Below are 71,018 nucleotides of genomic sequence, written 5' to 3' on the forward strand. Positions count from 1 at the left end.
ACTAAAAATTTATCTAACTACTAATGAGGCTTAGTGTTTTTCAAGTTTATTAATAGTTTATGTGTAATTTACATATTACACATATGTAACTTACATAATATACAAAAATATGAATATATATGTATAATTTTTTCCCTGTAAAATAGTTGCATTTAATCTGAAAAGTATCTGTTAATTGGCAAAGAGCCCAGAGAAGGGGTGTCTGGCTGGCTCAGGCTGAAGAGCCTGCCATTCTTGATCTCAGGGTTCTAAATTCTAGCCTCATGTTGGGGAGTAGAGATTACTTAAAAATAAAAAAATCTTAAGGAAAAAACCCAAAAGCTCAGAGAAGAAATAGTCATCTGTCATGGCCAACCCATCAGGTCACTAGCTCTGAAGAGAGAACTTAAATGACCTAAATGGAAATTGTTCCTAATAGAAAACTAGACAGAGAAATAGAATTCATCTAACTATGAAAATTTTTTTAGGGGTGCCTGGGTGGCTCAGTTGGTTAAGTGACTGCCTTCAGCTCCAGTCATGATCCTGGAGTCCCAGGATCAAATCCCACATCAGGCTCCCTGCTCAGCAGGGAGTTGGCTTCTCCCTCTGACCCTCCCCCCATCATGCTTTCTCTGTGTGTCTCTCTCTCAAATAAATAAATAAATAAAAAAGAAACTGTTTTTAGTCATAAAGAGTTTTCAGTACTAGAAACATGGTTCACATTACCCAAAACAGTGATATCTAATTGGGCTTCCCAGGGGGCAAAATTACTGTTAAAAAAAAAGCATATGAACATCTGGTGTTTTCAATTTGACGTCTCTGAATTATAGAGAACCATCTATTCAGCTTAATTTGCGGCTCATAACTTTACTCTTCTAAACTGCTGTGTTATTAGAAATACTGGAAATATCCTTTATTTGTCCCATCCAATAAAGTAGCCACAAGGCACATGCAGCTCTTAAATTTTAATTAAAATTAAATAAGATAAAACCCCCTCAGTTCCTGTGTTACACAAGTCATGATGCAAGTGCCCAATGGCTCTATGGTAGCTAGTGGCTACCTTATTGGACAGTGCAGAGAGAGTGTGTTTCAGCATTGTTGCAAAAGTTCTATTGGACAGAGTGGTTTTAGAAGCAGGAACAATGAGCACAAATGGATTTTAGCAGATGGCTGACTCACTGCACTGAATTGAACTGCACTACACCTGCAACCCCTGGGAAGGGACACCTTCAGAGAACAAACATGATTTGCTTCTCAGATTTATCTAAACAGGTTTGTGTTAATCTCTGTTTTAACAAATTAAGAAAGAGTTGTTTGAAATGTTTTTATTCTTTGCTTTTGAATTCTGTGGGATTGAGTCTTTGTAGACTAGTATTCATGTCATTTAGGAAAGCTTCAGAATTTAAGATTTGTAGCTAATTTACTGCTCCTTTCAGGAAATACTATGCTTTTGTATCTCAAGGAAAAACAATTTTTTTTTTGTGATTATAGAAGTGCTCATGGTAAAGACAAATTAAAATACATGTAATTATAAAAAAATAAGTCAATTGTAATCACACCACCCAGAGATTATCATACTTAATATCTTTAGTTTTTTTTTATCATAGTTAATATCTTGATGAATTTCCTTCTAGGCTTTTTCGTATGCATTTCTACATATAAACAAATATAAGATTATGGGGTCAAACTGTTCTATTTTATAAACTGAAACAATATATCAAATGTCTTCTTATATTAGTATATATTTATCATTTTTACTGGTTGCATAGTACCATACTATAGATGCACTATTATTTATTATGTACAATACTGCCTTTCTTGTACTGATAATTGCTTTGGACATATTCAATTTGCAATTATTAATAACAACATGAATGATACCATTGCTTACACTTTAAAGTGTTTTGGATTGTTGGATCAAAGAATATGTTATTATTAACATAATAAAGTTAAATAGAAATTTCTCTATCTCAGAAGTACAACTAAATTTAGAAGGTCGATGCTTTTATAAATCTTTTCAACTGTATGAAGCTTTAGAAAAGGAACTAAAGACTTTAAAATCAGTTATTTAAAAAGTCCAAACTATCACTATTTGACATACCTAATTTAAGTAAACTTTTTTTTTAAAAATATTTTATTTATTTGACAGACAGAGATCACAAGTAGGCAGAGAGGCAGGCAGAGAGGGGGAAGCAGGCTCCCTGCTGAGCAGAGAGCCCGATGCGGGACTTGATCCCAGGACCCTGGGACCATGACCTGAGCCGAAAGCAGAGGCTTTAACCCACTGAGCCACCCAGGCGCCCCTTAAGTAAAACTTTTAAGAGAAAACAGATGACTTCTTAATGTTTCTTTCATGCAAATCTTAAGTGCACCCAAAGAGGAAAAATAGAACAGGACCTGACTTTAGTAGAACAGGACCTGACTTTAGAGCCACACAGTTCCAGCTGTGTGACCTTGGGTAATTTAAAGATTTTATTCATTTGGTTGGGGGAGGGGAAAGGGAGAGGGAGAAAGAGTCCCAGGCAGATGCTGTGCTCAGTGCAGAGCTGGATGTGAGTCTTGAACCCACAACCCTGAGATCGTGACCTGAGCCAATATTGAGAGTTGGATGTTTAGCCAACTGAGCCACTCAGCTGCCCCAACCTTGGATAATTTAGGTGTGCCTCAGTCTCCTCATCTGTAAACTGGGGAAACAATATTCCTACCTCATAAGGTTTTTGTGATGAACATATCGTTGAGCTATAGTATCCCAGTATTGTATTTAACTGTGTAACATTTCCCTTTATATAAGGGATATAGAACATACATTGATATTTTAAATGAAAGTTATGAAAACACCTTTTTATCTTTCCTGTAGAATATATTTCCTCTTAGATACACTAGAATCTCTACCTTAATATGGAATGTACTGCTTGATAATCCAAGCATCTAAAGTATAACTTGCTCTGTTATTACACTGTTCCTTCCATAAAAGCAAGCTATGTGTCCTAAGTAGGTCAAATATTGTTACAATGAAAATATCTGTAATACCACCACCACCACAGACATCTGTTTATTTCAAGAACTATCTAAAAACATTCTGCTAGGACAAAAATAGTTGAGAATTTCTGGAGTTCTTTTTTTATTTGTATTTATCTTGAAGTTCTGTTTTAATTTAAGTTTTACTCGGTTAACTGGAGTTCATTTTAAGATGATAAAAATGTATACAATTTTTCATAGCTAATTAAGAATTTTATGAATATTCATAAATTTTACTGAAATTTCTGATTTCTGAAAGTGCTCAACAACTGTCAGAAAGCCAAGAGAATTTAGATATTTAAACATGGATTAAAAAACAAATCTAAATTCTGATAGCAAGAGCCAGATCTGTTTCCTCTGATTTTCATTAAGTTCTACATCCTACTGAATTATCAAATGAAACACATTCATTTTTCTTTGTGTATAAATGAGATTTTAAAATCACTGACTTTGGTTATAATTTTTATATAATCTTAATAGAGAGGTTTGTAAGATCATGTCAGTAGTTTTAGGAACCTCCCCAAAAGTTCTCAGTTAAACAAAGTAAAACAGTAATAAACTTCAACTAACAATAACAAGACTCTTTTCTTATAGGGAATCCTAGAGTTTTTTTTTTTTTTAATTTTTATTTACTTATTTTAAGTCATCTCTACACCCAACATGGGGCTCGAACTCACAACCCCTAGTTCAAGAGTCACATGCTCTTCTGACTGAGCCAGCCAAGCACCCCATCTACAGTTCTATTCTTCATAGAGAATATATACAACCCCTCCTCCAGCTATCTTTTTTTTTCTTCATAGCATTATGATGTCTAAACATAAGTGATTTTAAATTCCTGATAGCTTAAAAAATTCTTGGTAAGATTATCACAGTTTTCTAGGGAAAGAGGAAAGTAACCCACACACGAAGAGAGTGATGCTTTGTTCATGTTTTCGCCATAGGTTTGCTTTAGGAAATAGCATGTCCTTCAGAATGGAAGAATTTATCTGTCTCCTATTTGATGGGGTTCAGAGTGAAGATGGCTGACTAAATAAACATGGGGAACTGGAATTTCCTTGGAGGCATCCTGGAGGAAGTTCACATCCACTCCACCATAATTGGAAAGATCTGGCTCACTATCCTGTTCATATTTCGAATGCTTGTTCTGGGTGTAGCAGCTGAGGATGTCTGGAATGATGAGCAGTCTGGCTTTATCTGTAATACAGAACAACCCGGCTGCAGAAATGTGTGCTATGACCAGGCCTTTCCTATCTCCCTTGTTAGATACTGGGTTTTGCAAGTGATATTTGTGTCTTCACCATCCCTGGTCTACATGGGCCATGCTTTATACCGACTGAGGGTTCTGGAGAAAGAGAGGCAGAGCAAGAAAGCTCAACTGAGAGGAGCACTGGAGGGGGTGGAGTTTGAAATGCCTGGGGACCGAAGGAGACTGGAGCAAGAACTTTGTCAGCTGGAACAAAGGAAACTAAATAAAGCTCCACTCAGAGGAACACTGCTTTGCACTTACGTGGTACACATTTTCACTCGCTCCGTGGTTGAGGTTGGGTTCATGATTGGACAGTATCTTTTATATGGATTTCATTTAGAGCCTTTATTTAAATGCCATGGCCACCCGTGTCCAAATATAATTGATTGTTTTGTCTCAAGACCAACAGAAAAGACAATATTCCTACTATTTATGCAATCCATAGCCACTGTTTCGCTTCTCTTAAATGTTCTAGAAATTTTCCACCTAGGTTTTAAAAAGATTAAAAGAGGGCTTTGGGGACAATATAAATGGAAGTATGAGCATAATGAATTCTTTGCGAACAAGTCAAAACAAAATCTTGCCAAGTATCAGAGCACATCTGCAAATTCACTGAAGAGACTCTCTTCTGCACCTGATTATTACCTGTTAATGGAAAAGCAAAAACACACAGCAGTGTGCCCTAGTTTAAATTCACCTGCATTTCAGGTGGATCCTGACAATCACAGCGGAAATGATGAGAAATGTGTTTTGGATAAACAAGAAACTGTACTTTCTGATGAGATGCACACACTTAGCGCTACCCGTAGTCATCTTCAACACATCAGCTCATGTAATAATGAAGACACTCATAAAATATTTAGAAAAGAATTGGGTAACCCATTAAGGGAAAAGAGAGAAATTGATGGCAAAGACAGCAAAAGGAACCACTGCTCTAGAGGTCACTGTTCTATTCCAGGTGTTGCTATAGATCTGGACAACCACATGGGGCAGTCATCCCAAACAGCTTTCCCTCTACCTGCTAACCGTGCCTGGGAACAGTTGTGGCTTAGTGCTACATGGGGTCCCTCTAAGGAAGATGAAAATCAGGTGTCACCTCCTAAAGGAAACCTGAAGGGCCAGTTCAGAGAGGGCACAATTAGCACCCTTCCTCCTTCCCAGGGAGACTGCCAGTCACTTGACATTCCAGATACTCCTGCTTCTTTGGGACAGTTGTCCTTTGAATCTGATTTGGTCAGAAGCTGCAATAATCCTACTGCTTCTCCTCCAAATCATTTGGGGTTGCTGACAAACAACCTCATTGGTAGGCGGGCTCCCACAGACCTTCAGATCTGAACAGCTGTTGGCTTCTAGACATTCTGCATATTAAGCTATCACAGAAGTACCCTAGTGGTGGTGGAGCACAGGCAAGACAAGGGCAGCCCTAAAGACCCAGTGTTAAGGCACACAACTGCAAACCCATTTCAAAAAGAAAAAAGATTAATTCTGAATGGTGAAGGCACAGTTTTAAACTCAAAGACATAGTTACCAAATCAGGATTACTTTTTCAGAGGCTTCCTTTAAAATCCATGAAAACTGATTCTGGGAAAGTCACATGTTCAGAATCGAGGCTTAATGGTTTGGAAACAGGTTTTTCCTTGAAGGGAGTACAGCTTTAGGAGACTGTCCTTGTCCTACATAATTCTCCTTTCTACTTGCTAATCTTTTATTTCTGGACAATGGTTCAATTGTTTGTCCCTGGGACTTAATTTAGTTTCTTTATTGACTGCAACCTGATGTCTCCTGAGTATAGTGATAATGTCGCTATCTAGTAAATAAAATTTTAAAAAGATTGATGGCTTTATAGCATCTTGATTTAGTACCCAGACTGGAGTCGTAGCTCTACACTCCTTGGTCCTCTAACTTCGCCACTTTACTAACACTGCCCACCTTACAAGGATAGCATGAGAATTAAAATAAGAAACGTGTTTAGTACAGTGCCTGCCACACATTAAGCGCTCAAAAGCTTAGTACGTTACCGCTCATCCTCCAGAGGCCCTTATCAAGCCCGCCACAAAACAAACTCCAAAAGTAAGAGCGGGACCTGAAACACACGAGTCCAAGCACTCCTTTCCAGACATTGCACACCCAAGGGTTGCCCGGCGTCGGTCGTGCGCACCTTTTCAGGATGAGAGCCAAGAAACCAGCATGTATAGGTTGCCACACCTAATGAGGTTCCAGTTGAGACAGCTCTGCTCCAGACGGGTGTCCGAAGATCCCACAGACGGGTGTCCGAAGATCCCACCCGGCTCCAGTCCCAGCGCTACCGGCCTCCGCAAGCCCCGCCCCCGACCGCCACGCCCATCTTTGGCCCCACCTGGACACCAGTCCGGAGTTACCAAAACCTCGCCTCTCGCTAAGCAACCGAATCGCGGCAAGGACCGGAAGAGGAAGGAGAGGTGCTGCTCCGGGAGCAGAGAGGCGGGCGTACGCAGCCTCCCTCGGCTTAGCCCACTATGGGGCACTCACAGCGTCCTGGTCGTCATGAAAACAGGCCACACCCCTGCGATCTCGGACCGTGGTTAGCAAGTACGCAGGCGCGCGCGCCCTTCCGCGCATGAGCAGTGCGGCTTAGAGCCCGCCAGCCACGGTCTCGGGCGCCAGCTACGCCGCTGCCGCTGTCACTATGGCCCATTACAAAGTGAGGGGGGCGCGGCGTGGCTGGGGGCGTGCGGGCGGTAGCCAGCCGCTGGTCGGCTGAGGGTGGGAGTGGGGGCGCGGGCGCAGGTTTTGGGGGCCTGAGGTAGCGAGGCGGAGGCGGGGTTGCCGGACTCCCAGCGCCTTCTTCCTGCTCCGGCCCCTGGGCTTTGGCCACTGACCCGCCGTGTCTCCTCAGGCCGCCGACTCGAAGCGCGAGCAGTTCCGGAGGTACTTGGAGAAGTCGGGGGTGCTGGACACGCTGACCAAGGGTGAGCATGGGCTAGGAGAGGGTTATTCGTGTCCACGCTGTGCTCCTTGGCTCTGAGCCCCCGACGGGCCAAGGCGTAGGGAAGGAAGGGGAACAGGTGGGATCTGTCTGAGGTCCAGCTAGGTGGGCCTTGGGGTTCAGCAGGCACTGGCGCACGTCTGGCTGTCGGACGGCGCCGGAGTTGGGGTAGTCTCGCTCACACTACCGCTCTCCGGGCGGGGAGTGAAACTCTTGCAGCTGTTGCAAAGTCCCTCCAACTTCCGTTGCTTTGCCTCGAGCGGTCGCAGCGAGCACGTTTGCTAAAGACCTTGAGATCCCAATTCCTCTCTCCTTACAGTTTTTGCGGAGTCAAAATTATGTAAAGAAGCATTTTCCCCTCGAACAAAGGGCCAGTGGGAAAATTACCTGATTTCAAAGTTGCTTATAAAATAACTAAGTGAACTCAATCCTCAAAGTAGGCGATTCATAGTCAGTTTGGCTGCGGTTTTTCAACCCCCATTTCGTAGGCTACACCAATTCCTGCTCTGTGCAGATTTCGTAAGTAGAATTACAGTTTAAAGAACTTGAGGGCACATGAAAATGGTTATATTGTTTACACTTTTTAAGATGGAAGCTGCTACACTGTATCTCTTTCTCCAAGGGGATTCAAGACCTAAGATGAATAAGGAACTTCAAACTGGAGAGTTCCAAGAGAGAGCTGGGGTACTGCTTACTTCATTAGCTCAGCAATAATGTGAATGCCTGCTATGTATCATTCAGCTCATTGGCTAGGACTTTCAAGGGTATAGAACAGAAGAGCTGTCAGGGATGATGACTGGCTCCACATGAGAAGTGTCTGGGAATTAATTTGGTAACTGCTCTTTGGCTGGAAGCAAAGATTAGGAGAAAATTCTGGGAGATTAACTCTGGGTCTTAGCAGAAAGCAGGACTTTTAATTCCCATGTATGGGCTGAGAATTCTGAATTGCTACCAACCTTAGGTTCAGGTACCAGTTTCCTTATCTCTTGCAATTAAATTTCAGCAAACATGATAGGAGTATTCTATGAAAGTGCTGTGCTCTGTCCTCTCCTGAAGTGTCACAGAAGCTTGGAATTTCATTGACCCCTCCCCTTTAAAAAAAACTCCATAAGTTAATTAACTTTCATCATTTTATTCAGGTCTCTGTTCCAGGCACTGGGGATACAGCAGTGGGGTGGGGGGGGGGGAAGCCCCTGCTCTAAATGACTTTATATTCTATTTGGAGGAGACAGATAATACATAGTGCCAGCCAGTGGGAAATTATATGAATAAAAACACAGCAAAGGAGATAAAGAGCAACGGGTGTGCCATTTATAAGGTGTGATGGGGGAAGGTCTCAAGAAGTAACATTTGAGCAGAGATCTGGATGAAATGTGATGTCAAGCATTCCAGGAAAGCAAGGAGGCCAGAGTGGCTGGACAGAGTAAAAGACAGAATGTTAAAAGACAGATAAATGACCTTGGTGGGAAGTAACAGCCTTGTGGCCATACGTGGATCTTCCCTTGCGAGATTGGAAACCGCTGAAGGCTTCTTTTCCCTTGCTTACATCTACTGGCATCTAACTTCTCAATCTCTGTAGATTTCCAGTCTCCTAAATAATATCAGAGAACTTAACCTAATGTCTCTATTGATGTGACCTATTTAAAATTTGATTTTCAGTTTCAAACACGGGTACTTTACACATATTTAATTTAATTTTAATACAGCATATTTCCAAGAGGATCTGAAACTGCTTCGAACATTAACACACTAAAGGATGGCTAAAGATAAAGATAAGTCATATGGAAAAAGAAGCATTTGAGTTATTTTGAGTACATCAACCTCTAAAAATCCCTCCTGCTAAGACAAAAAGGGAAACACCAGCTATTGAGTTCTTATCTGATTAAAAGGAAGTATATTTCATCTATAGAAAAGCACAGGAAACTTGACATTTACATTATGTTCTGTAATTATCAACCCCATAGTACCACAGACAGAAATTTAGAAGCTGAAAGAAATGGGGTGGGGAAGAAGAGGTAGGAAAGGGTAAGAGTATTCATGTCTTATAACGTTAGTTGGCAGAGATCAGTGGAAATTAATGGAAGAAGAAACAGGTTTGAGTGTGTTATTTAAAGAAAAACATCTTGAAGAGAGAGGGTGGTGGTGATGTAAACCTACCAATTTCTCAAAAAATAGGGCTGTATGTATACTTAGAAGAGTAACTATCAGAACTCAGTGCAGGGTGTTAAAAAGTCATCGCCATTTGATTTTTTTCATACTGTCTATATTTTGATGATTTATTAAGACTAAAAAAAGGAAGCGTGTAATAAGTTGTTTTACAACAGTTCTTAACTTGGAGTCTAGAGCTGGACATAATTTGTGTGTAGTTACATTTTTGGGCTTTTGTCACTTTTCAAAGGGTTCCATGCACAAAAAATTTAACCACTGGTCTAGAGATTTTTATCTGAGTAGTCAATCCCAGGAGGAATTTGTTCAGTAGAAGATGAGCAAGGTAGTGCTGACATAAGCTTTTGGATACAAACTCAAACATCTATTTTAATGTTGATTTGAGCATGCGGATAACTGGTAAAGTCTTTGGTTGGTGGTTATTTAGCATGTTGTATATGAAACTATTCTTGAAGCACATTCTGAATTCAAAGCTTCTTTCAGTAATTACCATAGCTGTTGATTCTCTCCAAAATTTTTCTCAAATTTATCTACTATATTTTCACTCCCCCTCACTCTAGTGCAGGCTGCTATCTTTTTCAGCTGGATTGCCACACCTGCCTCTTAACTGCTCTTCCTGCCTTCATCCTTGTCCCATTCAGGATCTTCCACACAGTAGTGAAGAGCGATCCTGTCACTCTCCTGCTTAAAACTGTTTAATTATATGCCTGTTCTAAGGATCAAAGTCCAACTGAACTTGCAGGATCCTCCCTGGTCTGCGTCCTGACCACCTTGCCAGCTTCCTTTCCTGCCACATTGTTCACGGCTCCATCTAGCCATACTTGAATTTTCGGTTCCTCAATGTGTTGTTCTCTTGCCCTCCCCACCCCCTCACCTTCCCATTTTATCTGAAACCCTCATAGCCAAGTCTCAGGTCTTATTTCCCTTTGTTAGGGAGCCTTCCCTGGTGCGTTAGGCTGAGTTAGGTGTTCTTCCAAAGTGCTCCCATAATCCATCATCCTGTATTGCCACTTGAAGCATTTTTTTTTTTTTTTTTGGTCTAGTTCTTTGCTTTTGCACTAGACTGTAAAGTTGTTGAGAGCAGGGACCTTAGTTGCCTTGTTTACCATGGTATGGCAGTCCTAGCAATGTGCTTGGCATATAACAGGCATTTAACATTCACTGGGCTATATAATTTCAGGCATTCAAATTTAAGACTTTAATTGTTGCTTTTTTCTGCTTTTTGATTTGCAGTATTGGTAGCCTTATATGAAGAACCAGAGAAACCTAATAGTGCTTTGGAGTATCCTTTTCATCTTTCAAGTCAGAAAAAGGACTTATTTTTGGAACTCTTATTTTTTCACATAGATAAATATTTAAAATATTTTTCATGATTGAAAAAGTTACTTTCCTTTATGTTTTGCGATGATGATCTCTGGGTAAATGTTGGTGGTAAGGTGGGGTGACCATGATCAGAGATATTGATACTGCTCTGAGCTATTTCATTAGTTTCATTCAGCTCAAGTAAATTCTTAACTTTGGTATTAGTTTTTTAAAGCATCACTTAGGAGCTGCTACTCCAGAAAATCCAGAAATAGAGCTGCTTCGCCTAGAACTGGCAGAAATGAAAGAGAAATATGAAGCTATTGTAGAAGAAAATAAAAAACTGAAAACAAAGGTAAATGTTTTAAAAGAATTCATTTAAAAATAATTTCACCCTTAATGATTAAAAGATCAAAACCTCACTAAAATGGATAGTAGGGGAGGGAGGAGGATAAATAATCTTGATTAACTGCAAGGCTGAACTGATGCTCTATCTAGAAAACCACAAATTGTAAATAGGACAAGCAATGTGTGGTCAAGAAGAGCTTCTTGGGAACCTGCATCAAGAAAAAGATGGGAGGGGGCGCCTGGGTGGCTCAGTTGGTTAAGCCGCCAACTCCTGAGCCCAGCCTAGGTCTTGGGATGTTAGGGTCTCAAGTTCAAGCTCTGCATTGGGCTCCACGCAGAGCATGGCGCCTACTTTAAAAAAAAAAAAAAGGATGAGAACATTGGTTAATGCTGCTTATGAGTAAATGGAGAGTTCTGAGAGTCCTAAGCACTTACTTAAGTAGGTCATTGTAAGGTCAATGCTTTGCGAATGGCACCTCTCAGAGTTGTACAGGGTGTAATCTGCACAGTTGTATGTGCTGGCGCTGTAATGTGTTTATCTCTATAAATTTGTTTGCACTTAATTTTGTCTGTGCTCAAGTTTTTTCTCTGTTGAAACTCCTGTGAGACTTTTCATAAACTTCAAATTAGTCAACTCTAAGTCTGAGGTTTTTCCACATTCTGAATCACATAACGCATTTTACATTACTCTAGGCATTTCTTATAATGTGACTTATCTGCTCAACGACCTTGCGAGATAAGCGAAACAGGTACACAGACCGATTTATAGGTAGGAAACTAAAGCACAGCGAAGTCTAATTATCTTCTCAAATCTCTCAACTAATTGGAATAACCTAAATCTTAGCCTAGTGTTTTTGCCAGGAACCACAGCTTAGCATAACAGAAAATACAGCCCCTTAAATAATCCAAGATTCCACAATACAAATATCAGTTAACTCTTTGGCACCTTTTAAGTCAAAGACATGAGCTCCTCTTCACTGACTGGCTAGATTAATATATGTTATATTATTCTTTTTTCTTGCTTTTTAAGAGAAAGTTCAATAAACTTTTGTTAAAGAGAAAGAGTTAAGTTCTTTACCAGAAGCCATAGCATCTTTGGGAAGAAAGAGACAGATTATTGCATTATTATGTATTTGAGCAGTGCAGTCATGAATTGAAATTCAGCACTGGTTTCACAGTCATTTTAAAGGCTTATATGAAAAGAGTTTTCATTACATTTGATTGTATTAAATCTTAAATTGTATCAATCTTAAATGGTTTAAAAATGGATAGGATATTCATATAAAGTTCCTGATTGAGTAACTGAATAGTTAACTACTCATTTTGTTACTATTAATTTTTTTTTACCCAATTTAGAATAAAATTCACCTAAACTCCTCTGTCTTTGCCCTATAGCTTGCTCAGTATGAACCACCTCAGGAGGAGAAGCGTGCTGAATAGGATCCTTCTCAGTTGAAAAGACACTGAAAAAATGGTTTTGTATGACTTGAATAGTTTGTATAGTATATAACCTTTTCTGAACAGATGCTCTAGAACTCTTTTAATATGTTGAATTCACCTATCACACTTTAACTGTTATAAACACATATACTTAGAATCACCAATAAAAACTCAATATAACTTTCTTTGGGTCTTAAAAGCAGGAGAATCCAAAGTGAATCCTGAAAAAAAAATCTAAACACAGCCATCTAATTCATTACCTTAAAAGACATTCTGTTTATAGTCTGATTAGGAATGATGGTACTGGTTGTATTTTAGCCAAGGAAGTTCAGCATGGAGCTGTTCCTTGGTTCAGTGCAGGATATGAGCACAGCTACAGTCATTCGTTAAAATGAAGATGACACTGTTGTTTATATCCTCTGAAGGCAGCTGGAGAGATCAGTGTGACAGAAGATGCTTTTGCATGGGTTCCCATGAATCTTCTGCTCGTGTTTATATAATGTGGAACAAATAACTCTTCTTTGCCACCACTTTGCCTTAGATGACTGTGTGTGTGCCAGTTGGAACTCTGACACCACGTTTCCTTCTATGCAATCATGCCCTATCTGATGATGTTGCCTTGCTTTGCTCTGTGCTTCAGTGGGTCCTAGCTGCACATTGGCCTGTGTTGTTTTTCAATTTGCTATACTAGCAGTTACCCTGATTGTAATTTATATAACTTCAAACAGGATCACACTGTTTCCCTGCCTTACTTAGTTGCTCAGCTGAGCACAGAACTGAGGCAATATAAAATTCTGGGTTCATGCACAAGCTGGGATGAGAAGGGGAATGAGCCATATATTGTGGAAAATTATAGTTTGCGGGTATAATTATATAGTGCTTTTTCCCTCAAAGTATTTTTCTAGCCTTGAATTCATTTTATCTTCATTATCCCTGTGAAGTAGGTACAGCAAGTATAAGGCGAGGTTGGGTGCTGAATTTTTAGGCCAAAGACTGATATTAATACAAATTATCTACTAACTGTAGAACCTTGGGCACTTCAGTTAACTGCTCTGAGATTCACTTTCCTCATCTGTTAAACGAGAAGAATAATATCAGTGCTGCCTACCTCACAGGGTTGTTGTGAGGGTCAAATGGAATGTATGTGAAAGATCTGTAAATGGTAAAGCACTATATTCTTGTTTGTTAGTCCTTTTCCTTTTCTTTTGGAAGACCTAAAGTCAGATGTTTCATTTTATTGGTCACTTATATTCCTTACTGACTGACTTGACATTATTAAGAGTCATCCTGTTTCATGTATTCTAACCCTATTGTTAGAGAACCTGTTTTTACTCTTTGGTCAAAACACACGTAGAAAACAGAACGCATCAATGAAAGCTGATTTAACTAGCAAAAGCCTCAGCACTTGCTGGAAATTGTGACCGAGCTAACTGTAAGGGCATTTTAATCAGTCATGTTGGCAAGAATGTGGCAATGGTCTGTGTCTCTTCTAGTCACAAGTTTGTTTTTGGCGGGGGGCCAGATACTGTTGGAAGAACATTCACTTGAATCGGTTTATCTTTTACCAATTTGAGTGCCTCCTACATGCTCAGCAGTATGCTGAGTGCTGGGTGTTATAGAGATGAATGACTTGAAGTTAGTTATAAGACATGTACATCAGCAATTACAATGTGGGATAGGAAGTGCTAAGAACCATAAGAACAATAAAACATGGCCCCATGGGGATTGTCAAAGAGAGGGAGACTTGGCTTCTTTAAGCAGTTGGTATGACAGTCCTTTTGGGGAATACAGACAGAATTTTTCTTCTGGCAGCCGACCCTCATTTGCTTCTCTACTATGGCACTAGTATTAGTGTTTACATAAGTCAGGTTACTGTCTCCTGTACCATCCTTTTGGACAGAATGGCAACCAGTGGGTTGGATAACCACATTTTTAAGAGGAAACTGACCTGTTTAAACTGTTGTATCAGTCAGTGCTATTTAAGGATTCAGAGTCAGCCTGGCCTCTGGAAGTCCTCTTCATCATTTCTATCAAGGATAAGGATGAAGAGAATGTACAAGAAGATGCTCAATGGAGTAGAAAAAGGACGTCATCCATTCAGATCCTGCTACGCTTCATTCAGCTGTGTTATCTATAAAATGTAGATTTCATATCTTACCTACCTCACAGGGTTGTTGTAAGGATCAAATTAAATATAACAGATGAAAAGTACCTTGTAAATTGTAAAGGACTACGTATGGGTCACATGGTGTAATGCCAAATCTGTAAATGACACAAAGTTGGCTGGTTGGTAAATTATATTGAAACAAGTTTGAAAATGATAAACTTGGAGTACCCCAACTTCTGGGCCTAAGCCAAAAAGCTGAAATGTCAAGTCTTATGTTTAGGTTAAAAAATGCAGTGGTACAAGTTTAGGCACTAGAATTGCTGACAAAATACTAGTTCCAGTGATTATCTCTGTGAACCACATATACTCTGGATATTAAAAAAAAAAAATTCCATCTGCAAAGCATTAATAGAAATATTGTCCAGGTGCAAACAGTCATCCCTAAGGCTGTATTGGTTAGTATTGAATTGTAGGCGCCAGACATTTGGTGGATGTTGACAAGCTCAAATGCATGTAAAAAAGTAAATGATCAACAGGAAGAATGCATTTAAAAATACAAGGTTGTGGCTGTCCAATATGGTAGCCACTAGCCACATCTGAACTACAATTTAAAAAATTCAGTTCCTCAGTCACAGTAGCAACATTTCAAATGCTCAATCCACAGTGGCTACTATACTGAACAGTATGATTGTAGAACATTTCCATCATCACAGAAAGGTCCACTGTACATCAGCATAGAAGGGATGGTCAAAGGAACGGAGTATGTTTAATGTGAACAGAGAAGGCTTAGTGGGTAATGAAGACTGCAACCTAATATTTGAAGGGCTGTCATGAAAAAAATGAAGACTACTCCTGTATTGTTCCATTTTAAGCTCCAGTGAGTGTGGTTTTTAGTCTAAATAGAAGACTTACAAACAAAGTTACCTCAGTGGATGTGCCTGCCTTTTGAAATAGTGAGCTCTCTTCCCTTGGAACACTGAAGTGTACGCTGCATTATCTATCCGCTGGGGTGCTATAGAGTGGACTCTGTTTAGGAGAGAAATTGGACTAGATGACCTCTGAGGATGTGTCCTACCTTCAACGTATATATTCAGATGTAACTAAGTCCCAGACCTGGCAAGAACATGCTTTCCTTTCATAATCCAGAAGTTAAAGTCTTTGGAAAATCAGCGCCACCGCCATCACCTCCATTTTAAGAGGAGGCTCTTGTTTCGTCAAATTTCCAATTCTAAAGCCTGATTGTCAAGAGTGAAAATTCCTCTGGCTTTCTCAGACCAATCTAGTGAAAGCATTTTAGTTTGCTTTCATTATTCATTCCTTTGGTCTGTAAGCTGAAGGTCACAGAAGATGTAATGTTCTATGGGGCCGGGGAAGGATAAGTTACATGCAAAGTAGACTGGGTGGGGAAAAAGGGGAAACTGAGTCCTTTTGATTTTGAAGTGGTAGTAGTAACCACCGTCTGATTTGCTGAAGAGGGAGGATAAGCTGTTCTAGCTTGGCTGCATTTGCTTTCCTGCTACATGCTAGATCAAACTGTATCATACCCTGACTCTGCCTTTGGTTGAGGCTTTACCTTCACTCAGGCTGGCTCCTCCTCCCTATCCTTGCATATCCCAACCACATCCATCCATCTAGACCTGCTCAGACGCCACTTCCTTACAGACTTTCTCACCCTCCCAACTCCCGAGCATTTTTACCTGTACCTTTGACCTTTACACTTCATATCTCGTACCGAAGCTACTTACGCAGAGATCCGAGCTCTATTAACCTCCGAGCAACATGAGGACAGGCAGGGTCCGAGTCCGTTTCAGTTTTTGTGTCCCTTGTCCCCCCCAGGACATCGCGGGCATCAGTAAATACTGGTTGGGCGAGTACCATTGTAGGAGCACAATCAGTTCTTCCCCCAAATGCCCAGAGAGCATCTCCCGTTGCGATGGCCTCCAGAGCTCCCAAGAAGGCAGAAGGGCGGCGAGGAGCAAGGCGCGTGGCTGGGCAGGACCGAGGTGCTCGGTAGGGCGGAGGGCAGAGGGCTCGGCCGGCCGGGCCATCCTCCTCGTGACTCCTCCTCCCCCCTCCACGGCTCCAAGTCAGGTGATTCCGGGCACGTGACGGACACCACCTACCCTGCTGCTCCCGAGTGGCAGCTCGGGCGGCCAATGAGAGGCTGGGTCTCGGCGCGGAGCCTATGAGAGTCGGGCTCTAGGGGGCGGGCCGCGCGGCGGTGGCGGCTGCCGGGGGCGGCGGCGGCGGCGGACTGGGGAGGCGGCGGCCTGGCTTGGCCTGGCCTGGCCTGTCAGGGCGCGGGCGGCGGCGGCTCCAGCACCATGTCCCTGCAGTACGGGGCGGAGGAGACGCCCCTGGCCGGCAGTTACGGCGCGGCAGATTCCTTTCCGAAGGACTTCGGCTACGGCGTGGAGGAGGAGGAAGAGGAGGCGGCAGCAGCGGGCGGCGGGGTTGGGGCGGGGGCCGGCGGAGGCTGTGGCCCTGGGGGCGCTGACAGCTCCAAGCCGAGGATTCTGCTCATGGGGCTCCGGCGCAGCGGCAAGTCCTCCATCCAGAAGGTGAGTGCGACCGCGCCGGATTCCCCCGGCGCCCCCCTCCCCCTCCTAGGGGCTTGGGTGGCCGCCGGGCGCGTAGAGGCGGGGGGCCAGAGGAGGGCGGCGGCCGGGGCCGGCCGGCCGAGCTGTCCCACCGCGCTTTTTCTGTTCTCTGGGGAGCGAGGCCAGAGGCGCGGCCCGGGGGAGGACCCCGACTCGGAGTCCACGCCCAAGTCAGCCGAGGCCAAGTGGGTCCCCGAAGGCGAGACTGGCTGGAGGGAGGCAGGTGCCGGTGGCATCGCCCGGGACCTCCGCCCCCTGGGACCCAGCCCCAGAGTCCTTTCCGAAACTGAGACGTACTCTGCAGTTCCAACTTGGAGAACTTGTCCGACTCCCTCCCCTGCCCCGATTTTGTGTATTCCTCTCACTTCAGGTGACCTGAGTTTGCGGGGCTTCCCAGGTGAGCCCCATGGAGCAGCGTCAGGAAGAGCTGTGACTAAGTCACTGGCCGTTTTAATGCTTCCTACTACGAAGGAGAATTTAACATCGCTGGGGATTGGGGAGCTGTTATTCCACCAGTTTTAGTATTTGGGGCCGGGCGAGTGTAATTGCTGGTTATAGTTCCTCCTGTTATGTGTGCAGATACAAAAATCTTCTGAGACCTTGAGAATATTTTCAGATCTTTGTCAGGCCATTTACTTTCACTTCGGGTCTGTCAGGAACGAACGGAGGGCTAGACCCTTTTTAGTAAGGGGGAAACCGAGGCAATGTTGGCGTCCTCCATTAGCCACCCACCTCACACACAAGTGAGCTGGTAATAAGACGCCAGATATCTGGTCTGTTGCCCTCTCCATTCCGTTGCAGAGGTCTTTCTAAAATAAATCTGTGTGATATTTTGTAAACATGGTTTTGAAAAGTAGCCTTCTAATGAAGTTACTGGTTTACTGTGTTTTATTAACTTCTGAATTTACTGGATTGCTGGGTTTTATTTTCTCACCTGTACTGTAAATTTTGAGTAAATTCATGGTAGGGTTTTAGCAAACTGAATTTAATTCTTCTCGCTTGTTACTCATTGACTAAACTTTGGTAGTAACTACCCAGTTTCCTTTTCTAGAAGGTAACAGTGAGAGACAAATTAGCTTTATGTTAGAGTTGTATGGATTGTGATTATCCTGATTCTTAACTGTTACTTTTACCATTTCTTCTCTCATGGGAGCAGTCATTTCCCTGTCAACTCCTCTCCTGACTCCCCCACCCCCCAGTCATTTTCTACTTGGTATAATTACTGTCTGTTTTATTTCTTCCACAAGACTGCAAATTCAGTGAAGGCAGAGTCTAGGCAGTTACCTTTGTAATTCTCAGAGCCTGATAGAGGCATTTCGGTAAGTTTTCAGTGAACAAAAATTTTTAAACTTTAGCTCTAAGCTTTTATGATATTAAAGCAGGTTTTGGGAGAGTTAATACAGTTTAACAGAAAACAAAATGAATTGACAAAGACATTGCTGCTACTAGGATTTACTATGTGCAGAGAAAATAGCAGAGAAGTTTCAGCTCCAGAATAGGTTTGATTGAAAGTAATTTGGTGCCTTCTCATCTCTCAGAAGTAAAAGGATAATTCAGGGTCAAATTTTGAAGTTTAAGTAGAAAGATGAATAGTCATAAAATTATCTTCTTTCTTTTAACAGGTGGTGTTTCATAAAATGTCACCCAACGAGACTCTCTTTTTGGAAAGTACCAACAAGATTTATAAAGATGACATTTCCAATAGCTCCTTTGTGAATTTCCAGATATGGGATTTTCCTGGACAAATGGACTTTTTTGACCCAACTTTTGACTACGAGATGATCTTCAGGGGAACAGGAGCATTGATATATGTCATTGATGCACAGGTAGTAGGAATAATGTTTATTTCTTTTTTCTGCTGTCAAAAGATGTAGACACAAAGGAAAGGTGTTTATCTTTCTTTATCATGTGCTTCTTGCAGCTTATTTCTTTGCTGATAGGTTTCCTAGCAGTATGGGAGATGGAACTGCAGAGGTGTGCAGGCATGCCGTTGTGCGAGTACAGAATATGAGATGATTAGGAGATAGTGGCTTATTCTCTTTTGAGTTCTAGTTAATGAGCAGTTTTCCACTTTTATTTGTTAGTAGTGCATATTGCCATACTTCATTCACTATTACAATAGTGATGTCACTCACTGGAAAGATCTTCTTGGTGCCCATAATCTAATGAAGAATAGGAGAACTGAATCAGTAAATATTAAAGTGAATAGTTTTCTTGGTTGTCCAAATTGAGTTTGACTCAGCAAGCGTTTATTGAGGGCCTAGCTTGTGACAAGCCCTGAGATGAATGGGACATGTCCTTGACCTTAAGAAGCTTAAACATTGGTTAAGAGTGCTTTCTAATTGAGAGGCTCTGTAATGGAGGCTTTCACATACATGATCCAATTTAATTTATTCTTTACAATACTGTGAGGTAGGTATGGTAATTCCAATTTTATGGATGAGTAAACTGAGATCACAAGTTTAAGCAACCTGCTTAAAGTCACACATCTAATAAATGGCAGAGCTGGGATTACTTTTAAAAAATTCTATTGGGAAGAAATGTCCATGTCCTTTTTCCTTTTCTTATATTAGCAATATAAAAATTGTAAGCATTAACTTGGTAAATGAATTTTTTTATCTGGAGAGATTAAAAATTTAGATAAGGTTAATGTATTTGAATGTTTGGAGTATTTGTGAATAATTAGTATAATATATTTTCTGTGGTTGGGGAAAGAGGTGGTTTGAGGCTTTCTTAACTCGTTACTGACTTTTACCAGATTTCTTTTTAAAAAATATTTTGTTCTGACTTACAGGATGACTACATGGAGGCTTTAACAAGACTTCACATTACTGTTTCTAAAGCCTACAAAGTTAACCCAGACATGAATTTTGAGGTTTTTATTCACAAAGTTGATGGTCTGTCTGATGATCACAAAATAGAAACACAGAGGGACATTCATCAAAGGGCCAATGATGACCTTGCAGATGCTGGGCTAGAAAAACTCCACCTTAGGTAACATCATGTGTGTTTGATATGAGAGCCCTGAAAAATGTTTAAATGTATTCCCATCTCTGTCATTACAAACACGTGGCTTTCTGTTACTGGTATGCCCTTCCCAAATCTGTAATGTTCTTGATCTCTCCTTTGTTGAATTCAGTTTTGGGAGCCTGATGGTATTTGAGAAGTTACTTTCCAGTTTTTTGCATTTTCCTGGAGATTGAAGTCATGTGAAGTATTTTCATTGGTGCTTTTAAAAATTCATCTCAGGAGACTGGAATCAGCCTCTTTCCTCATGGCATAAATCTATTTTGGGACTCCTCTCTCTTGATTTCATCATTTATTTATTTATTTTCATTTTGCCTCAGTTCAAGGACTCTGTCACAGTTGTTGTAGAACTCTGTAGCTGGAGTCTTCACAGTATTTTTTTTCAGTAGGAAGAGCATTTTAAAGAGGCACATGTTCGAGTCTGGACTCTGATGTACTTTGTGTATGTTTTTAAAAACAGTTCATGCTTTTATGAATCTCTGAAGTTTGGGTTAGGTGAGTTTGTTCTATAAATCTGTTTAGGGTTCCTGTTAGGTTTAAAGAACTGCTGATTCATAACTAGATACCATGAAGAAAGTATCATTAAAGAACAAGTACTAGATAGGATTGATGATTTTTGTGCTTGTGTTCTGGAAGTGTGAGGAATATTTTCTATATTTTGTATTTTTTTGGTGGTATAGGTAGATATGAGTAATAAAAAGTACCCAAGAAAATGTTCTCTTGATATAAACAGCTTAAAGGGGAAGCAGGGGAGAGACACACATGTAGCTATTTCCTTATCCCTGGTCTGTTACAGTGACTTCCTTAAAGGCTCAAGCCACCCCTCATCCCTACCCCTAATATTCCCTAGGGCCTCAGGTGCCAGGGTCTTTTCAGTTATTCTTCTAGGAAGTCATGTAGAAAAAGTGTCATTGATCTGTAGTTTGGATTGAAATTTTAAAATATTTATCAGTAATTCATGCTTTAAAAAAACTTAGCAATATTTGTAAGAGAAAGTAAAAGTGCCTCCCTGTGAAATTCCTCAGTCTCACTTTTTGGGAATCTACACTTAACGGATTTTAGGCGGTGATTGTCCTGTGTTCCCTAGGGCACATGGGAATTCTCCTAATCCTCTTTACACCACTTCCTTGTCCCTTTTTGGGGCGTCCCATCCCAGAGGTACACGCCATCCCTTTCTCTAGTTCCTTATAGGACCCTAGGCCTTGTTAACCTCTGAAGAATCTTCGCATGGAGGTCATCCCCCTCGCCGCCACATCGAGCTTTTATTCATTACTAACATGCCTGTGGATTAGCCTCTGTTCGATTTCTGGTTTCCAGAAATCCAGTTTACTAAAATGCCCTGTGTCTTGTAGGGTTCTCCACGTCCCCATCTACTTCCATGCCTCAGAGTCTCTGAAGGACCTTCCCACGTGCTAACCTTTTTGCCTAAAGGAAACAATAAAATATTCCGTTGTCCATAGTGCTTGTCCCTGGTGCCTTTAGGAGGGGGGTCATCTTGGTCTCACTTGTTTACTTGCTCAAACATCTAGAGTCAAGCCTCATCTTGTATAGGGTTAGGTTCCTAGGTCTGCTTCCTGAAAGTATTTTTAAATTGCCTGCCAAGTGTCATAGCTACAGTTCTGTGTTTCTGACTTTGTAATATGTACTTACAAATAAATAAGTAGAACAGCTACATGATGAGGAGTATACTCCCTGAGCTAAAATTAGGAGGTAAAATTGTATTAAAATGTGAAAGGTTTCTCTTTTTCATATGTGTTTTATTAAATCTGTGGATGTTACTTCTCCACTGTATGTCCTTTTAGGCAGATTCCTGTTCCATTCCTATGCTTAATAGGGCCCCAGCTCCTGTTCTTCTAATTATGTCATTTACATGAACTCTGAGCATCAGCTGTGTTCATTTGTTTATTGAACAAATATTTATGAGCACTGTTCAGGGCAGTGGGGTTGTAGCTGTGAGCAAGACCACTGAAGTCTTTGTTCTCATGGAGTTTACATTCTGATGAATGAAGACAGCTCAGAAGCACTTACAAATAAATGTATAGTGTAATTTTAGGTACTTATCAGTGCTATGAGGAAAAATTAGGGAAAAGGGCTGCTGTTTTATGGAGGAGGGTCAAGAAAGAGCTTTCTGAAGAGATGGCGTTTTAGTAGAAACCTGAATTACATTCTTACTGAATAAGCGTCACCCCTCTTTGCGCGCTTCCTCTTGGTTTTTATCTTGGTCTTTGTCAGCCATGGGCTTAAGAAACCAGGTTGTTTGGATCAGGTTGCAAAGACTTAGGTGAATATTCAGGTTCCTGCATCTGAAAATGCTTTCCTGGGTACTAGGAAATTGCCCTCTTTTGTAAATGCTGTAAAGAGGTGGATGGTTACAAGCCAGGTGGGGAAGCTGCATTTGTCTTCTTGAACAGTGGGGATGACAGGCGAGGTAAAAAGGCTTTTTTTGAACTTAGTGGAATCAAATGTTAAGCAACATAAAATTTTATATTTTATAATTGTCACTGAACTGAAGATATGTTTCAAATTAATCAAATCGTGTTGTGTTTTTCAGCTTTTATTTGACTAGTATCTATGATCATTCAATATTTGAAGCCTTTAGTAAGGTGGTACAGAAACTCATCCCACAACTGCCGACCTTGGAAAACCTATTAAATATCTTTATATCAGTAAGTGAGCTAATTCACTATAGTTTCTGATTCCATTTTTTTGAATATATTTGTGTTATCAAATTCTCCAAAAAAAATTTCTTGCCTTAGTCTGAATCAGGCCGAAAGGCTAATGAGACACTTAACACGTAAAATAAATCATAAGAACACTAAAAAAAAAAAATAGCTTGAGTTATTTTCTGAGTTCTTTCCTTAGTGCTCACCCTTTTGATCTTAAAATGAAGTGAAAAATTTTTTCATACTTTCTTAATGAATAAAAACCTCCATGATAAAAAGAAAAAAATCTTCATGACATCTGTTTCCTGAATGGAGAGTAGTAACTGGAAAAGTCTGGGTTTTGGGAATTTGACTCCTGCTTAATCTCTGCTTTATAGGAGGTCACATTGAAAAATTGATCTTTTCCTTTCCTTGCTAACTATAATCTTAGTATCATATTTCACTTTTCTTATTTTGAGGATTCAGCTTAATAAAAGAGGATATTCCTTAAATAAATAAAACATTCAACTATTATATTTTCTAGACATTACTTTCAAGGGCTCAGGGTGTAGTGGTCCCCAGTTCTTTTGGGCTTTTGGGTTATGCTAGATGTTTACATCAAACTAATTCTTTTATGTTTTGCTAATTGCCACAGAATGCCTTTCTGGTGGCAAGGTCATTTAAATCAGAGGTTGATTATTGTGACAAGAAAGGATTATTGAAAATCTAATATGGCTTGATTTTTGGAGGATTTTTTTTGGTTAACTTCTTTGATGGTGTCTTAGTAAGTAATTCATTTAATTTGAGGAGGAAGAAAAATCAAATTTAATGCAATTAAGTCAGTAAATCAGAGCAGAGACATGATTCCACTTTTATTCTTTGGATAACAGAAGTGTCTCTCAATCACATACTGTTTGCTGCTTTGGTACTGGGTTATACAATTAAAAATGTCTTTGTGTATTAATCCATAATTTCAGGATCTTAGTTAAATTACAAATTTTGATTCTTGAAACTGAATACTTCTCCAATTTTGTTTTTCCTAGAATTCAGGTATTGAAAAAGCTTTCCTCTTTGACGTTGTCAGCAAAATCTACATTGCAACAGACAGTTCTCCTGTGGATATGCAATCTTATGAACTTTGCTGTGACATGATTGATGTTGTAATTGATGTGTCTTGTATATATGGGTAAGTTATGTATATGTGTGTGTGTGTGTGTGTGTGTGTGTGTATATGTGTATATATTTGCAAGATCTCAGACATGTCAAAGACTATCAGTTCACTTTGTCAGAGGGATTAATTTTTGAGGTCTCTAGCAGGTACTGTATGGAGTGGAATTGTTCTGACTATAGTGCTTGGAGCTTGATTTCCCTGTAGGTGGACTGCTAGGTTTTACTGCTTCAGAGGATGGGTAAGAGCAGTTGAAAAACTGTGCTAGTGCCAGATTTAATTATCACTGAAAATTTCTTCTGCCATTATTTGGGAGGCTTGCACTGTATCTTCTCCCTTAGGGACTCTGCTAGATCAAAAAAGTAGATTAATTTATTTTGAATAACAGAGTAAGTACTGGTTCCTAATTTAACTTCAGGCTTTATGGAAATGAGGGATCCTAATCTTTGAGAGAGCCAAGAGACAAGGAAATCAGAATTTTGGGTGTCAGAAGGACTTAAACATAGAAAAATTTGACCCATACATGTGAGTTTCCAAAATAAATTTCTAAAATGTAAACTCTTTCTTTATGTAAATTCACCAAGCTTCATACAGAGATTTATAAATGCCAGCAAAGGTGTGATTTTGTGGACTAGTCCAGAGGACGAGTGAAAACTTTGGAGAATGACTGGTATTTCAAAAGCCAACAACCTCTGTTGCTTCTAATAGCCCTAATCCCCCCAACGTGTTAACATCAGCATTCCCAAGGCACTTTCTGATGCTCTAACATAACCTTTGCTTTCTGTGTCCTTTATCTGTTCCATTTTCCACCTGGTCTGAACTCTTCTTTCATCTCTCTGTTCTTGCCCTTCACCTTGGTCTCTCAGCCTAATTTGTTGGTGTCTTTCTCCAGCTGACTCAGTAGGAGAATGCATTTCTCTTACATGTTCTTTACCTGTCTATTTCTGTCTTCTATTTGTTTCTCACTTTTGTGGTTACATGCTCTCCTTTGCTCTTTTCCCATAATGAAAATGTGATTTTTTTTTTGTTACATTACTTATTACAGCTTCATGTTCCCATTCCTCATTTTAAAAATGGATGAATAGAACACTTGTTTTTTCTTTAAAAGAAATCAAAATTTCATAACTGCTTTTCTATAATTTAAAAATCAAAATTAGTTGCAAAATTTTTTTCAGTGTAAGGTTCATTGTAAAATACATTTTGTGTTATATGCTACATTATAAAAGAGAAGAAAAAATATTCATTATCTCATTCGTAACACAATCCGTGCATGCAGTGTGGTGTATTTTATTACATTTGCTTCTTACTCGGCTCTTGATTTACATCTTTTGAAGGAGAACTACCTATAATTCTGACAATTCTAGTAAAAACAATACTTTCAGACCCTGAAGGCTCACTTTGTAAGCATCGGGATTCCACAATATCTTTGATAGACTGTATTAATTTTAGTTTTTATACTTAACTCCTTTTTCACTAATGGCAGTTTTCTTACATTAGGTCCTTTTTTATTTGTATACTCTGTCAGTACAGATTAAGGTGAGGGAAGGTTTGAAACCTGTGTTCCCTGTATCCTGGGTAAACAAGATGAAGGTGTGCACGTATGGAATACTGCATCCTCGTCTGGGAACCCTATTTCTTTCTTTTTTTTAAAAGTAGGCTCCACTATAAGCCCAATGTTGGGCTTGAACTCATGACTCTGAGATCAAGCCCTGAGCTTAGATCAAGCGTCACACTCCTAACCAACTGAGTTCCAGGCACCCCTGGGAGCCTTATTTCTTAAATGAGAACTTCTGTTGCCATATTTTTAAGCCAGAATTTTTTCTGTTTTTTTTTTTCCCCCTTTAAAGATTATTTATTTATTTATTTGACAGAGATCACAAGTAGGCAGGGAGGGGGCGGGGGGAAGCTCCCTGCTGAGCAGAGAGCCCAATGTGGGGCTCAATCCCAGGACCCTGAGATCATGACCTGAGCTGAAGGCAGAGGTTTTAACCTACTGAGCCACCCAGGCGCCCCCAGTATTTTTTCTTAAAGACACTTTGGAAACTGAGTGGAAAGATTTGTCATTGTGCAAATTAAATGTGACAGAATACCTCATTGGGAAACCTGTAATGAATACTTTCTTTTAAAACAGGTTAAAGGAAGATGGAAGTGGAAGTGCTTACGACAAAGAATCTATGGCAATTATCAAGCTGAATAATACGACTGTCCTTTATTTAAAGGAAGTGACTAAATTTTTGGCACTGGTCTGCATTCTTAGGGAAGAAAGTTTTGAACGAAAAGGTAATGGCATTTTAAAAGGCTGTTTTTATATTAAATTCTTTGTAAAAATTTACTAGGTTCTTGAAAATCAGAGGAACTAATATTGCAGTGTTAAATGCTTATCAGCTCAAACTGCTCTTGTCCCTTCCTTTCCCTATATAGTCCAGACTTTGTCCTTCTTTTGATCTTTTATGTTAAGGTAGGTATTTAATTCCAGCCTTTCTTATTTTGGGTCATTTTAGTACGTGTCTAAACGCCTGCAGTTGGGCTTCTACCCACACCTGTTTACAGAGACGATTCTTGGGCATGTTGCCAGCTCACGTTCTTGCTACATGCAGCAGCCTTTCCTCATTCTGTAGCCTCTTCAGCCTTCTCCAGCATGTGACCCGGCCAGTCTCTCTTTGCTTGACGTTTCCTTCTCCCTTTGCTTCCCTAAAGCTTAGCTCTCCAAGTTATTTTATGTATTTGTTTCTCTGATCTCCTCTTTGGTTTCTTTTGTTTTTCTCAGTTCTGAGCATTTTTCAGAGCCATGTCTTTGTGCTTGCTTCTTCACTTACTCTCCTGCTCAGCTCATCCAAGCCATGGTCACTTAATTTTCTCTGTGTGGTTGATTGAAAAATTGACCTCCCCAATTCTGACTTGGGCCCATATTCCAGTCCCATGTTTGGAGCTGTTAGTAAGACATTTTCACTTAAATATTTGATTATCATCATGTACGTGGTGTCAGAACTGACGACTATCCCCTTCTGTTTCCTGACCCTCTTGGTTATTCTGGTGGTGGTACCAGTTACAACATTGCCTGGCGTCCAAGCTCGGATACCTTGTAGTCAGGTGATTGTGTGGTGGCACTGTGAAGGGGCCTTTGCAGGTCATTTCCCAGAGGGCATTCTGTGTTCCCCCTTTCCCATTCTTTTCCTATATTGTTTACGTTGACTCTTCACCAAATCTTGTTTCTTGGGTTTCCTTTCCATTCCCACTGTCAGTCCAGGCCCTCATCCCTGCAGGCCCGTGGTTGGGCACTAATATCCTGCTTGAGGTGACGCACTCAGCACGTGTTTTGAGGGGCTGCTATGTATTATCTTTTATTAGCTTTCAGAAAGTTGCTTTTGTCATATTATTTAAATACTCAGGGATCTCTCACAGCTCTCTGTTGTTCAGTGCTATAAGTGCCTGCTCTGCGGTCTGCTTTTTTAAATTTAATGTTGTACGAATTAATATTTCACTAATGTTAATATTAATGAACTATATCTGATACACAAAATTTTTGGATAAACAAGAATGTGCGTATTCACCTTTGAGTTTCAGAACCAAAACATGGCAGAGACATAGTTGTCATTCATGTATGTGTTGCATTGGAAGTCTTTTTTGGTGCTATGTTGAATGTAGTAATCTAATTTTCCCCGTGTATGATGTATTTTACTTCATATCTTCCTTAGCCAGTATAGAGTTTTGTATTATGTATCTCTGTGTAAACACTGTAAAAATGTAAGCAGTCTTCTGCAACTTGCTTACTCTCCTCACTTAAGGTCTTTTTTGAGATTTATTTGTGTTGATAACATGTAGCTTTAGTTCATTCATTTTCATTCTACACCATATTATGTGGATTGAATATACCACAGTTTATTTTCTTTCTGCTGGACATTTAGGTTATTTTTAAATCACAGAGAGCTTTGCAACAAATACTCAGATGCAACAAATGAACATGTTTGCCTTTGCACATGTGGAGAGTTTCTCTTCGAATGTGTTTAGTAGTGGAATTTATAGAGATGTGTTCATACATCTTCAGCCTTATTAAACATTGCTCTCCAAACTGGCTTTCCCATTTTTGGTCCCAGTAGCACTGTGTGGGAGTTCTTGTCACTTCATGTCCTTGATAATGCCTTTCGGTCTGGTAGGTGTAAAATGGTATCTCATTTGGTTCTAATTTTTACTTCTTTAATCACTAGTTAGAACAGGCGTTTTCCTTATGGCAGGTACCTTTTATGCCAGTTCAAGATTGTTCTTTGGTAATTTACCTGTTCATATACTTTATTCTTTTTGTGCTTCTTAGTTATTTTTCTCCATTCTAGTCTTAAAAGTTAAGAACGGGCACCGGGGTTGCTCAGTCCGTTAAGCATCTACCTTTGGCTTGGGTCATGATCTCAGGGTCCTGGGGTGGAGCCCCTTGTTGGGCTGTCTGCTCAGCAGGGAGTCTGCTTCTCCCGCTCCCTCTGTGCTCTAACTCTCACTCTCTTGAAGGTAAATAAAGAAAAATCTAAAAAAAAAAAAAGTTAAAAACAAAATCGTTTTTGGTTACAGAAGTTTTCGAATATATACAAAGGTAGAGCAACACAGTGAGTGCCCATGTAGCCATTGCCCTGTTTCAGCAGTCCCCAGCATATGGTCAGTCTTGTGTTCTGTTTATCCTACCAGCAAAGTTACTATTTTTTACTGTCAAACGTAAAAAAGTAGAGAAGATAACAGAATGAATCCCTTTTACCTCCCAGATTGGATAATTATAAAAATCATAGCCAATCTTTCTTCTTTCTGTACCTCTTTCTCTGCTGGGTTGCTCTAAAACAAATCTCTGATGTGATCAAATAATTTTGTCTCTATAGATTTCAGCAGGTATCTCTACAAGATAGCATTCTTTCTTAAAACATAACGATGCCATTAATAAACAAAAAAATGAACAGTGATTTCGTAATATCGTCAGATCTCTGGCTAGTGTTCGGGTTTTCCTGGTGGTCAGTTTTATTTTACCATTTTCACAGAAGTCATTTTTTTTTTTAAAGATTTTATTTATTTATTTGACAGAGAGGGATCACAGTAGACAAAGAGGCAGTCAGAGAGAGAGGGAGAGAGGGAAGCAGGCTCCCTGCTGAGCAGAGAGCCTGATGCGGGACTCGATCCCAGGATCCTGAGATCATGACCTGAGCCAAAGGCAGCGGCTCAACCCACTGAGCCACCCAGGCGCCCCACACAGAAGTCATTTTTAATGTAGGTTGAACTTACCAAAACTTTTATAGCTTTTTTTTTTCTTCCTGAGTCTGAAGGACCTCCGGGATTTGACTCTAATCTCCGTAGTTGGACTTGATTCCCAGTACTTCCCAGCGAGAATTCTCTGCCCCTGTCTCCAGTCACTCCAGTTTCTTTCCTGTCTTCACCTGTGCTGTGTTCTCATTGCCAGCTCCCCGCTGTTTTTTTGTGATCTTGTTCTCTTTCCGGCCTAATTAAACCTTGCCTGTATCCCCAAAGGCTGCCTTTGTCCTGCACTGGGCTCTCCTTCCTATAGACTTCTGTGACATTTTTAGTCATTTTGATACTATATTGTTTTGATCTGTTTTTTTGCGTGGTCGTCTTCATGTTCCAGTACTCTCAAGGGCATCGATGCTTCTCTTTCTGATCTGCCATTCTTCTAACTGGCATCTGTTCTTAAGGTCACCTCATGGTCCAGAATGGCTGCTGGAGCTCCGTATTCCAGACAGTAAGGAGGAACAAGGCTGGGGAAAGAATACATCCTTTTGCTTTTAAGGAAATTTCGCAGAGGTCCCACGTGCTTCCACCTATCCCAGTGACCAGAATTGGTCCTGTAGCCGTACATAGTTACAAGGAAGGCTGGGAAGTACAATGTTTTAGCTGAGTATCATTGTGCTCATCAGAAATTGGGTTTCCATTGCTAAGGAAGAAGGGGGGAAAGTAGATTTTTGGTAGGCAACTGGCTATTTCTATCACAAAACAGAACTGTTTGACCAGAATCTTATTTGGGAGCCAGTTCATGAAACATCGAAGGAGCTGCATTGCCTGGAGAGAGCAGGTGTAGGCTGCCTGAGGCTCTCGCTGGTGGGCCTCTCTGCTACCTCCAGACCCCACGGCTCCCCTGGGCAGGATGCCAGACTCCTGCTCCTGCTGTTCCCTTCAGCTCTTCACGGCCCGCCCAGAAGACTTAGGAAAGGAAAAAGCTTGGTAATTTGAAAAGTATTTTACTTTCCCTTCAGATTTTATTGTAGATTTTCTTGGCAAATTTACCTTCTTGATGGATTTATTTATTTACTCAGCCCATTCCCAGGCCCCAGTGGTAACCAGTGTTAACAGTTGGGGTATATGCTTTATCATGTTTCTAGGAGAGAAGATTCCTCAGTTGGATGTATGTTTTTTAATACATAACCAATTTTCTTCGATTACCAAATATTTCCCAGTAGATAATCTCACAGTTGACATTCAAGGGGTCTGATCATCTTTTTCTCTCTTGCAGGTTTAATAGACTACAATTTCCACTGTTTCCGGAAAGCTATTCATGAGGTTTTTGAAGTGGGTGTGACTTCTCACAGGAGCTGTGGTCACCAGACCAGCGCCCCCAGCCTGAAAGCGCTGACACACAATGGCACGCCGCGAAATGCCATCTAGCCTGAATTCCAGCTGTCGGGGCTCTGTGCCAGCTTACTCTTCACTCCAGGGTCAGATGCCACGTGCTACAGGACAGGGGAGCTGCCGCTTGTGGGAATCCTGGTGCCTGTCCCACTAGAGACAAGGGGGAGAGTTTCTCATCTGGATGAAAACCCTTCAACCAGTGGTGTGCAACTGAAGCTACTATTTCTTTTTTTTTTTAATGGCAAAAAAAAGAATTCTAGAGACCACAGAACTCAGTGTGTATTTCTCCTCTTTGGGGTCCTATTTTAAGTAGTTGGGATATTTTGGACCTGGAGGTAACACCACTTACCCATCCTTACCAGAGAATGTTGCTGTCAATTACCAGTTGGAAATAATAGAAAGAACTGAATTTTTATATGCTTCACTTAGGTTTTCATTTGAGTAGTCTCTAAAAATCCTGCCTTGCTTAAGTTCTAACACTGCCTCTCAGATTTCAATTTTGGACATTGCACACCCTAAGACATTTTAAATGCATTTGCTTGCTAACTCAGAAGACACATGGTCTGACCGCAGCAAAGGACATTCCTGTATTTGTTACTGAAGAAATGAGAAAGTTTTATGCTGCATCAGGTCGAGAGCGAGGCTCATCAGTGGCTGCTGCGTTAATTCTCTCGGAAGTGTTGAAGAAACTTTTTAAAGCAGAAGAAAAAGTTTGCACCTGTGTTTTGGGTACCAGATATCTGGGTTCCTTCTCCTCCATTAGATAAGTGATCATGATCAGTGTAACGATGGGAATTTAAAAAATTTGTTTTCCCCACAATCTTCTCCTCTTAGGGGAGAAACTCATTATGTCATTGAAATACTTAGCTCACTTTTCTTTAGACATGGTACCAGCCGCTACGTACCTTTTATTCTAAGCAATCTAGATTCTTTACGAATTGCTGTTTCGTTGGCCATGAATGACCCTAAGGCACCGGTGGGCTGTCCACTGGGAGTTGGAGAGAGCACATGGCGCCACAGCATGTGACATTAAACAGACTTTGTCTCCAGTATTCTGACACCAAGTGTCAACTGTGGTACTTTCTTCACCTAGGATATTAATTCATAATTGTTTCTTTTTGTTGATGGTTGATACCCTGTCCATTGATTTAAAGTGACCCATTATTTTTACTCGACATGCCCAGTAGTCCTATGTTCCAAAGCCACTGGACCACTTGAGTACATAAGTGCCACTGTTTAATGAAATATGTATATTCAGGTCTGTAAACCTAACAGTGTGACTTGGAGTGCTTCCTGCAGATGATTCTGACTGTTGAGTATTTACATGGACCATGGTGATATCCAAAAGAAAATGCTTTTATATTTATAGATTATTTCACTGAACTATATAAAATGGGTATCAATAAATGTATTTACTCCAAAATCAGTTTTTTATTTGCCTCCGATATGAGGAGGGTGGGGTATTGGGACATTGGGTTGTCTCACTTTATCATTCTATCCATTTCTTTTGCTGCTTCATATGGTTAGCATGCTATATGTGTTAGGACTTCAAGCTCTGTCCTGATGCAGGAATTTCATGCCCCGTGTCCAGACATCTCTCCTGGCCCATTACTGCTTAGGGTAGGTGGTCCAGGCCTAGGTGAAAATGGTTTTTTGGTTGTGGTGTTTCATACCAACAGATCTCTCTCGTGGTGAGGAATATGCAGGGCCTGGTGTAACTGATGCATTATAGCCAAGCCAGGAAGGGGTAAGGAGATGAATTAAGTAGGACACCATATTAAAATTTCTACCAGTGCCAGCTTGTTTGTTCTTCCAGTTCTGGGATACTGATTATTGACCCTTAAATGTCAGTTAGGTGGGAACTAAATTGATTGGGGTAAAGTATGCATTAGTTTATAGAAGGGAGGGAAGGTAATTTAGAGGTTGAAAGATCTTACAATTTTCACCATCGGATTACTTTAGAATTCAATTTTAAAACTTTGAAATGGAAATCACAGAAGCAGATTAAAAGATAGAACCTCTTAAAATACCATCTAATCCCATATCCTTTTCCAAATTAGGGAGGCTGAAGTCTGGAGGAGTAGAGAAGCTTGTCTAGAGTTACAGATAGGATGACCATATAAATGCACCAGGATACTGTTGAGAGTGGAAGGGATGCCATTCATAATGATGCCAGAGCGACCGGTGAGCACTGGTGCTGTCCTGGTAAATCAATGTTGGCCAACCTAGTCCCGGAAGTAGCTCATGCGTGGTGGGGCCTCCACGCTGGCTGTGGCTGCCCGGTATGGCCTGCCTGTATCTTCAGCCTCACGCTGCTGTTGTTTCAACGGAGATAATGCCCCAAGATGAATATAACCACGGCACATGGGTGCCCAAGAATTCTTTCTTTTCCCTATAGCTGTGGAAAATTATAAATTCAGGGGGTGATGTAGGAGAAAACTTGAAGAAAAGTGGTGAAGTACAGCAAGTGAATGAAGGTAACAACTTGGGATTAATGGAAATGGAAGAATCCTATAAAACTATTAAGGGGGTTTGCCTGTTCATTGGTTCCAGGCTACCTTGGAGAGCACTGCTCCAGACGGCTAAATAAAACCTTTATAATCTTCTGCCGCAAGCAATTATAGCCGTTTCACTTCCTCTCCCATTCACTCACACCAGTCTCAACACAGACACACACACACACACACACACACACACACACACACACACACAATGAGGTCCCAATATACAATGCTGAAGGTATTTGTGAGTTAATTTCCCCTCTACATTTTGAGTTCGGTGCTTTTACAGAGAAATGATTTTAAAGATAAAATCAAGATAGTTACAAGCTTTGTTGTTGGGGAAAACAATGTGTGTGGATTTGGCCTGTTTCGGTTTGCAAATGCTGAAAGCTTTTCTGATTATATCCAAAAGAGATTATTAGTGAATATTGGTACTATTTTCCATCTAAGCTAATAAACTAACTTAAAATACTCCCCTTTTCCCCCTAGAGACCCTGAAGGAACATAGTCTTTAAAGGGAATGTGGGTGGCAGTTTGGCGTGGCTGGAGTGTGTTTCCATTAACAGCATTTTCCCTGAACTGCTCCCACAAAGCTGGGGAGCCTGTGGATCTAAGAGCAGCCAGGAGAGATGTGAATTGGCAGCGGCTACTAGCATTATTTTAGGTGGTTTATATGTATTACCTCACATAATCTTAACAGTATCTTGTGTTGTAGGGATTATATTCCTATTCTGAGGATGGGAGAACCGAGGCATAGAGATTCAAATGTGAATGGTGGAGTTAGAACTGGAAACCATGCAGCTTGATTCTAGAACTTGTATTTTTTTTTTTTTGGTTAAGATTTTATTTATTTATTTGACAAGAGAGATTACCAGTAGGCAGAGAGGCAGGCAGAGAGAGAGAGAGAGAGAGAGAGAAGCAGGCTCCCTGCTGAGCAGGGAGTCCGATGCAGGGCTCGATTCCAGGACCCTGAGATCATGACGTGAGCCGAAGGCAGAGGCTTAACCCACTGAGCCACCCAGGCGCCCCTAGAACTTGTATCCTTAAACCACCACTTGATCTTGCTTCCCTAAGTAGGGAGGAAGGTTTTGCTTATGAGATGTTTTGTAGAAAAAATTCCATAGTCAAATTTTAGAAATTGCATTCTGTAGTCTCTTGGAAATTTACTGTTTTCAGTCCAGTATTAAAGGTTCTGAGAACACTACAGTAGAGAAGCCATTTTGCCTTGGTTTGTATCCCATGTTCAGTGTCAGTGTGACACTAAGAAATGCTTATTCAAGCCGTGTACAATAAATACACCAAAGGACACTTCACTGAAATATTTTATGTGGTATTGGAAGTACGATTCCATTTTCCCAGTGTCTTTTTTTTTTAAGCTTTATTTATTGGAGAGAGAGTGCATGAACAGGAGGAGGGGCAGAAGGAGAAGAAGAGAGAATCCCAAGCAGACTCCCTGCTGAGCTCAGAGGCCACACAGGGCTTGACTCAGGGCTCAATCCCAATATCCAGGGCTCCATCCCAGGACCCTTGAGATCAGGACCTGAGCTGAAATCCAGCATCAGAGGCTTAACCAATGGAGCTATCCAGGCGCCCGCATTTTCTAAGTGTTTCAATTCAACCTTCAGTGACCTGGTTGTGTCACAGAGTAAAGCCTGTGTATTTTCACAGTCGAGCCTAGTAGCTTGATTTGTTTTTTCAGCCTGGAATCCGCTTCCTTTGCCCTATAGACATTCTATTCATCCTGCTAAGCTCAGCTTAAATGCCAAATCCTCCCTGAAAGCCCTCCACCCACTCCAGTTTCCCGCATCTACTCCCCTCCCTCTGCACCTTGGACCTGGGTGGGTCTGTTCTCTGCTTTCTTGGTAACTTGCTCAGCACCTGTCCTTGTTGGTAGGGATGGGGGAGGCATATTCTCAGCATCCCACACGTTAAGAAAAACCCGTGCTCATTTAAATTCCCTTTCATGGGTCTCCTGGATGGCTCAGTCAGTTAAGTACCTGTCTTTGGCTCAGGTCATGATCCCACCGTCCTGGGATGGAGTCCCAGGGCTCTCTGCTCAGCTGGTAGCCTGCATCTCCCTCTCCCACTTCCCTTGCTTGTGTTCCCTCTCTCGCTGCTGTCTCTCACTCTGTCAAATAAATAAATAAAACCTTTATTTAAAAAAATAAACTGCCTTTTGTCTCAGCTTTGATGGGAAGGAGGGGATGCCCTTCTGGTCTGGGCAGCAACCTGCCTAGCCTCTTCACCTGGTTTGACTGTAGTGGCCGATGCCTTGCGGTTTGACCTCTAGGTGGCGGTGTTGTACTGTTCAAACACAGCATTTAGCTTTCGGGGGGCCGGCATACTTGGTCTGCTCCGAAAGTTTAAACTGCCCGTTAATCACCCAAGTGTACACCCAACTTAGAGATCCAAAGAACTGCTGAAGTTACGTCCCCTGAAATAATATTCAAGACTGATTGGAGACATTTTAGAAGGGGAGCAGTTTGTGATTTTCACTTTTTGTATCTTATCAGCTTTTTAACAAGTGGTGGGATAGGACAAAGGTCATAACATCATTTGCTTCATGGATTATGGGCTCCAAAGGGGCCTTAAGAAGACAGCTCTATCCACAATTCTATAACAGACAGGACTACTTGCTCCCTGAGCCATCTGTTGTGGATGTGTGTGCTCTTAAAGACTCCCATGGAAGGAAAAGCCACATCTTTGAATTAAAATATCTGCTTTAATCAGTTTCCTTTGCCTCAAATGAGGTCTGTTGTAATTATTTCACTCTTGAGAGCTAAAGCTGCAAAGGAAAAGGCTGGGATACATTATCCTTCCATGGGCACTTGCTTTTCTTTCTTCTGGGGCCATAGCAACTCTCCACAATCCCCAGCTGTGACTCTGTTCTGCAAAGACAGATTTTAATGTAAAAAGAACGAGCTACATCAATGCACTTTCGGAGCTGTTTAAAATATAATTGAGAACACTGCAGAAGGACAGTTATAATGAGGAACTGAGTGGAAGGAAACTAGTTGGTGCCCCCCTGGCCCCTGCTTCAAAGTGGCTGTTACTCCCAATGTGTTGTGAAAGTGTTACAACTTCCACATGAAGACCCTTACACTGTAAAAACTGTCTTTTGGGTTAAAGTGATCAAACATCAGAAAGCACTTGGCAGACGATTAATTTGGCGTAAGACAACATAACCTGGAGAACAAAAGCCTGGGCCACGAAAATGGAATATTAATCTTAGACAATGTCCTCTCTCCTTCCCTCCCTCCCTCCCTCCCTCCCTTCCTTCCTTCCTTCTCTCCTCTCTTCTCCTTTCCTCTCCTCTCCTTTTATTTCCTTTCCTTCCTTCTTTTATTTATTTATTTTTTTAAAAAATGTTTTATTTATTTATTTATTTGACACAGAGAAATCACAAGTAGGCAGAGAGGCAGGCAGAGAGAGAGGGGGAAGCAGGCTCAGCCCGATGCGGGGCTCGATCCCAGGCCCCCGAGACCACGACCTGAGCCGAAGGCAGAGGCTCAGCCCTCTGAGCCACCCAGGTGCCCCTCCTTCCTTCTTTTAAAGAGAGGTGCTGGGTATTCTCATTTTGGTAAATGATAAATATTCCTCCTTTCTTTCTAAGTTCTCTCTCCCATCTCTATTCAAATAGGCATGTGAACTTTGTGTTGCAGGTAATGGGGCAGCTGAGAACCAAGTGTTAATTTATTTGAACAGACTGGGCCTATCTTATTCTGAAAAAGCAGTGCTGGAACTTTCTGGCTGGGGTCTTTGTCCCAGAATAAGGCATTGGCTTTGCAGCACTGGAAGTTGAGCTGAGAAGGAAGTTTATAGTCCCACTAGCCATTTCCCTAACACCTGCCTTGACTTGGGAAATGGAATTGTTTGCTGCGCTGCAGCTCCTGGTTAGATGTCTAAGACGGAGGGTTCTTTGGGCTCTGTTTCCTCACTCTATGACCCCTGGGGGCCATCTCCTGATGGAAATGGGATAATTGAGAGAAGCAGGCTATTTGGCAAAAAGGAGCTCATTTAGGTGTCAGGGGGCCCAGGATCTCAGGGGAAGTGTTCCTGGGAGCAGGGTGGAGGGGAAGAAAGGTGAGCTGAACGAAGACTGAGCCGGCACACTGAGAGGGCCTGGGCAGAACTTGGGGAAGGCCACGGTCAATAGCAGGAGGAGGTTGGCTGGAAAAGAAGTCAGAACGACCCTCACAGCAAGAACCCTGGGCAGTGGGGCGCCTGGGTGGCTCAGTGGGTTAAAGCCTCTGCCTTTCGCTCAAGCCATGATCCCAGGGTCCTGGGATTGAGACCCACATCAGGCTCTCTGCTCAGTGGGGAGCCTGCTTCCTCCTCTCTCTCTGCCTGCCTCTCTGCCTACTTGTGATCTCTGTCTGTTAAATGCATGAATAAAACCTTAACAAACAAACAAACAAACACCGGGTAGACTGCGCAGTGCTAAATGCCGCCAAGAGACAGGAGGAGAATGAAAAAGAGACCTTAATTTTGTGGAGGGGGATTGGTGACTTTGAAAAACCTCCGAAGTGGGGATTTGGGCCACTTTATACTTCTGTAGGTCCTCGACTCTCCTCTCCCAATGTATTTATTAGATCCTTAAATTATTTATTCTTGATTTCTTTCAGATTCAAGAGAAAGGTTATCAAAGTTCTTGTTCAACTGGTATTCTTTCTAATTTTACTCCAGGCCAGCCTCTTACCACGTTTTATCTCAGTTCTTACTGGAATCTCAGTTAGTCTCTTGGATTTTTTTTCTCCATTTTCAGAGACCGGACTAGCCTATAGTAATAATACTACTATTTTGTTTGTTTTTAGATTTTATTTATTTGACAGACAGACAGAGAGAGACCAAGCAGGGGGAGTGGCAGAGGGAGAAGCAGGATTCCCACTGCATAGGGTGCCCAATGTGGGGCTCAATCCCAGGACCCTGGGATCATGACCTGAGCCAGAGGCAGACATTTAACCAACTGAGGCACCTAGGCGCCCTAGTAACACTATTTTTGTAATAATTATTAGCAGTAGCATTGGTACTATAATATCTGAGTGCTTACAACTCCCCAGACATTGTACTGAGAGCTTCACTTAATGCCTTCTCTTATAGTCTACCCAATGTCATGAGGTTAGAGCTATTTTTTATGGTCCATTTTACGGATGAGTAAACTGAGGCACAGAGGGGCGAAGGGACTTTCAGGAACCTATTGCTAGGTATTGGCAGAGCTTGGACTTGAAGTCCCATCTGTCTGATGCCAGAGAAAAGGCCTGCCTTCTCGGTAGTAGTAGAGTGCCTTAGAAACTGAGTCTACAAAAGGTGGAAGGAAAATGGCTACGTGGGGACTCTGAGCAGCTTGCCCCAGAGTTCTTTGAGGGTAGCTGTAGACACCCACGGTGGCAGAGGCAGGGTACCTGTTCCACAAGTGAGCTTTCTCTCTCAGGCCCAGGAATAACATTTCCAGCCTCCCTTGCAATTCAGTTAGGGATGGTTATATGACTGCATTCTGGCTAACAGAACGTAAGTTGGAAGTGATGTACGCCACTTCCGCGCTTGGCCATAAAATCCTCTCATGTGTGATCCTCTATGCTCGGTCCTCTCCCCTTCCACCAGATAGCTGCCATTGAGCACAGTGACACTGTCGGAAACACGAGCCGTGTTTCCACGTCCTTCCAGACGTGGAAGGAACCTGAATCCTAGATCGCCTGCAGGAAGGGTCATCTGATGACCAAAAGCACTTGCATTGGAGTCCTCCATACCAGCAAGTAAACGTCTCTGCTGGGCCTTCTTTGAGATGGTGAGCTTTATTTATTAGAGCAGTTGGTGTTGTCCTAACTTAATACACCCATGCACTGTGGAGGTCCTGATTCTTGGCTCGGAGCTCAGTCAGGTAGTGAGGGGGAAGGCAAGTCATCTCAGGAAAGAAGTGAACAAGGAAGATCCGGGCTTTGTGGCCAGTTGCAAAATGACAAGAAATAATAATTTTCAGGCCAACGAGAGGCTAATGATTACAGAATTTCAAGTCTGGGGTTTGCTGGATAGTCTTCTCATGCAAATTTCTAATGCAAGGAGCCCACCATATGACCTTAGGAGTCAGTGGAAAATTCTGGAGAGTCCTGAATTCAAGTGCAAAATCACACAGACCAACTTGACCAAGGGAACCTGGCCTTTCCCCATATTCCCCAAGGGGTATGTGCTCAAAAAGGTGAAGAACCCCAGTTGTGAAGCTTAACACAAACCGTGTAGGAGGCTTATTTAGAACAGAAGAGAAAAACCCAACTTGGCTGAATGTTCTGGATTTTGCATTTTTTCCTTGGGATTTCCACCCCCCCAACACCACTTGTACATTGTAAAACTTTAAAAGGAGAGCTTTTCTTAAACCCAATACATTAGCAGATAGTACAAGTGTCAACAAGCAAGTGAACTTGTCCAGGTGAGGGGAGTCACGAATATAACACATAGTTGTCCTGCGGCCAAACAGCGCATTAGGCCAATAGTCATAGGACTAAAAGTGAGCCTCGATTGCTCTTTACCATCTGGCCTACCAGCTTCCTCTCCTCTGTACCAGTAGTCCCCCTTATCCACAGGGGACATGCTCCAAGACTCCCAGTGGGTGCCTGAAATCACAGATAATACTCAACCCTACACATACTGTGTTTTTTCTTATACACACATACCTATGATCAAGTTTGATTTACAAATTAGGCACCGCAGGAGATTAGTACTAGAACAGAACAACTCTAACAATATAATGTAGTAAAAGTAATATGAATGTGGTCTCTATCTCAAAATACATTACTGTCCTGGGGCTCCTGGGGCGCTCAGGGGGTTAAGTGTCTGACTCTCGATTTTGGCTCAGGTCATGATCTCAGGGTCGTGAGCATGAATCCTGCAGTGGGGGGCTCTGAGCTCAGTGGGGAGTCTGCTTTTCTCTTTCTCCCACTGCCCCCCAACTCCTGTGCTCGCTCTCTCTCTCTTTCTCAAATAAATAAACAGATCTTTAAAAACTATATATCTTACTGTCCTGTACTCTCCCTTCACGTGATGATGCGAGATGATAAAAGGCCTGTGTGATGACATGAAGTGGGGGGAATGACAGGCCTTGTGACATAGCGCTGGGCTACACTGAAAGGAGGATCGCCTGCTTCCCGACTACGGCTGACCCTGGGCAGCAGAACCCACGGAAAGAAAAACCGAGGATGGGGGTGGGGGGCCCTGCTGTGTGTTGGAAGTGTCTTCACCCTTCAAATGCCTTGTGGGCATCTCCTTCTCCATCATACCTTCCCTGATCCTGCTTTTCCCTTCTTAATCTCCTGGCCCATCTCATCGTCTCATTTAATTATTCTGTATGTACAATGAACTCCCACAAGAGCCATCACCAAGAGAAGGACCAGTTCTGTGCATTAGGCCTCTTTTGTATTCACCAGGGATGCTCGGGAGAGGCCCGGCCTCACGCGACACACTCTGTCCGCACTTGTCTGTGGAAGGGGCATCAGAGGAAAAACACAAACAACCAGACTGGGAGATACAATTCCTGATCCTTAAAGACTTCTTAGGAACAGTGCAGCCTGGGATTGTTGCTGGTGGCAGACATTTACTGATTGCCTGCCGTGGGCGGGGGTCCAAGCCAGATACTTATTCATTCAATCGACAAATATTTATTGAGCACCTATGAGGTGAAGGGATCTGTTCTAGGTTCTGGGGCTATATCAGTGAATAAGATAGCAAATTTCTCCCCATGAGAGTGGTGACTGAATTTCATCCTGACAAAAGTTAGGGTGCAGATGGGGGAAAGTAGAGGATAAGAGAAGTGAAGGACATGCCTTAGATCACACAGCTAGGGAGTGAGTGTTGATCTGACTCTGCATCCCAGGGGCTTGTCAACCCAGTAGGGGGGAAGGGAAAAGAGAAATGAAAGATAGAGGCAATTTATAGAAAAATGCTGTTTATTGTTCTTCTGTGTCTTCTTTACATAGGAATGAAAAACTTCTTTATGTCAAAACATACTACTATACACAAAACAAGAGAACTAGGAAAAAATGTTGGCTAATGAGGAATACATAAAGTTAGCATTCTTTTTTTCTTCAGTTTACTTATTTATGAATTTATTTAAATAATCTCTGCACCTAAAGTGGGGCTCGAACTCACGACCCTGAGATCAAGACTCGTGAGCTTTTCCAACTGAGCCAGCCAGGCACCCCCAAAGTTAACATTCTTCATACAGTTTTATAAATCAGTAAGAAACACATTCCAAAAGAAAGTGAGGAAAAGATATTAGTATGTGACACGTACACACAAAGAAGCCAGAAACATGAAAAACGAGAAAACCTTGCAAGGAAGAGAAGAAATGAATATTAAAATAGCAATGGGCTTCCCTTTCTCTTTATCAAATGGGCATTTCTTTAAGGGATGATACTCAGTGTTGATGGGGATACAAGAACAGGATCTTTCATTTCAGCTTTAGCGATCAATTCTAGGATGTTTTCAAACTGATGGATTCCTCTACCTCTTTAAAATAACAGGGATTTGAAAAGCCTCTTTTTTCTCCCTACCTTTCAAAGAGTGTTTTCCAATTTTTCCCCTACAATGAATATGTATCCTTTTCTATAATTAACAATATACATATATGCATTTTAAAAAATTCTATAAATATTGAAGAGAAGATGAGGAGGAGATTTTATTGGTGTTTTACATGCCGCTGAGCATGGTCCTAGCCTCAGAGTAGAGGAGCAAATTCATCGTCGGCAGTTTCCAGTGTATCTGATTGCGTCCTCACCTGGCCCGTCTGTGGCTCCCTTCCTCGCCGCTCCTGGGCAGAGCCCCCTCACCAAGTGCTCCAGTTCCCCGAGCGAGGTCTGTGCGGTTTCTCTGGTTCTGTGTCGAGTGCCTTTACCGAGGCGGTTCGCAACCCCAGCTGCACTCCAGAACCACCTGGAGTGATTTGAAAAATGGTCATACCAGGTCCATCCCCAACCACTTCACTAAGGCTTTCTGTGATTTCATGTTAGTGTTGTTGAGAACCAGGAGCCTGTAGGCTGGATCCGGCTACGTATGTCTAGTTATTTTATGTGCCTGGGTCTAGGTCATGCGGTAGAATACAGGCTTGTTGAATTGAGTTAAATAGGTGTGGTTTCCCAGGCCTTCCAGCATCAAGAATTCTGATTTTGCTGCTTCTGTGTGTATGTGTGTGTGTGTGTGTGTGTGTGTGTGTTTGGGTTTTTTTTGGATGGTAGCTCAAGGTGACAAACAGAGACGCATAAAAGGTGTCAGATCTCTATGTGAGTCAGCACACCGTTCTTTCAAAATTTCAATTCCTGGGTTGTTATAGCTCAAAGCACCTGCAGTTCCTTCCAGGTTGCCTTTTTTTTTTTTTTTAATAAATTGTTATGTGTGTGTGTTTTTAAAGATTGTATTTATTTATCTGACAGAGAGAGAGAGACAATGAGCACAAGCAGGGGGAGCAGCAGAGGGAGAGGGAGACCCCTCCCTCTGAGCAGGGCGCCCCGTGTGGGGTTCGATCCCAGGACCCCAGGATCATGACAGGAGCCGAAGGCAGACGCTTAAGGACTGAGCCACCCAGGCGCCCCTAGTTCCAGGTTTATTGTGAAAATTTCAAAGCAAGATGTATTTTGATTCATTTAGTTAAACAAAGGAGTATGCATCGTTGCACTGTGTGACAGAAGCAACAGTGTGCCACCAAAGGATGTGTTACTGTATTTATTCATCTCTGGCACTTGGTAGGTGCCCAATAAATATAAGATGAATGAATGAATGAGTGAATGGCTGAATGAATGAATGACAAAACAGAAGCCAGGAGAGTACAGTGTCTCTAAATTCATACTTGTCTCTTCGAAGGGTTTCTAGCTCCTCCAAGTACTACCTATCCTACTTTTCACCACTACATTTGTCTTTGGAACTTAAGTTGAATATCACCATTTTTGGTGAGTGGGTTGCTCGGAACAACTCGCCCTAGATCATCTTCAAAGTAAACTAACCTAGGGGCTAGGGCAATGTTCTAGAGCATTCACTCCAGAACCTGGGCACCTGTAAATGATCTGTCAGTTTCTCAGATGCCAGCATTTGCTCTCCTACCCAATTCCCCCTTCCTCGCTGCTCTCATGAAAGACTCTAAAACCCAGGTATGAGCCTCCCCAAATTTCTCCCGTTGCATCTGCTTGGTCGACAGGCATGGTACTGTGAAAGCAAATGTCACCGCAACAGCCATAATTTAAGACGTCCTTTTAAAAAATTTCAATTTCATCATTTCACAGAAGAATAGATCAATATTTCTACAGTTAAGAGTTTAGTTAAAAACCCTGCTGTGCAATGAAATAATGCATCTGCTATTGGCGTAGAGCGACTGGGATGTTAATTCCCTGGTTTTGTGTCAGTTAAGGGCAAATTAGCCTTCCAGCACCAGTCATGACTCATTATGTCATTATGGGGAAGGCACTTACTGTACCTCCACTACTATGCAATTTAGATCCAATAAAAATTGTGACAGCGTTTTTATCCACTTCATTAAGCTACTAATTTCTTGTAAAAAAATGTACATTAATCTTTTTATAGCTTCATGCAGAGTGGCATATTTTTAGACTCTAACATTGATTAGGTCCTGGTTAAGAATAATTTTCACAGTACTTTTAAGAAATGTAAATAAAGTTACAATAATTTAATTTTTCAACATAGTTATGACAGTATTGATCTTAAAATGAACATGTTGGCTGAATTAAATGTGTAGCCCAAATGAAATACAGACTGAATATTTAAACATGCAACAAATTACAAAGCACGGCTTAACAATACCCTGCAAACAGAATGAAGAGAGGGAGCATGAACCTCCATGGAAAATATTAATTGCTCACATTTTAAAAGATGTAAATGGGGATTTTTTTTTTGACATCTGACTTTTCATACCCAAATGTTTAAAAAATACAGTAAAAAATTGTCTTCCTCTTTTGATTTTTCGTTCTTTGTTAAGTATTTTAATGGTCCTTCTGCCTGAATGCATTAGGGAAAAGTAGAAAAGGGAAAAGTTCCCTCTGCCAAGGTTGTGATATTAGCCTGGAGTCAGAGATGTGCCCGAGATTTTCAGAGGTTTCTGTGGGCAGTCTAGGGTGTTTGCTGGCCGGAGCTGCTCCTAGTCACTCCAAGCACCCACCTCCCCAGGTCATTTTTGAACAGGACGAACCAAGCCATGAGTCACGTCCTCACTGGCCGCAAAGGCGAGCTCGAAATGCTGGCTGGCATTTGACGCAATTATGTTGATTTCCCATTAGATCCTGGCCGGCCATGCTGGACTTGTCTCCTTGCTCTGGACTCCTTGCACTACATTCTGACTTTGCCCCCTTCTGACAGTAGTGCCTTCTGCTTTCCCAGACCAGGGAACCCCAGCTCTGTCCTGGCTTCTCACCCTACCCTGTTCTAGCCCCTTGGCGAGGGTCCACAACATCAGGCCCCCCGGGGGGACACGCAGGGAGTGAGAGGCGGGGCGGGAACCATTCGCTGTTATCACAGGGGACACGAGAGCTTGGACAGTGCTGAACTGGAGTCAAAGACTTCCGTTCTCCCAGAGAAGAGCGTTGTCCCCTCTCCAAGCACGTCCCTATCTCCTGTGAGGAGGCTTTGTGAGGGGTGAGTACAAAGGGCAGCCACAGAACCACAGTTCTGGCGCTGAAAGGCCTCCCTCTCTATGTGGGAATTTCTCCTGGGACATCAGTGGCCAGCTACGTATGGATGCTTCCGATGCTGGGAAGCTCACTTTGAAAAAATTATTTGAATTTATTGAGTCCTCTCTCTTTCCCAAAAGGATTGACAGTGAGGGTAGAGAAGAGCTTCCTGCCTCATCCCATGATCACGTTCACTGGGACAGGGCACGTGGCAGCTGTTCTGAGTGCTGCCGGCAGCCGGTCACGGTCATGTCTCAGGATGAAAGATGCTGTAGCCGCTGTAAAGGGTAATGATGATCCTCTTACCGGTGCGCAGGTCCCTGGTTCTGATGGTGTGATTGACCCCAGGTAGGCTAGTGTGGGGCCAGCAGCCTGTCCTTAGCCTATGGCCCAAGCAGCATCTTCTCTGATCCTTGGTTCCTCTCTGGAAATGGTCCTTTTGCTCTCTGGCTGCCCCGGGGCCCTGAGCTCACGCAGAGCCTCCTTCCCTGGGGTTTCTCTAAAGCCACTCCTCTTTGCTGCAGCCACTTTCCACTGTTTACGGCTGAGCCACGCTGCTCCTCAGAGGGAATCTCATTTCAGCTGAGCAGGGCTTTACCCATTAACCCACTAAGAAGAGCAGTCAGGCTCAGCCTTCTTCTCATAAGAGCATCACTGCCTCTCGGTGAGGCAGTCAGATAAACTGCAACCCAGAGAGGCAAAGCGACTGACCCACAGCCACACAGCTGTGAGGTGGAGGGAGCCAGGATGAGCACTCTGGCCTTCTGTCTGGGGATCCCATGCTCAGTGCATCAGAGCTTACAAAATGGCCAAGAGCTTGGGCAACGGGGGATAGGAGAGATTTGGGCTCAAACTCTAGCTCCCACTTACGAGTTGACTTGGGTTGGGTAGTTACCTAACTTCTCTGAACCTCTGCTTCCTCTTGTATGAAAATGGAGATCAAAGCTTTTGTTTTTGTTTTTTTTTTAGGATTTTATTTATTTATTTGACAGACAGAGATCACAAGTAGGCAGAGAGGCAGGCAGAGAGAGAGGAGGAAGCAGGCTCCCCGCCAAGCAGAGAGCCCGATGCGGGGCTCGATCCCAGGACCCTGGGATCATGACCTGAGCCAAAGGCAGAGGCTTAACCCACTGAGCCACCCAGGCGCCCCTGGAGATCAATGCTTTTTAACTTCCCATGGTCGTGGTGAGGGCAGCATGAGACAAAATGTGAAACCCTCAGGCTCATAGCTGGCACACAATGAACTCAATAATGGTGGCCGTTATTATTATTACTGTCATTACTATTACTTCATTGGAACCTCACCATGACCCCCCCCCCCGGTGGTGGGCATTTATTTATGAATATTCATAATCACAATAGCTGAAACTGACAGAGGGGAAGGCGAGGCTGGGCATGGTTGGTTAGGATGCCCCCAGAGCCTATATTTCTATATTTCTCCTACATTTCTCTGCCCAGGCCCAGCCTCACTTTGTCAAACTCCAACACCAGAAGGCTCCTCTCCTCTTTCTTCCTTTCCCTTGCCCGGGCTCAGGGCTGTGGGTCCCCACGGCTGGGTGGCTTCGGGTCCTCAGGGGGGCCACCTGGGTGGCACCGAGGCAGGGGCTAGGGCAGCAGGAACCAGCGCGGAGGAGGAGCGGGGCTGTGCCTCACGCACCCAGCCCCTCTCTCCAGGAAACACCGGTGTGCTGGGGTCAGGTAATTACTCCCCGCAGAAATCTCTTTCAACTTAAGTATAGGGTTGTGCATGTGACGCTGTCTGCAAGGAAGCCTAGAGGACTGGCGGGAGGTTAAGTTCTGTTTCTCTTCAAAACAATGATCCCCCCGAGGATTGATATAAATACTCCGTCAGTTTCTTATTATGACAATGTGAAGGAGCGCGTGGTTGCATCTTTCCTAATTAAGACTTGAAGAAATAAAGTCAATGACAGGGACTAAATTAGACTTGGACGGTTGTCGCCCTCCCTGTCCTTCCGTTCCCGGTACACCTTGGTTCCCTCCGGGGACCGGCCCGCGGGCCTGGCCCTGCGCTCCTAGGCAGGCCCGGCCCCCCACGCCCCAAGCAGGAGCTGAGCGGGCTCGGTCCTCTCCCCACCAGGCTGCGAAGTCCCGAGTAGGAGGGGCTTGCTTTTGCAAGCTCTTTTGCCAGATGGCATTTGATACGAATATTGATGTTAATGGCGTTTGGATAATGACGCTGTCTGTGGCAGGGGCTTTATTACTGTTATGAACGGTGCGGTCCAGGAGGGAACCATTCCGTTTAGTTACCTTTGTGTGTGAGTTGCAAATGTTTAACAGACAATTATCAGGAGACGGCGTTCTAGGGGATTTGGGTTATTTCTGGATTCCCCGGCAGGGCTCGAAATCAGTGTGCGCCGGGGAGCCCAGGCGCTTTGGAGGAGCGGGTCGGGGCCGCCTGAGCTCATTTCCTTTCTGCAGAGACTGGTCACCCTAAGTTTTTCCCGTTTGATTTTGCCATTCTCGGGTTGGGGGGGGGGGGAGTCTGCTTTGTTGCCACCTCTCCATACCAGATACTTCAAAACCCTACCTTTTACACTTCCTGGGGGAGTTTGAGCTTCTTCCTATTAAAAATGAATAATAAAATCCTCCGCTTTCATCCTAATGGGGTTAGTAGGAGGTGTTTAGCTTTTTATAGCTACCTCGATGATCGAAGGAGGCAGATGAAGCCATCACAAAATTAAGGAAGAGGTCATCATTAGAAGGCCAGGGACTGAAGTCTCTTAAAAGCATTCCTGGTCTTAATTCAAAGCGCCTCTCTGGAGAGCTTCAGGGAGAAGAGGCTGTGGGTTTCCTCGGTTGGAACCAAAGCTTTGGCAAGGTGGGGACCCATGTGGCAGGCTGCTGGGCAGGGCCTGTGAAGGGCCAGGCTCCTTAGAGCAAGTATGACACTTGCAAGATGGATTATCTGGGGGATAGCTGGGCCTGTTTCCCTGCATCAGGCAGAAGCCTCCTGCCCTGGTGAGAAATGGATGAATGTAGGAGTGGGTCCTCAGATGTTTTTGGGGTTCTAGAAAATGGCTTCAGAGACTGGGCTGGCGGATGCTTCTGACCAAATGCTCCTGGGATCTAAGATATCAGGCAAAATGGGAAATCAGGAGGCTGAGCTGAACTTCTGGAAACAGCATAAAAATGGATTGTTGTGTGTGCTCCCAGCGCAGCTCTGAATCTGAATACAAAATAGAGAAGATGCTCTTTTGCTCCTTTCAGACTAATGATTTTGTCCTTTTTCCCTCTCCTCCTCGTTTTATTTCTTCATCTATAACATCTGCAAGAGGGCAGCCAGACTAATAAAACTGCGCTAAGCTCGCCTAATGCCAGCCATTGATCCAAGGGTGGGACCCGATTAATCAATGGGATTTTAGCGGTGCTCTCGTCCCTAAGGGACATCAGGCCCGCAGACAGCTCTTGCCTCTGCAGAGGGGAGGAATCGGAGAACGGATGGAGCTGATTCTGTGTGTGGGTTCTGGGAGGTGGTGAGAGGTGGGGTGCTCACCCCCCCCCCCCAGGAAGAGACTTTGTGGCAGTTTTAGACAACCTTGGGTGTTTGATTGTCTTGCTTTGGGGATGTTTGCTTGCTCTGCAGTGTGACCTCATTGCAGGATTTGCTGGACTCCAGGGCTGGGTCCTGCAGGAGATGGAAAGGGATTTCTAGAACAGAGAAAACCTCACCCAACATACTAGGCACCTCCCACATAATGGCAAGCCTGGGGAATCATCTCTAACCCTCTCACTGTGCGGTAGAAAATATGGGCCCAGCGAGGGAAGAGACTTGCTCAAGGTCACACAGTGAGTTGGAAATGCTATGGAACCAGAATTCAAGTGTCCCAGGAGACAAGCTCTTTGCCTTTCCTGTGTCTGTAAGAATGAGTCAGGAAATCTGTTGCAGCTGCATGAAAGACTCAAGGGGTTGATACACGTGGTTCTAGAGAATTCAGGCAGGGTATAGATCCCCAGACTGAAGAATTCAGTTTGAAAAAATTATATCTAAAAAATTGGCTGGATAATCCTTTTCTTCCATTTTCTTGAACACATTTTTATTGTTAGCTCTCACACATACGTAGAAGAGTTCATAAAACACAGATACAATCTGACAAATAATTCATAAAGGAAATGCCTTTGCAAACACCATGGGGGGGTCAAGAAACAGAGATTGCCAACTCCCCCAAAAACCCACTGTGTGCCCCTCCCTTATCTCAAGCCCTCCCTCCTATAAGTCATGCCTATCTCCACTATTGTGATGATCACTCACTAGCTTTCCTTCATAAATTTTCAACCAAAATAGCTTCTTCATGCCTGCTTTTAAACTTTGTATCAGTGGAATCCTCCTTTATGCATGTGCTCTTTGTGTCTTGTTTCTTTGATTCAACGTTAGAGATTCACCCCTGTTTTTGCCCATAGCTGAATTTTATTCCTTTTTATTACTAGTAATATTTTTACATGAAAATTATTTTAAAGAAACCACCAGAGCTCCGCCCTGTGACATAAAGTGTGATTTTTGATATAGTTGATATAGTTTTGATATAGTTCAGTCCAGGGGGTGGGTTTTGGGACAAGGGTGCCCAAGTTTTGTTTTGTTTTTGTTTTTGCTTTTTTAATTTTGGTTCTGTTTGCCCAGACCAAATACCAACCTCTTTTTATGGCTTTAGGGACTTGTTTCATGAATTCCTTGAAAACATAAACTAATTTAAGGGATGCAGGATTGTGCTGGAGTCCAGAATTCCACAGTGCTGGGCAGGAGAGGGAACCCCAGAATTCCTTGCTTTGCAAATGAGGTGCTTAACCTAGACTGTGAGCCCCCTGGGGGTAGGAGCTATTTTATGGGTCTTACTTCTCCAAGGCCCAGTAAAGAGTCAGTCCCTAGCAGGAGATCAATAAACATTTGTCCAGGGCAGGAAAGAATGAAGGTCATTCAGAACAGCCCTCTGCAGGAAGTCTGGATTTCCTCAACAATGCAGATTTCAGTGACCAATGATGAAGGAAAGAACTATGTCCTGATGATCTTACCGAGATTCCACCAAATGCAAAAAAGCCAGCTTCACGGTGGAGGCAGGAAATCTTGTTTATCTTTCGTACGTTTGTGACTTATATTCAAAAGGACCCAAGAAAGGTCAGTGTTGACCAGAGATTCACCGTTTCTCAGGAAATCACGTAAAAGGGAGTGTGGGATGAGACACTCATTAAAAATTAAGTATGCAAGGAGCATTTGCAGGCGGCTGCTGGAGGGCTGGCTAGGGCTGTTCCAGGTATCCTGCCCTGAGGGGTAGGATTTGGGGCCCCTGTGAAACTTCTCTAGGAAGCTCTTGCACACCTGCTTAGTCCAGAGAGGAAGTTGTAATGAGGCCATCTCTGCAGGTTCAGCGGGTTGGGCGGGATGGAGGGCAGTCTGCCCGTTCTCTGCGATCTGCCCTTGGCAGCTGCAGGTGCTCAGTGACCCTCCCCTTCCCCAGCCAGGTCGGACATCGGGACAGCTACCATGGCTACCATGGCAAATGCATATTGCTTGAATTATTGTTAAGTTTTTAAAAGCTCATTATTTACATAAATGTCTTAAAATATTTAGGACACTGAAGGCTTATTGCAGGATTGCTCCCCTGCCATTTTTAGGGCCCATGGAAGCTCTTAGAACTTTCATGGTCTCCATACTGGAAATGGAAACACACACACACACACACACAAACCCCGTACATTTTTTTTTAAAAGTTATTCACTGTAATTTGCATGTATTTATTTGTGGGATTGTCCACTAAGTCAACCTTCCCCACCAGATGTGAATCCCAGGTCTGTTTTGATCACCAGCTTTCAGCTGAGGACTTAATAGGTACTTGGTGATGGGTAAATATTTGTTGAATGAATGATGGGTGAATGCGGAGGGGTCTGGCTCAGTTGTGGGTTGAAGAAAAAGGATGGGTCCTCCTCTGACCCCATTCAGGCCTCAGTGAAGGACGGTTCGGAGCTCTCAGCTGAGAACCAGCGCCCGAGCCCCCGGAGAGCCCTGGAAGGCGCCGCGGGGAGGCCCGCCTTCCTGGAAAGCCTTGCTTGGAATTGTCTTCAAAAGCTGCGACACAGCCCCCGGAGTTTGAGCACGAATAAATCATTAGCATTTTATTTACAATTCTGGGTTTACAATTCCTAGAAAAGGATCCTGCTGTTCAGTGCGGATTCCTGCTTTGCTGCCTTTCCGCAGCGCTTCCTTCCTCTCCCGTCTTTGGGGGAAGGGGTTAGCTCAAGACTCGTTTGGACCAGAGCTGGGTGGGGAGCCGACGCACAGAGGGGGTGGCCTGGAGGAACGAGGGTACACCACTCCCGGGGTCTCGCGTTTCTCGACGACCCTGAGCGGAGAAGCCCTATCCTCTGCTTTTCACCGGCAAGGGAGGTTTGATTCCAGGAGAGCCGGAGACTTGTCCAAGGTCACACGCAGCTCGTGCTGCGTTTGCACCCGAGTTCTTGGCCTCCAAGCTGAGCTACCGCGGACCCCGGGAGCCCTCTCCGCCCCGGCCCGGCTCCGGTCCCCCCCAACCCCGTCGCCTGCCCGCCGCGCCCGCTAGATGGCAGCCTTGGTCTCCGCCGCGCCGAGCGCGCGCAGCCGCGGGCTCTGCGGGCGCCGCCGCCGCGCTCGGGACGGGTTGGCTGGAGGCCCCGCGGGCTGCTCCACGGGAGGCGCTGCAGTTGGCACCCAAGCCCGGGGTTGCAGAGCCCATGCGACCGAACGAAGAGAGTTGCTGGAAGCAGCCCAGGCTCCCCGTTCCCGAACTGGAGCGAGGGCTTGGTCCAGGCTCTCCCGGCGCGGGGTCCGAGGGCTCAGAGAGGGCTGCGGGGTGGCGGGCACTTCCTGCACTGGGCAACCCCCTGGGCAATGCGGGACGCGAGTCCAGGGCCGGATTGGGCCGGGTGAAATCCGCGGCGGGAGGCCACCCTGTCTAACCAGATCCGGTCCCCTTAGAGGTAGCCCACGGTTAAAGGTTAAGGCTTCCCCCCTCCGCCTCTCCCAGACTTAGTTGTGATGAGCCTCGTACTAGCAGCGCAGGGGTCTGAGGTCAATTTCCGCGGGCCCCTCAGCCACAGCGACGGTCCTCCCCCTCAACACCCACCATGGCAGGTGGGGTCACCCCCGCCCCTCCCCACGGTCCAGCTATTGGAGAGAGATGGCTGTTCGTGTCTAGGAGGTGGCCTTGAGTGGGGGAGGGGAGCTGGAGCGGGACAAACCTTGCCTTTCCCGGAGCAGAGAGAAGGTGGCTCCCAGGGACTGGGGTCAGTCCTATTGTCTCTGGAGAGTGTGATATGAAGTATGGATTGATTTTATCACCCCCTTTCTTTGAGGCTCCAGTTTTTAGGGTCTCTGCCTTCAAGGGTTTACATTACTCTGCCGGGAGCTGCCTCCCGGGCAGGCGAGCTCTACAAACATCTCTTACCTCCCTTCTCCAGTGAACTTCCTTCTCTGGAGGTGGTTTCTGTGCTTTTTAGGAGGAAGGGGGCTCATCTGAATTTGTCTTGGCCTAATGGCTGTTTTTATGCATTGATCACTGACAGACTTGAACCACTTCAGGTTCTGAGAAACCAGGCCTTGCCTTGGCACTCGGAGATGGGGAGACCGAGGTTCAGAAGGGGGAAGACCTTTGTCAAGGTCACTCCAGGAAGTCCAGGTCTTCTACTTTAGGATTCTTGCTGCCAGATAGAAGACTTCTCTATTTAGTCCTTGCCAAGTTCTTAAGTTTGCATTGATTTTGAGAAGCATCTGAGGCTGTGTTCCCCAGGGCATGGAGGGTTAGGTGCCAGGAGTGGGGTCAGGCGTTGAAGCCGCCTCGTTCTCCCTCCTGTGGATCTCCAGGCCCTGCCTCCCCCCATCAGGGCCCTGCAGGTCAGGTCTGGTGAGGGTGGCCACGGAGTTAGGGAATGGCGTCGGGAACACCCATCGATTCTGTCGCCCTGGGAAGGCGGCCTGCCTGGCGGTGGAGAGAGGTGCAAGGACCGTACCCCCCCCCCCGTACCCCGTACCCCTCTGTTAAGATTACAATTTCCATGAAAGAGGCACTCTCTAATGGAGCCTGTCAAATCGGCTCAGGCCGCAATGGCTCAGAGCACACCCGCCGAGAGCCCTCCGAGTGTGGGATCCCATGCGTTAACTGTGCCTTGCTTGCGCACCAAGGACGCAGAAGGCGGCCGATTTCAATTTCGAAAGGGACTCGGATCTGGCACCTTGCAGGCCCGCCATCAAATTACTCGGTAATGACTCCGCACGGCCGTGCCATCCGCGGGGTCGCGGCGAGCCCGCCAGTCACGGAGGGGGTGAAGGTGAGTGTCTCCGAGGGCCCCGGGCGCGCAAGGGCCGGAGAGGGCCCCTCCGAACCCCCTGGGCAGGGCCCCCTTGGACGGCGTGCAAGCCCCCAGAGCGGCCGTCCTTCCTGGCAGTGGGAGAGGCTGTTGGGGGGAACCGCGAAACTTGTGTCGGCGGCGGCGTCAGTCTTGCAAAGCGGTAGCCAAGCAGTTTGCAGCGCGTTCTGTTCCCCGCGCTGCCGCCACCGCCTCGGCTCCTCTGCGCCTGCAGGGGAGGGGGAGGGGGAGGAGGTGACCGAGTTCACGTCCCCACCGCTGCCTCTCCGGGAGTGATGGATGGCTGTCTACTCAGGCGGGGGAGCGCCTACACAGCTCCCTCTGCAGGGAGCGGCGCTCAGCCTCCCACCCCCGGCGCTGCGGCTGCGGCAGACGCCCTGCCCCAAATGCTCGGGGACTGTGGGCTCTGGGTCCCGCAACCTAGCCAGTTGGTTCGCGTTAATGAGACCAGCGTCTCTGGTGTCATCCTGATCTGTGGCAGTCTTGCACACACGTCCATCCTGTCTTCCGGGCTCGACTGGCCCAACCTTTTACATCAGACCCACCGTCGGTCTTCCGAACTCACATCTCTGAGGCAGAGGGGGTGTCGGGACTCACCTGAGTTATCTTCGGGTGGCATTTTGGGCCTGGGTTAGGAAACAACTTACTTCTGGGAAGGCAGATCATAGAGGCTGGCTATTTGTTCATCTCTTCATTAAAAGATACGGCATTAAAAATTTCATTCATGGAAGGCTATAGTTAATCAATTATAGGAATTAGATTCTATGTTGTCTTTCATTTCTCCCTCCCCTCAAATGTTCTTCTATATCTTACCTAGTTGGGAATTCTGAAATAAAAACCTGGGAGTGGGAGTGAGGGTTGGGGAGGGATAGATTGGGGAGAAGCCTCTCCTGTTGGAAGGGACTTTTTTTTTCCCCCTCTCACCGTTTGCCTCATTGGAGGGAATCCTTGGGTCTAGTTCACCATGCAAAACAAAAACCCAGCTGTAGCTTTAGGGCATGATGTGTGGATGCTACTGCCCTTGGGGGCCAAGGTGCTTTAAAAATCGACCTCACCAACAATATGAACAATACGAATGATGCAAATAATAATGTGGGGCAGCTAACATTTCTTGGGCACCTAGTATGGGTCAGGTACTGTGGATTTAATCTCCATTATCTTACTTAATCTTCAGAGTAGACCCCATAAAGTAGGTGCTATTATTATTCCCATTTGGCACAGGAAGACACTGAAGCTCAGAGAGGTTAATTGACTTGCCTAAAGTGACACAGCTGGAAAGGGACAGAGGCAGAACTCAGCCTAAGTTCTAATTTCAAAGCCTTGGACTTAATTACTCTGTTATTACAGGAACTTGCAGCTATCTTGCTGCAAAGCACATTTGTAGGCTGGGAAATACCCTTTAAAATTCTTTTACAGTTTTGCAATGAGTGGATATTTGGCTCTGCTGGTTCTCTCTCTCTCTCTCTTTTTTTTTCAAAGCAGACTGAAAAACAAAAACAAAACCACCCTAACTGTTGCTTTCCAATGGGTCAGTCAGATCAGAGGAGAAAGAAACTGCTGAGTTTCACGGCTGACTTCCATAAAAGAGAAGTTGCCTTAGAATTATTTGTCTTAAAAAAAAGATCCGTTAATATAACTAATATTTAGTGCACTTACTGTGAAGTCATCTGGAGTGTCCTCCTTTTGCCACTGTACCCTCTTCCTGGCGTACCCCAGAGTCCATCGTGCTTGGCTTTCACCCTCTGTGAGGTTGTAGAGGGCCACCCAATGAGAAAGCTCTGCAGAGACTGCTCAGCAGAATTGGCCCAGAGCCACAGAGAGTGAGAAACTTTCAAATTTCAAAACTGCCCTGGGCCAATTTAATAAACTTCTGCCACCTCCATCCTCTCCACATTTTTGAATTCTCAAAAATTCACTCCCATCTAAGATGCGTACAAGAGTGGAAGGATTTTGGAATGTTAATAATGCAGAATTTTACAGCATAGCGAGGTGAATTCTCAAGGGGTAGCGGTTAACATCTGCTTTCTCTTCCCCAGATAACAATGGGAGAAACCCGTGCCCTGCATGCACACACACAGAGCCAGGATTGTGAGAGTTGAGTTTCTCTCTCTTCTTCTCTCTCGGCAAAGAGGTAAATTGTCCCCAGATCCAATGCTGGGAATAATAACCAGAAAATTTGGATGTGCCAAGAGTGACAGTGATAGCCAAAAAAAACAAAACAAACAAAACAAAACAAAACAAAACAAAAAAACCAAACCCAAACCCAAAACCAAAACCAAAAAACAAACCCAACCAACCGAACAAAAAACAAAAACCAAGCCAGATCTCTCAGAGGTATGTTCTGGGCTGTGAATAAGACCCTTTCTTCCAGGGGGTCTGGAAGATGGCAAAAAGCTCTGTGCTTCCTCCTGACAGGGCAATTCTTAGCCATCAGTATCAGAGTTGTGGTCCTGACATGTCCCCTGGGAAGCAGCACGATGCTTTGTACCGGAAGGAGAAAAACGGAGAGAGTTCAGTCTCTGGTTCCAGATACAGGCTTTGAAACATTCAGGGAAGGACTCTTGTGCTTGTCTGCTGAGGGGTTCTGTGTTTCTGCCGCCATATCTGCCCTTCACCCTAAAGGCTAGTGACTACTGGTGAGCTCTGGAAACGGAGGAAATTGGGTCCCAGTTCTGCATCTGCCCATTTGCACTCTCTGAGCCTCACGGTCTTCTGGTTGTAAAATGGAGATAGTAGTACTGTCCTCGTGGGTTTTGGTTTGCTTAGCATAGAGTCTGGCTCAATACATGGTAACTATTTTTAAAAAACCACACGTAAATATAGTCCATGCTTGTTTTTTAAGACCCATTTCACACCCTTTGAGCTGCTCATTTTAGGGAATAAAATGTTCTATGACTTGGAACCAGGTGACCCAGAATATAATTTCTGATCTAGCCTTACCCTATAGATTCACTTGGATAGCTCTATGGAAATGATCCAGATTCAAATCTAGGAGCAGTGCAGACGCGCTTTTAAAGGGACTCTCTTGGTTAGTTTTATCGGTTAAAAAAAAAAAATGACCCAGAAGTTATTTTTAAAAATGAAGGATGCCAACCTTTTGCTTGCAGCTACCTAGGGATTTTTATCACAGGATTTTGGAGTTGAAACAAATGTTCCTATATGTTGCAACAATATCTTTGAGCTTGCAGAAATGTGAGGAAGTGGCCGGGTCTCATTGTGCAGTTGCCATTTTAGCCGAATATTGGAAGCTCTGAACCTGTGCACACGCTTCTCTCTGTCGCTTGCATAATGCAATTTAAATCCCTTGTTAATTTCCAGGTCGAGTTTCATTCATGAGGATAATCTTTAATTGATGTTAAATATAGGGATCAAGTTAAGTGCATTATTTCTTTTTTACAAAGTGCTAATTGTTCATGTTCTCATAAATTATTTTCTCTTCTCATGTAGCAGGTTTTATGAAAGAACTTTTCAGCCAGTGCTTTTAACCTCATTGTATGAATATTATCCTGTAATCAGCAGGTCGTTCAGGTCCCTCCCGTGCTGATGATCTCCATGTCACCCTTTGGAGTAGAAAGGAGAAGAAAAACGAGCTCATTTTTGAGCGTATTTATATATGGGTGGTTCACAGACATTAAAAAATATTTACATTCAAACATTTTAAACTTTAAGTACCTCTTTTCAGCTGTTCTGTTCCTACTGGGACCTTTGAGGGATTCAGACTACATCTACCTTTTTTTTTTTTTTTAAGTCCGAACAAGTTACTAATTTTATTTTATTTCAGTTTTGTTTAGTTTTAATTGTGTTAAAATATACATAACATAAAATTTTCCATCTCACTCATTTTTTTTAAAGATTTTATTTATTCATTTGACAGGCAGAGATCACAGGTAGGCAGAGAGGCAGGCAGAGAGAGAGAGAGAGAGGAGGAAGCAGGCTCCCTGCGGAGCAGAGAGCCCAATGTGGGGCTCGATCCCAGGACCCTGAGATCATGACCTGAGCCGAAGGCAAAGGCTTTAACCCACTGAGCCACCCAGGTGCCCCCATCTCACTCATTTTTAAGTGTACTGATCACTAGTGTTAAGTACATTGACAAAGTGTAGCCAATTGTCAGAATGTTTTTCATCTTGCAAAACTGAAACCCTTTACTCAATAAACAACTACCCATTCCTCCCTCCCCCAGTCCCTGGAAACCACCCTTCCGCCTTTGGCATCTATGAATTGGCTACTTCAGGTATCTCATATAAGTGGAATCATATAGTATTTGTGTGTGTGTGTGTGTGTGTGTGTGTGTGTGTGAGATACTGGCTTATTTCGCTTAGCATAATGTCCTCAGGGTTCATCCATCCATGTGTCAGAATTTTCTTCCTTTTAAAGGCTGAATAATATTCTTTTTTATGATCATACCACATTTTGTTGATCCATTTATTCATTGATGGACAGCTGGTTTGCTTCCAGCTTTTGGCTGTTATGAATAATGCCGCTAGGGATGTAGGTGTACAGCCAGAAACCACTTCTGATCATGTCATTTATTCTAAAAATATTTAGCTATGTTCAGGCAAAACCCTGCACTGAGCTCCTGTAAGGAGTTGAGAAAGATGGTATGTCTGCCCACAAGGAGCTTGCATAAAAGGGAAAGACAATAGTAATACCCCTATTTACTGAGTTGTTATGTGCATCGTTTTATTTAATCTTCTGTAGGACCCTCTGAGGGAGGTGCTCTTTTAGTCCTATTTTACACATAAAGAAAATGAAGTTTAGGACCGTTAAGTCACTTGCCCAAAATCATCATAGTCAAGGGACCTGGGATTTGAACCTAGCCTTGTTTCACTCAAAGCCTTGCCCTTAACCCAAAGAATATTGTGCCTCTTCACAGGGATGAAACTCCATAAAAAGGAGGTGAGGGAGCTGTGTCTCTTGGGAGAGTGACAGACATTGTGCCGGGAGGGTTCCGAGGGGATGAGATGGCTCCTCTTGGGACCGGAGCAGGCTTCTTGAAGGAAGTGATGTTTGGGCTGGAGCTGGGAGGATGACAAGGATTTGGGTGGGCAGAGCTAGGAGGGGAGAGGATTTGTGGGAAGGGACAGCATGAACAAAGCCCCAGGGCAGAGAAGACAGGAGGGATGGGGCAAGGCAAGCACTTTGAGTAGAGTAGGAAGGCACTCACTGATGTGGCTGCAGATACTTGTGGAATCAAGCCATTGGAGGGGCAAGCACTGAGGGATGCGACTCTCATTTCACAGCCGGGAAACCAAGCTTCTGGAAGGAACACAGAGCCGGATCTGCAAACTACCCGTGCTTGATCCATTGCAGTTGGGAAAGGTAGAGGGTCTGGTTGTAGGTGAGATGGGAAAGCATTGAAGTATTTTGCGGAGGGATGACATAGTTGGGACTGTCTGGGCCTTTTGACCTTGTATTCTGAGCCCCAGAACCACAGGGCACTTTAGACGTGAGCCTGGTATCAGGAGGCAGTAACATACCCTGGTTTGGGCTGCGGGCCTGTGCTGAGTGGGCAGGGCAGCCCCTTCCCCAAAACTGCTAGAAGCCAGCAGTTGTCTCCCTGCAAAGCTACTGAGTGTGCTTCTTCCATTCTGGGTAAATTTCCAGACCTTTTTTCTTTTTCTTTTCTTTTCTTTTCTTTTTTTTTTTAACAGCTGAAAGCAGTAGGTGCAAGGGTGGTTAAGAACACAGGCTCTGGAGTCAGACAGGTGTGGGTTGGAACCCACCCCTCTGTGCTACAGTGTTCTCAGTGTAAAAAGAAGAACGCGGTAGGACTCAGGTGCAGATCAAGTGCAAATCCATATGGAAGCAAGGAGGTTACTTGGCATTAGGAAGCTCTAGTTCAAGGCTAGGGCTACTGTGGGTGTTCCCAAGATGGCTCAACAAGATGTTTTCCTTTCAGTAGCAGCCCCGTGGTGGTGGTGGGGCATTCCCCATGGGCCATCAGGCTGCGATCCTGCCCTTGATCTAGAACAACAGGGAAACCAAAGAGGGCCCAAGGCCGAGGTCAGGTGTTAAGCATCTAATTTTGGATTTTGACGGCCCTCCTTAAGTCAGGAAAGCTTGGTGCTTGGGACTGAAGAAGTCAGAACTTCCTGCTCTTTCTTCTATTCCACAGATGATTGGTTAATGGCCTGCTATGACAGGTATTTCCCAAATGATGTCTGCACATGGAGGTAACTGAAACATCACACAGGCCAGGCTTGGCATTGTGGGACTCCTACCCAAGGCACGGACAGCCCTTTCCAATCTATTGAGACTTTATGGTGCATGCTTGTGGCAGGATCTATTTTTGACCTATGAATGCATTTTGCTTCTTCTTTTTTTAAATATTTTTATTTTTATTTATCTATTTGACAGAGAGAAAGAGATCACAAGTAGGTAGAGAGGCAGGCAGAGAGAAAGGGGGAAGCAGGCTCCCTGCTGAGCAGAGAGCCCGACTCGGGGTTCCATCCCAGGACCCTAAGATCATGACCTGAGCCGAAGGCAGAGGCTTAACCCACTGAGCCACCCAGGCGCTCCACATTTTGCTTATTCTTTTCTATTCCTTAATCCCTATGCTTCAAGCCAATAGCTTGGCCCTTCGGATTCCTCTGCCTCATGGATTCTTGCACAGGACAAGACAAAAGTTGTTCTGTACAAGCCAACGCTCCTCAAACAAATCGTGTCTTAGAGAGTGGGCAGTGCCTTGGAAAGCATAGAGAGAAGACTGAGCCATCAGGGAACTGGAGAGGGAGAGGGCAGTAGGTCTCTCCAAGGGAATGGCGGGGACTCCTTTCCAGGAGAGATATGATCTCAGAAGGCTGGCTGTGTGGCAGGGAGAGTTGCCTGGCTGGTGGGGCTGTGGGGTCGGGCGGCCTGGGCATACCCTTGGAAAAAAGTAGGGCAGGTGACTGCTGGTGACCAGGGTGCCTCTCTGAGGACTGGTGCTGCCCAAGACTCCAGGATCCTGGGGCAGCCCTGGGGCAAGGAAGAATCCCAATAATAAGTGATAAAATTGCCCATGGTTTCGAGGGCTGGGTCTTCAGAGCTGGGCTTGGACTTATTAAAAGAAAATAAAGGGCTCCTGGGTGGCTCAGTGGGTTGGGCCTCTGCATTCAGCTCAGGTCAGGATTCCAGGGTCCTGGTATTGAGTCCCGCATCCGGCTGTCTGCTCAGCGGGGAGCCTGCTTCCTCCTCTCTCTCTCTCTGCCTGCCTCTCTGCCTGCTTGTGATCTCTGTCAAATAAAAAAAAAAAATTATTAAACAAAAATAAAAGAAAATAAAAAAAATATTCCTTGGACACTTGGGCTTGAAAATTGGGCGGAATACCTGCCATCCTCCAATTTAACCACGTGGCCCTGGGAGGGAAGCCAGGCAGGCATCGAGGACCCCTTGAAAGGTGAGCAAGCAAGCTCAGAGAAGACCGTGCATGCTCACACAGCCCGAGGAGGAGGAGACAGGGCTCTTTCTGGGGTGCCCATGCTGTATTGTGTAGGGGTCCCTTCCTCCTTGACCTCAACCTGACTTACTTTGAAAATGACTTGTACTGCGCACAAGTAAGGCTCAAACCCCTTCTCTTTTTAAAAAAGTTTAATTTAGATATAATTCACGTACCATAAAACTCACTCTTTAGAAGTGTACCATTTAGTGGGTTTTTAAAATATTTTTACAGAGTTATGGAACTGTCACGTCTAATTCCAGAACATTTTCATCACCGCTCCCTCCTCCCCTGCCAGAAACTTTGTCCCTATTAGCAGTTATGTCCTGTTATCTGTGCTTGTCTCCATCTGAGCATAACCCCCCACCCCAACTCCTGGTAACCACTAATCTTTCTGTCGTTATGGATTTGTCTATTCTGAACATTTCACATCAACGGAATCAGACAATATGTGGTCTTTTTTGACTGGCTTCTTCTACTTAGCTTTATGTTTTCAAAATTCTTTCATGTTGTAGCATGGATCAGCATTTCATTCCTTATCGTGGCTGAATAATAGTCTATTGTACAAATACTCCATATTTTCTTTATCCATTCATCAGTTGATGGACTTTTAAAAAAATTTTGGCTATTATGAATAATGCTGCCATGAGCATTCATACACAACTTTTTGTGTGGATGTAAGTGTTCAATTCTCTTGGTAGATACCTAGGAGTAGGGATGTTGGGTCGGTGGTAACTCTGTTTAACTCTTTTCTAATGGCTGCACCATTTTGTGTTCCTACTGGCAGTGTTGAGGGCTATAATTTCTTCTGTTTGGTTATTGCCACCTTGGTGGGCGTGAAGTGGTATCTCACTGTGGTTTTGGTTTGCATTTCCCTGATGGCTAATGATGTTGAGCTTCTTTTCATGTGCTTATGGGCCATTTGTAGATCCCTTTTGGAGAAGTGTCTGTTCATATTCTTTCCCCATTTTTAAAATTCAGTTTTTTAAAAAAGTTATTATTGAGTTGTAAGAGTTCTTTATATATTCTAGATACAAGTTCCTTACTAGATATATGATCTGCAAATATTTCACCCATTTGGGGGATTGTCTCTTTTTTTTTTTTCTTCCCATCCCTTCCAGTCCCCTCTTTTCCCCTCCTCTCCCCTCTCCTCTCCCTTCTCTTTCTCCTTCCCCTTTTCTTCCTTCCTTTCTTCCTTTCCTTTGGCATGGAAGTTTTTACTTTTGGTATACTCATCTTTTTTGTGCATATGTGCTTTTGGTGTCATATCCAAGAAACCATTGCCTACCCCAAGGCCACAAAGATTTACTCCTATGTTTTCCTCTGAGTTCAATAGTTTAAGCACTTACATTTAGGCCTATGGTCCTTTTTCAGTTAACTTTTTTTTTTTTTTTTTTTTTTTTTAATTTGTCAGAGAGAGTGAGCACAGGATGACAGAGTGGCAGGCAGAGGCAGAGGGAGAAGCAGGCTCCCTGCTAAGCAAGCAGCCCGATGTGGGACTCGATCCCAGGATGCTGGGATCATGACCTGAGCCGAAGGCAGCCGCTTAACCAACTGAGCCACACAAGCGTCCCTCAGGTAACTTTTGTATGTGATCCTGTGACTGTCCTGTTGTCCTGGAACCATTTGTTAAAACATTGAATTATCTTGACACTTTTGTCAAAAACCAATTGGCCATAAATGTCAACGTTTAATTCTGGACTTTCAATTCCATTCTTTTGACCTATATGTCTTATCTTTATACCAGTGTCACACCGTCTTGACTACCGTAGCTTCCTAACAGGTTTTACACTCCCCACCCCTGCCCAGCAACTGCAGGTGGTCAGCACATACTTGGTGCATGAATGGTAGGAAGAGACAGCCACCTCCTTTGACGCTGCGGCATCAGGTGCATGGGCAACACATGCACCTGAACCTCAGGGGGGCTTCTTAGCTCCTTCTTAAAAGGGGCAACCCCAAGCACAGGCTTCTTCTCCAGCCTCCTCTTTTGAATTCATTTGTTCCTGAGAGCCTTCCCCGGCCAGAGAACTTCAGTGGCATACAAAGTGCACACCTCAGTCTACTTCAGAGACAAAGACTTCTGCCCTTGGCGGCTTCCCCCAGCAGTGCAGTAGCTTCCTAGCTGTCAAGATCTCTGCCACTTTACCCCTCTGAGCCCCATTTACTGTGACAGTATTAATACCCACCTCTCAGGATAGTTGAAGAATAAATTAGATAATGTGTCAAGCACTAAGATAAGTGCTTTTACAAGCCTTTACTCCCATGAGATATGTACTCAGCTTCATTTATAAAGGTGGGGAAACTGAGGCACACATAGCCGAGGCTGGAAGCTGTAGACCAGGGCCAGATCATTCCACCCCAGCGCACGCCCGTCTGGCTCCAGAGGCTGTGCGCGCGACCGGAGCTGCAGGGACCGTGGGCAGTGGGGCTTCCCCTGGAGAAGACCGCGGGCAGGGCGGAGCGTGGGGCACGGCCTGGCCCTGCCCCTGCCCCGGGTCCCAGCCCCTTCTTGCCCGGCACGCTGTCCCAAAGCGAGGGGAAGGTGGGGTCTGGCCGGGCCGGGCGGGAGGCAGGAGTTCCCCGGAGGCAGCCGCGCAACTACGTTCCGCGTCGGTGGCCCCAGTGCTCCGTCCGTAACCAGGGACGCGCCGAGCGTTCGGGCTGGAAAATGACACAAAAGAACAAACAGGAAGGCCTCTCACATGCTAATGCGGCGCCCGCGCGGCTGGCGGCGGCGCAGCCCGGGGCCGCGGTCACGGCGCCGCGGCTCATTATTGCCGCCGGGGGCCCACGGCCGGGAGCAGCCGGGCGCGGGGCCGCACGCGGCGCGGCTGATGGCGGCGCTGATGGCGCGGAGGCGCGGCCGGCGGGCGCAGCGGGCGCCGGGGCTGCGCGCTCCGGGGCTCCGGGGCCCCGCGGCCCTGCGGCCTGGTGGCCGGGCGGGGCGCGTGCGCCGGGCTCCCGAAGCCCGTTCGTTCTCCAAACAAAAAGTACTGGTTTCTTTGGAAAGCAAAGGGCGCCGGATGCCAGTGGAGAAAAGCTCAAACAATACCACGGTGCCGAAAGTAAAAAGGCAGCGTCCCTCCAAGCCCTGGGTCGCAGACCTCTCCAGAGAGAACCGGCCTATGCAGACCGGCGGGTAGCCTGGCCGACTTCTTAATACTCATAACATTTTGATGAAAAAGAAAAAAAAAATCAAAAGGGGATAATAGTTTATTTCCCTCACCCCTAAATACACTTCTGATGAACATTCTGGTCTCTCACCTGCTTTTTTGATGTAAGGATGTGATTGGAGAGTTTACGACGACGTTATCAGGCCTCGATCGATCTGATTCTTTCCGAGAGCCAGATAATATGCCCGAGTGGCAGGGTGCAATGGTCAAGTTAACCTTGCTTCGGTGGCTACCGATGAAATGCCTGCTACACGCCAGGCCTTTCCATAAGCATCTTACCTGGATCGTGTCATTTCCCCACCACAACATGGGCAGAGTATAGTATTTCCCTTTGAATTAATGAATAAACAGGCACAGAGAGGTGAAAAAACTTGCCTGAGGCCACACAGCCAGTGAAGCAGCAAAGGCAGGATTTAAGCCCGGATGGGGGTGGGGGGAACCTGACTTGGACGTCTTGCCCTTGTTCCAAAGCTCAGTGCCCAGCCCAGTGGATCCTTCAGGTCACAGTGTTGGTAGGCGGGCCTCTCTGGGCTCTGGAAGTTCCTTTACCCACAAGCTCTGTATCACTGTTTCTGTGGGATTCTGCTGATTTCTTCCTGGTGATTCTAGCCCAGCTATTTTGATCCAGGGATTACAAAATTGAAATTGTATTTACTTGGTTAAAAACAAGTGAAAAGTAGTTCTCCCATTCCAAATGTCCAGTTTCCTTTGGAAGGAAGCCCTGGTTAGCAGTTTTTAAATGTATCTTCCTAGACCTTTTCAATGCATACATTTTCCCACACAAATGGTATCATACTAGATAGGCTTCTGTACCTTGCTTTTTCCAATTAACATTATATTTGCAGATCCTTTTGTATTGGCATATACAGATCGATCTTATTCTTTTTCTCGTTGTTTTAAAATTCAGTTTCGTTTTTGGAATAGATAATAAATTCAAAGAATTCAAAAATCAAAATAATAGAAACCAGAATACATTGAGAAGTCAATTCCAGTCCCTGTCTCCCCGTGGGTGTTCCTCTCCCACCTTGGGTATCTGCATTTGTTACTGTCTCTTTCTACAACATTCACTATACTTATGTATTTAACTAGCCTATTGGTGAATGTTTAGGGTTTCTGTTTTTTTTTTTTTCTTTTTTTGGCGATCACATAAAGCCACAGCGAACATTCTCAGGCATGTTTTCCGCACATGTGTGTGAGGCTATCTGTAAGAAACATTCTTAGAGGCGAAATCCCTGGGTCAGAGGACATGTAGGTTGAAAATTTGAAACTTATTGCCCATTTATTCGTCAGAGAACTTGCATGGATTTCTGCTTCTGTGGACTGTATACCTGGGGATGCAGGCATCTCCCTGTCCTCACCCACACTAGGTTTTATTACATTAAAAATTCTTTTTGCCTATCTGATAGGTGAAAATTAATATTCCGCTGCATTATTTAATGATGACTGAAGTGGAACATCTTTTCAAGTGTTTAAAAGTGACTTGTAGGGGCGCCTGGGTGGCTCAGTGGGTTAAAGCCTCTGCCTTCGGCTCAGGTCATGGTCCCAGGGTCCTGGGATGGAGCCCCGATTCCGGCTCTGTGCTCAGCGGGGAGCCTGCTTCCTCCTCTCTCTCTCTCTCTCTCTGCCTGCCTCTCTGCCTACTTGTGATCTCTGTCTGTCAAATAAATAAAAAATCTTAAAAAAAATATTTAAAAGTGACTTGTATTCCTTTTTTGTGTGTGTGTGTCTGCTGCCATTTCTCTGTTGGGTTCTTGGACTTTTTCTTCTCGATTTCTGAAAGTTCTTACATAATGTGGGAATTAGCCTTCTCTCAGGCTGCCGTTTTCTTTTGTTTTTATTTTGTCTGGCAGACATTTTCAAATTTTTGTGTAGTTGTATTTGTTAGTTTTAAACTATTTCATGGGATATGTATCTTACTTAGATCTTAAAATACTTCTCAAAATTTCAAAATCTTTTCATATTTTCTTTTGTATTTTTATAGTTTATTTAATATTTAGATCTTTTGGGTGCCTGGGTGGCTCAGTGGGTTAAAGACTCTGCCTTTGGCTTGGGTCATGATCCCAGGGTCCTGGGATCCAGCCCCACATCGGAGACTCTGCTCAGCGGGGACCCTGCTTCCCCCCCTCTCTCTGCCTACTTGTGATCTCTCTCTTGTCAAATAAGTAAATAAAATCTTTAAAAGAAAATTTAGATCTTTTATGTTTTAGTATAAGAAGTGAGGTCAGGATTTGACTTTTCCCCTCAAATGCCTAGCCAGTTGTCCAACACTATTTATAAAATAATGAAAAACATTTCCTTATTGCTTGGAAATGCCAGCTTCATTATACACCAAATTTCAATATGCGTTTATGTCTATTTCTAGACCCTCTATTCTTTCCATGGATTGGTTTGTCTACGTGTCAGTACCAAATTGTTTTAATTACTGATGTTTTGTAATATGTTTTCATGTGTGAAGGCTAGTCCCCATACCCATTACTTTTTTTTTCTTGGGGGGGGGCAGAATTTTTCTGGCTATACTTATATGTTTCTTTTTACACATAAACCTAAGATATACTTGTCTTGTTCCAAGAAATATCCTGTTGGTACTTTATTTATTTATTTAAAGTCACCTCCACACTCGAACTCACAACCCTGAGATCGAGAGTTGCGTGTTCCACTGAGTGAGCCAGCCAGGGACCCCTAGCGTATACTTATTTTTTTTTCCTAGCCTATAATTTCTGATACACCCTCAGTAGCATTTTAAAGTTTTATTTTAAAAATATTTATTTATTTGAGAGAGAGAGAGAGAGAGAGAGCGTGCGCACATGTGAGTGGGGGCAGGAGCAGAGGGAGAGGAAGAGAGAGAATCTCAAGCAGACTTCCCGCTGAGCACAGAGCAGAGGGCCTTGATCCCACGACCTGAGATTGAGCCCTGAGCAGAAATTAAGAGTCAGACGCTTAATGGACTGAGCCACCCAGGCACCTGGAGTTTTAAAGTTTTACTCATAGATCCTCCACATTTCTTATTAGGTGTATTCCTCTTTTTCCTATTATAAATGGGATGTTTCCCCTCTCTTCCTGTATATTTTCTAATGGCTTGTGATTTATGTATAGGAAAGCTATCAATTTTTATGTATTACACCTGTATTCAGTCACATTGCTGGAGCTCTTAGATTTTTGAATTGATTTTCAGTTGATTCTTTTGGGTTTGCCTTGCCTTTTTGCTTTTTCTTCTTATCCATTTGCTAGTATGGAGGTTGCAGACTAACTGCTACAGGACCAAGTGAATTCTCTGTATTTGCAAAACAATTTAACCATCTTTAGAAAAAATCAAGAATTTTTGCCCATGTATTAAAGCTGGAATTCCAGCTTCACTTGCAATATTAGGTGGTAAGAGAACTCTGGGCTGGTATTCCTGCTGTGGAAAATACAGCAGACCGCAAGAGCCTCTGCCCCCGGATAGGTCATGATTCTAGAGTTTAACCAGTCCCTATTGTTTAAAACCTAATTACCTTCATTTTTTAAAATTACCTGCATGACCGCTGAAGGCATTTGAGTTTGCCACCTGGCTGGCATTTTCAGAAAGAAATTAAATAATATTGATGATAGAAGGTATCCTTGACTTATTTCTGACTTTAATGGCAGGGCTTCTATTTTACCGTTCATTATGAAGCTGGCTCTTTCCTCTAACATTTTATTATGAAAAAATTCAGACTCAGAAAAGTTGAAAGAGTTGTACAGGGAACACTCATATTATCAGTGCCAGGTTGTTACAATTAACATTTTACTATATTTGTTTTATTGCATATGTATCTATCTATCCTTCCCTTCATCCATCCATCATCTATCTTATTTTCTTTTTATGCATTTCAAAGTAAATTGAAGACAGCAGTACACTTTACCTCCAAAAATTTCAGCATGCGTGTCATAACCAGAGTTCAGTGTTTACTTCTTCTTTTTCTTCTTTTTAGGATTCACATACAACCTAATTCACATACAACCTAATGCACAAATCTTAAGGACGCCATTCTGTGAGTTTTGACAAGTTCATACACTTGTGTAACTCAAATGCCTATCAGGATATAGAATATTGCTATCATTCCAGAAAGTTCTGTTCTCTTTCCCAGTTCAGTCTCTATCCCCCCACCTCAGGCAACCACAATTCTGAGTTTTTCCTACCGTCAATGAATTTGACCAATTCTAGAACTTCGTATAAGAGGAACTGCACTCTCAAGTAAGGCTTCTTTCAGAAAGCATAATGTTTCTGATATTCATCCATGTTGCTACGGTATCCGCAGTTCCCTTTTAAGGCTGAGTATTGTTACATTGATAGGGACTGAATGTTTGTATCTCCCCACCAAATTCATATGTTGAAGCCCACACCCCCACTGTGATGGTATTTGACAAGAAGGCCTTTGGGAGGCAATTAGGGTATGTGAGGTCATCAGGGTGGAACCCTGGTCTGACGGGGACCTTATGAGAAGAGACACCAGAGAGCCTGCTGTCTCTTTCCTCCACCTGCGGATGTAGCGAGAAAACAACCATCTGTGATCCAACAACAGAGCTCTCACCAGAACCCGACCACGTCGGCACTTTCATCTTGGACGTTCAGGCTCCAGAACAGTGAGAAAATGATTTTCAGTTCTTAAAGCTGCCCAGTCTAGGAGATTTTTGTTACAGCACCCTGAGCGGACTCAGACATGCATTATGTGAATATACCATTTGTTTAACCATTGTCCTGTTGTCGGTTCCTTTCCAGTTTGGGGCTAGTATGAATAATGGTGCTATGAACACGTAGGTACAGGTCTTTTTGGAGACATTTGCCTTCATTTCTTTTGGGAAAATACGTAGGAGTAGAATTGCTGGGTTGCAGGGTCAGTATATAGTTAGTTTAATACGAAAGTACCAGACCTTTCCTTAAACTGTTTTGCATGTCTGTGAACAAGGAGTGAGCATTCTCATTGCTTGGCATCCTTGTCAACACTCAGTGTTGTCTGGATTTTGTTTTGATACCTAAGGTATATAAATTATGTTAATGAAATATCCATCTATTCCTATTAATTAAGAGATTTTTTTCCTGTTTTTAAAATCTAGGTGGGGTTGCAGGTGGTATGCCTGGGTGGCTCAGTCATTAAGTGTCTGCCTTCAGCTCAGGTCATGATCCCAGGGTCCTGGTATTGAACCCGCATCAGGTTCCCTGCTCAGCAGGAAGCAGGCTTCTCCCTCTCCCTGCCCCCGACTCATGCTGTCTTTCATTATCTCTCTCTCTCTCTCAAACCAATAAATGAAACCTTTAAAAAAATAAAATCTGGGGGCACCCGGGTAGCTCAGGGGGTTAAAGCCTCTGCCTTTGGCTCGGGTCATGATCCCATGGTCCTGGGATCGAGCCCCACATCGGGCTCTCTGCTCAGCAGGGAGCCTGCTTCCTCCTCTCTCTCTCTCTGCCTACCTCTCTGCCTACTTGTGATCTCCATCTGTCAAATAAATAAATAAATAATCTTAAAAAAAATAAAATAGGAGGGTTGCTGGGGGGAGGGGGGATGGGAGAAGGTGGTAGGGATATGGACATTGGGGAGGGTATGTGCTATGATGAGTGCTGTGAAATGTGTAAACCTAGCGATTCACAGACCTGTACCCCTGGGGATAAAAATACATTATATGTTTATTAAAATAAAAAAAATAAAATCTGGAATGAGTGTTGAAATTTATACGTTCTTTTCCAACATCTATGAGATGATGCTTATATTTTTGATTTGTTATTATAGTGACTTCTAGTAACAGACTTCCTAAAATTGAACCAGCCTTGCATTCCTGGGATGAACGCCATTTAGCCAAGTTACATGAGTCCAATGTGTGGCAGCGTTCTGATCACTAATAATTTATTTAGATCATTATTCACTATTCATAACTCAGACGAAACGTCTTTGGTTAGGTTTTTCCTGTGTAAGATTTTAATATTATACTGGCTTTGAAAGTGGACTCAGAAGCTTTTTAGCAACCTGTTCTCTGACCCAGTGATTTTGGGCTTGCGGTTTCTGCATGATGTTGTGTTTGTGGGTTGGTTGATTTTGGCATTAAAAAAATAAATAAAATAAATAAAAGTTACTGGCAGAAGCACTACCTGCTGTGGTGGGAGCATCATAATATATTGAAACAGTGTAGCTAGTGGTTAAGAGCACAGGTTCTGAAACCTAGTGGGGTCAAATCCTAGCTCTGCCCCTTGTTCGCAGTGTGGGACAACTGGTGCTCCAAGAGGTAGTGCCTGGGTCAGAGCAAAGAGACAAAGACAGCTTTCAAATCCTCATCTATAAACAGGGACAAGAGTAGCTACCTCCCAGGGGAGTTGGGAGATGCAGTGCCTGGTAAGGACCTCAGCCTGGTACCCCGTCAGCCTGTGGGAGACAGTATGGCAAAGCTGGTTCTGACCCCTGAGTCAGGCTGAAACAGTCACACTGCATAGTTCTCTGCCAATCCACAGAATCTGTGTTCTTTCCTTGGGAGCAGTTTTTTCTTTTTTCCCTCCTAGACGTAGGATGAGGATGTGAGAGAAGCCAACCCAAGTTTCCTGGAAGTTCAACTGGGTTGGTGATAGGAGCCACCTTCTAGATGGGTCCAGCCAGACTCATTCAGATCCACAGAGGTTGGGTACCAGGCATGACATCTTCTCTATCACCCATTTCTTTGCCCTGCTCCTGTTTTCTTTGAAGGAGTCAAGTTGACGAGCGCTCTGGAGCAGGTTGGATTCCTGGGTCTTATTGTATTTTCTTCCTTCCTTCCTTCCTCCCCTCCCTCCCTCTCCCCTTTCCTTCCTTCCTTCCTTTCTTGTTCTTCTGTATCGAATGGTTCTTGTTAAGTTTTTTAGAAGCTATGTTTTAAGACTTTCCTCTTATCATCCTACCTCAGTGTGGGGTGGATGGGTCCTTGGCTCTCTGCACTGGAGAGGCAAGAAAGCATGGGGGTGCTGCTGGGGGACAGAGGGTGCTTTGGAAGGGCACAAGCCCTCTATCCCAGCAGGTGTTTGAGTAGAGGCAGGATGGCCACTAGACGTGGATGCTGCAGGAGGGATTCAGACATTGGAGGATGAGGGTGGACGTGGGAGTAACGTGACTATGAGTAACTAGTGGGAACATCTTTAAAGGTGGACAGACCTAAGGGCATGTCCCCACTTCTCCAGCTTCCTAATAGTGTGATCTCTGGCAAGTAACTGATTTCCGTGCTTCAGTTTTCCCATCCATGAAATGGGTACAATAATACCTACTTCACAGGAGGATGGGAAGAACAAATGGGATACTGGGGCTAAAGTGGCCAGAGGTTCTGTGTGTCAG

The 71,018-nt window shown here is 43.9% G+C and overlaps 3 protein-coding genes across 3 annotated transcripts; all 3 read left to right on the forward strand.

Moving 5' to 3' along the window:
* The first annotated feature begins 3,643 nt into the window (after positions 1-3,643).
* GJA9 (gap junction protein alpha 9) lies at positions 3,644-5,988 on the forward strand. Its single transcript, XM_080802251.1, has one exon. The coding sequence runs from the start codon at positions 4,034-4,036 to the stop codon at positions 5,576-5,578; it is 1,545 nt and encodes a 514-aa protein (XP_080658377.1). The 5' UTR covers positions 3,644-4,033; the 3' UTR covers positions 5,579-5,988.
* An 822-nt stretch (positions 5,989-6,810) lies between these two features.
* Positions 6,811-14,675, forward strand: MYCBP (MYC binding protein). Its single transcript, XM_080802686.1, has 5 exons — positions 6,811-6,923; positions 7,119-7,191; positions 10,608-10,656; positions 10,902-11,031; positions 12,420-14,675. The coding sequence occupies exons 1-5, from the start codon at positions 6,909-6,911 to the stop codon at positions 12,462-12,464; spliced, it is 312 nt and encodes a 103-aa protein (XP_080658812.1). The 5' UTR covers positions 6,811-6,908; the 3' UTR covers positions 12,465-14,675.
* Positions 14,676-16,790: 2,115 nt separating this feature from the next.
* RRAGC (Ras related GTP binding C) lies at positions 16,791-32,036 on the forward strand. Its single transcript, XM_080802701.1, has 7 exons — positions 16,791-17,132; positions 18,794-18,997; positions 19,966-20,165; positions 22,750-22,864; positions 23,884-24,026; positions 26,140-26,288; positions 30,502-32,036. Exons 1-7 carry the CDS (start codon positions 16,896-16,898, stop codon positions 30,651-30,653), a joined length of 1,200 nt encoding a protein of 399 aa, XP_080658827.1. The 5' UTR covers positions 16,791-16,895; the 3' UTR covers positions 30,654-32,036.
* The last annotated feature ends 38,982 nt before the right edge of the window (positions 32,037-71,018 follow it).

Source organism: Martes martes, assembly GCF_963455335.1.
Source record: "Martes martes genome assembly, chromosome: 4".
NCBI lineage: Eukaryota > Metazoa > Chordata > Mammalia > Carnivora > Mustelidae > Martes > Martes martes.

What these genes read in the sequence shown, in the direction of transcription:
- GJA9 (XM_080802251.1), top strand. Translation starts at nt 4,034, where the DNA reads ATGGGGAACTGGAATTTCCTTGGAGGCATCCTGGAGGAAGTTCACATC.
- MYCBP (XM_080802686.1), top strand. An exon ending in GCTGGACACGCTGACCAAGG is followed by an intron (nt 7,192 to 10,607) that starts GTGAGCATGGGC and finishes TTTGATTTGCAG; the next exon opens with TATTGGTAGCCTTATATGAA. An exon ending in AAACCTAATAGTGCTTTGGA is followed by an intron (nt 10,657 to 10,901) that starts GTATCCTTTTCA and finishes CTTTGGTATTAG; the next exon opens with TTTTTTAAAGCATCACTTAG.
- RRAGC (XM_080802701.1), top strand. Translation starts at nt 16,896, where the DNA reads ATGTCCCTGCAGTACGGGGCGGAGGAGACGCCCCTGGCCGGCAGTTAC. An exon ending in GCAAGTCCTCCATCCAGAAG is followed by an intron (nt 17,133 to 18,793) that starts GTGAGTGCGACC and finishes TTCTTTTAACAG; the next exon opens with GTGGTGTTTCATAAAATGTC. An exon ending in CTAGAAAAACTCCACCTTAG is followed by an intron (nt 20,166 to 22,749) that starts GTAACATCATGT and finishes TGTGTTTTTCAG; the next exon opens with CTTTTATTTGACTAGTATCT.